Raw genomic sequence first — 72,089 nt, forward strand, 5'->3', positions numbered from 1 at the left:
AAAACGACAACTAATAGGAAACCGGAGGGAGTATTGTTAACATATTTTCCAATGTCCTTTTTTTACTTGTTTCTACAAGCATACATATGTTGCTAGAATTTTCATGTATATACTTACCAGCTATTTTTCTGATACACGGTTGCTACAACTGCATGTAATGTCACGATCCAAATATTTTTTACACAATTTAATTGAACCTTAACTAATTTTAGTTAAAAATAAATAGAAATAAACCTGTTTCGATCTGATCCTTAAATTTTATAGTGCAAAACATAGAGTCCATTACCACCCCAAGCTGCATGCGGTTACTACAACAGGTTGTATTTACAAATCGTTTTGTTTTTATCAGCCAACGGAGGAATTTATATTTAAAAAAATCTATTTTTGTTAGAAAGTGTAATGTATAAGGTATGTCTGGTTCATCTTTCTGAAGCAAATTCACTTTCAAAAATTTAGAACCTCAACCAAATAGATACAACAGTATAATAGATTTCTAAAAATCTCTAGATTCATCTAGTTCAATTTATAATCACCTTCTATCCCAAATTTTCTATATTATTACCATTCATGTTACCAAAATATCATATCACGAGGAATCTATAATTGACATTTGTTTTTTAGTGTATGTTTGGTTCGGCATCCTAAACCAGATTCGCCGCCAAAAATCTATAATCTCTACCAAATATTTACAATTAGTGGCGGACTCAACTCCTGAGCAGAACGATCGAGCGCCCGGGCTTGTGCTAGTGAAAACGGTTGTGACTCGAGTAGTATATATATGTATGCTCACCCATGAAGGTAGACCTGTCTCACCCATGTGGCGGCCAAGGTCCCGACGCAATGGCCAGGGACATTCCTGTTGTCGGGGTAGGGGCTCGATCCACATCCACATATGTTTGAGGGGATGGCGTCGTCCCGAAGAGACCAAAGAGGGAGGGGGTCATCGGAGTTAGGTGCGAGAGAGAGGGAGTCACACCTGTGTGACCAGAAACACCTATGAGACGAGCTAGAAAGGCTCGTTGTCTCATGGACAAGAAGTGGTTGGAGACAAGAAAGAAAAAAGTATTTTCCAATGTCCTTTTTTTGCTTGTTTCTACAAGCATACATATGTTGCGAGAATTTTCATGTATATACTTATGAGCTATTTTCTGATACAAGGTTGCTACAACTGCATGTCATGTAACGTGACGATCCAAATGTTTTTCTCAATTTATTTGAGTCTTAACTATTTTTAGTTAAAAATAAATAGAAATAGAGCCCGTTTGATCTGATTTTTAAATTTTATAGAACAAAATATAGAGTCGGATTTTTAAACCTAATTAAACCTATATTTAATACTGATAATAGATATTCGAGCATTTGATGTGACACGAACTAAACTTTACTCGGTGGAACCAAATACACCCAAGTTACTTTTTTACATATATTCATAATAATATTTTATAATTAAATTTAATATCGCGTGCAAGGCACGCCGCATAAACTAGTTTTCTCTCATCTCCGCCACGTGGAGGAATTTATCTTTATAAGAATCTGTTTCTATTAGAAAGTGTAATGTATAGAGTATGTCTGGTTCAGCTTTCTAAACCAAATTCGCTCCCAAAAAATTAGAACCCCAAACCAAACAAATACAACATTATAATGGATTTCTAAAAATCTCTAGATTCATCTAGTTCAATTTATAATCACCTTCTATCCCAAATTTTCTATATTATTACCATTCATGTTACCAAAATATCATATCATGAGGAATCTATAATTGACATTTGTTTTTTATTGTATGTTTGGTTCGGCATCCTAAACCAGATTCGCCGCCAAAAATCTATAATCTCTACCAAATATTTACAATTAGTGGCGGACTCAACTCCCGAGCAGAACGATCGAGCGCCCGGGCTTGTGCTAGTGAAAACGACTGTGACTCGAGTAGTATATATATGTATGCTCACCCATGAAGGTAGACCTGTCTCACCCATGTGGCGGCCAAGGTCCTGACGCAATGGCCAGGGACATTCCTGTTGTCGGGGTAGGGGCTCGATCCACATCCACATATGTTTGAGGGGATGGCGTCGTCCCGAAGACACCAAAGAGGGAGGTGCGGGAGAGGAAGGAGTCACACATTCACACCTGTGACCAGAAACACCTATGAGACGAGCTAGAAAGGTTCGTTGTCTCATGGACAAGAAAGAAAAAAAATAAACACGGGTATCTTCATAACTGATAGGTGAATAATTTTTTTAAGTTTCATACCATCATAGTAGGTAAAACAAAGAGAAATTGTTTTCAATTTTGAACTAGAGTAAAAACATCTTTTAGCCTTTTGGGAAAGCAACAAAAGTAGATTCATTCCTGTACCGTACCGGCGCGCTGATCCCCTCCCAACGCTTCCTCTACTTAGCTCCATCTAATACCAAACATGATTTATAGTAAAAACAATCTTAACTAATTAATAAAATGAAACTGATTTTAGCAAATTTTATCTAAATCATCCTATAAACTCTTCATCCAAAATAACTACTTATAAGTCAAATCAACTATGTAAATTCGTGTTAGATTTAACATGTGCTCAATTTTTATTTTTATTTTATTAAATTATAAAGTTTAGATCCAAATTTAATACTACTCAGTCGCTCTACTCTAAGGGCTTCTTTGGCATGACTTTGCTCTACTCTAGAGCAGCTTTAGTCGAAAACTCTAGGTGGAGCAGCTCTGCTCTAAAGTTTAGATTGCTTTCTCATAACAGGTGCCGGTTATAGGTAAATAATAACTCCAAACTCCATGTCTAGGTTGTTTTTTAGAGATTTCAAAGCAACCGAAGAGGTATTCCAAAAAATTGTACTGGTCTGCAACTCTGGAGTTAGAGTGTTTGGCAAGCTCTGGTCATCTCCTTGGAGTTTTGATCTAGAGACATGCTAGACACACCCTAAAACTCTAGGTAGAGTATCTCTACTTCAAAAGTTTAGATTGCTTCTCATAACAAGTGGCAGTGGCGGGTAAATAACTTTAAACTCTAAGTCTAGGTTGTTTTTTAAAGATTTCGGAGCAGCGAAAGAGATACTCCAAAAAATATAATGAAACTCTCAAGACTCCATAAAATTTACAACTCCGGAGTTATGGTGTTTAACTAGATCTCACAACAACACTGCTGCTCATTTTCGGCGGCCTCAATTATTTTCGGTGGCCAGGTCGAAGCCGCCGAAAATGAGTAGTTATTTTCGGTGGCTTCTGACACGACCGCCGAAAATTAAACTTTTTAAACGTCGGTTTCTTCCTCCCTGTTTCTTACCACGCCGCCTCATCTCCACACCGCCCACGCCTCTGTCTCTCACAGCGCGCCCACGCCCCGGCAGCGCCGCACGCCGCCGCCGCTCGGCCGTCACCCAGCCCGACCGCGCCGCCCCAGCCGCACACCGTCCGCCGCCCGGGTTCTCTCGGACCGTCCCGGTCCCGCCGCCCCCGCAGCCACAGCTGCCGTTGCGCGCCGCCCCCTCCCCGGTAGCGCTCGTCGAGCTCTGCTCCCGCCACCGTTTCGCGCCCCGAGCCCTTCTCCATAAGCAGGTTAAATTTTTTTAGTAATTTATTTCATATTTTTGGCGGCAAAGGGCCTATTTTCGGTGGCTTCTGACACGGCCGCCAAAAATTAAACTTTTTAAACGTCGGTTTTTTCCTCTCTGTTTCTTCCCACACCGCCGCATCTCCACACATCTCGCGCCCTTGCCTCTCACAGCGCGCCCACGCCCCGGCAGCGTCGCACGCCGTCAGCCGGCCCGGCCACGCCGCCCCCACCGCACATTGCCCGGGTTCTCTCGGACTGTCCCGGCCGCGCCGCACCCGCAGCCACGGTTGCCGTCGTGCGCCACCCCCACCCCGACAGCGCCCGTCGAGCTCTCCTCCTGCCATCGTTTTGCACCCCGAGCCCTTCTCCATAAGCAGGTTAATTTTTTTAGTAATTCATTTCATATTTTTGGCGGCAAAGGGCCTATTTTCGGCGGCTAACTCTGGCCACCGAAAATACGGTTATTTTCGGCGGTTTCTGACACGATCGTCGAAAATTAAACTTTTTAAACGTTGGTTTCTTCCTCCCTGTTTCTTCCCACGCCGCCGCATCTCCACACAGCCTGCGCCCTTGCCTCTCACAGCACGCCCACGCCCCGGCAGCGTCGCACGCCGCCGCCGCCCGGCCGCGCCACGCCTGTCGCTCGCCGTCAGCCAGCCTGGCCGTGCCGCCCTCGCCGCACACCGCCTGGGTTCTCCCGGACCATCCCGGCCGCGCCGCCCTCGCAGCCACGGCTGCCGTCGCGTGCCACCCCCGCCCCGGCAGCGCCCATCGTGCTCTCCTCCTGCCACCATTTTGCACCCCGAGCCCTTCTCCATAAGCAGGTTAATTTTTTTAGTAATTTATTTCATATCTTCGGCAAAAAAAGGGCCTATTTATGGCGGCTGACTCTGGCCACCGAAAATAAGGTCATTTTTGGTGGCTTCTGACACGGCCGCCGAAAATTAAACTTTTTAAACGTCGGTTCCTTCCTCCCTGTTTCTTCCCATGCCGCCGCATCTCCACACAACCCGCGCCCTTGCCTCTCACAGCGCGCCCACGCCCCGGCAGCGTCACACGCCGCGGTCGCCCATCGCTCGGTCGTCAGCCGGCCCGGCCGCGTCACCTTCCCCGCACACCGCCCGAGTTCTCCCAGACCCTCCTGGCCGCGTCGCCCCCGCAGCCACGACTGTCGTCGCGCGCCGCCCCGGCAACGCCCGTCGAGCTCTCCTCCTGCCACTGTTTTGCGCCCCGAGCCCTTCTCCACAAGAAGGTTAATTTTTTAGTAATTTATTTCATATTTTCGGCGGCAAAGGGCCTATTTTTTGCGGCTTCTAGCCGCAAAAAATGACTGTAGCTGTCGTAGTGTTTGGCTAACTCCTACTTGAAGTTTTGCTAAGGAGCCAAGCCAAACAACCCCTTAATACCATTTTAGCTTCTTATAATTTTTAACTATATATATATATTAACTCATCTTAAATAGATAGATTATATATGTTCTTATAAGAAAAAAGTTAAGATAGATTGAAAGTCGCCTAGAGGGGGGTGAATAGGGCGAATCTGAAATTTATAAACTTAAGCACAACTACAAGCCGGGTTAGCGTTAGAAATATAAACGAGTCCGAGAGAGAGGGCGAAAAACAAATCGTAAGAAAATAAAACGTGAGACACAAGGATTTGTTTTACCGAGGTTCGGTTCTTGCAAACCTACTCCCCGTTGAGGTGGTCACAAAGACCGGGTCTCTTTCAACCCTTTCCCTCTCTCAAACGGTCACTTAGACTGAGTGAGCTTCTCTTCTCAATCAAACAGAACACAAAGTTCCCGCAAGGACCACCACACAATTGGTGTCTCCTGCCTCGGTTACAATTGAGTTTGATCATAAGAAAGAATGAGAAAGAAAAGAAGCAATCCAAGCGCAAGAGCTCAAATGAATACAAATGTCGCTCTCTCTAGTCACTATTTGATTTGGAGTGATTCCGGACTTGGGAGAGGATTTGATCTCTTTGGTTGTGTCTAGAATTGAATGCTATAGCTCTTGTAATGTGTTGAAGGTGGAAAACTTGGATGCCATTGAATGTGGGGTGGTTGGGGTATTTATAGCCTCAACCACCAAAAAGTGGTCGTTGAAAGGCTGTTGTCGCATGGCGCACCGGACAGTCCGGTGCGCCAGCCACGTCAGCAGGCCGTTGGGTTCTGACCGTTGGAGCTCTGACTGGTGGGGCCTCTGGGTTGTCCGGTGGTGCACCGGACAGGTCCTGTAGACTGTCCGGTGTGCCGTCTGGCGCTGCTCTGACTCTGGCGCGCACTGTAGCGCATTGAATGCGTTTGCAGTCGACCGTTGGCGCGAAGTAGCCATTGTTCCGCTGGAACACCGGACATTCCGGTGTGATACCGGACACTGTCCGGTGCTTCACCGGACAGTCCGGTGAATTATAGCGGAGCGGCCTCCCATTTTCTCGAAGGTAGCAAGTTCAGCGTCGAGTGCCCTGGTGCACCGGACACTGTTCGGTGGCACACCGGACAGTCCGGTGCGCAAGACCAGGGTGCCTTTGGGATGTCTTTGGCTCTCTTTATTTGAACCCATCTTTGTTCTTTGTATTGGCTTGTTGTGAACCTTTGGCACCTGTAGAACTTATATACTAGAGCAAACTAGTTAGTCCAATTATTTGTGTTGGGCAATTCAACCACCAAAATCAATTAGGAAAAAGGTGTAAGCCTAATTCCCTTTCAATCTCCCCCTTTTTGGTGATTGATGCCAACACAAACCAAAGCAAATATAGAAATGCATAATTGAACTAGTTTGCATAATTGTAAGTGCAAAGGTTACTTAGAATTGAACCAATATAAATTCTCATAAGATATGCATGGATTGTTTCTTTATATTTTTAACATTTTGGACCACGCTTGCACCACATGTTGTGTTTTTGCAAATTCTTTTGTAAATTCTTTTTCAATGTTCTTTTGCAAATAGTCAAGGAACAAATGAGTAAGATTTTGAGAAGCATTTTCAAGATTTGAAATTTTCTTCCCCTGTTTCAAATGCTTTTTCCTTTGACTAAACAAAACTCCCCCTTAATAAAATCCTCCTCTTAGTGTTCAAGAGGGTTTTTGCAATTTTCGAAGATACTACTTTCTCCCCCTTTTGAACACAATAAGATATCAATTTTAGAATCTTTATTTTAAAATTAGGTGGTGGTGCAGTCCTTTTGCTTTGGGCTAATACTTTCTCCCCCTTTGGCATGAATCGCCAAAAACGGATACTTGAGTGAAATATAAGTCCTTTTAACTACTTTCCCCCCCTTTGGTAAACAAGAGATAAGTGAAGATTATACCAAAGTTGGAGAGATGCTCGGAGCGACGGCGAAGGATGAGTAATTTGATGGAGCGGAGTGGAAGCCTTGTCTTCGCCGAAGACTCCAGTTCCCTTTCAATCTATGACTTGGTTTGAAATATACTTGAAAACATATTAGTCATAGCATATAAAAGAGACATGATCAAAGGTATATTAATGAGCTATGTGTGCAAAACATCAAAAGAAATTCCGAGAATCAAGAATATTTAGCTCATGCCTAAGTTTGTTAAAGGTTTGTTCATCTAGTGGCTTGGTAAAGATATCGGCTAATTGTTCTTTAGTGTTGATATAAGCAATCTCGATATCCCCCTTTTGTTGGTGATCCCTTAAGAAATGATACCGAATGGCTATGTGTTTAGTGTGGCTATGCTCAACGGGATTATCCGCCATGCGGATTGCACTCTCATTGTCACATAGAAGAGGAACTTTGGTTAATTTGTAACCATAGTCCCTAAGGGTTTGCCTCATCCAAAGTAATTGTGCGCAACAATGGCCTGCAGCAATATACTCGGCTTTGGCGATAGAAAGAGCTACGGAATTTTGCTTCTTTGAAGCCCAAGACACCAGAGACCTTCCAAAGAACTGGCAAGTCCCCGATGTGCTCTTTCTATTAATTTTACACCCCGCCCAATTGGCATCCGAATAACCAATTAAATCAAATGTGGATCCCCGAGGGTACCAAAGCCCAAACTTAGGAGTATAAACTAAATATCTCAAGATTCGTTTTACGGCCGTAACGTGAGATTCCTTAGATTCGGCTTGGAATCTTGCACACATGCATATGGAAAGCATAATGTCCGGTCGAGAAGCACATAAATAGAGTAAAGAACCTATATCGACTGGTATACCTTTTGATCTACGGATTTACCTCCCGTGTCGAGGTCGAGATGCCCATTGGTTCCCATGGGTGTCTTGATGGGTTTGGCATCCTTCATCCCAAACTTGTTTAGAATGTCTTGAATATACTTCGTTTGGCTAATGAAGGTGCCCTCTTGGAGTTGCTTCACTTGAAATCCCAAAAAGTACTTCAACTCCCCCATCATAGACATCTCGAATTTCTATGTCATGATCCTACTAAATTCCTCACATGTAGATTCGTTAGTAGACCCAAATATAATATCATCAACATAAATTTGGCATACAAACAAATCATTGTCAAGAGTTTTAGTAAATAAAGTAGGATCTGCCTTTTCGACTTTGAAGCCATTAGTGATAAGGAAATCTCTTAGGCATTCATACCATGCTCTTGGGGCTTGCTTGAGCCCATAAAGCGCCTTAGAGAGTTTGTAAACCTGGTTAGGGTACTTACTATCTTCAAAGCCGGGAGGTTGCTCAACATAGACCTCTTCCTTGATTGGTCCATTGAGGAAGGCACTTTTCACGTCCATTTGGTAAAGCTTAAAGCCATGGTAAGTAGCATAGGCAAGTAAAATGCGAATTGACTCAAGCCTAGCTACGGGTGCATAGGTTTCACCGAAATCCAAACCTTCGACTTGTGAATACCCTTTGGCCACAAGTCGGGCTTTGTTCCTTGTCACCACACCATGCTCGTCTTGCTTGTTGCGGAAGACCCACTTGGTTCCTACAACATTTTGATTAGGACGTGGAACTAAATGCCATACCTCGTTCCTAGTGAAGTTGTTGAGCTGCTCTTGCATCGCCACCACCCAATCCGAATCTTGAAGTGCTTCCTCTATCCTGTGTGGCTCAATAGAGGAAACAAAAGAGTAATGTTCGCAAAAATGAGCAACACGAGATCGAGTGGTTACCCCCTTTTGAATATCGCCGAGGATGGTGTTCACGGGGTGATCTCGTTGGATTGCTTGGTGGACTCTTGGGTGTGGCGGTCTTGGAACTTGTTCATCTTCCTCATCTTGATCATGGGCATCTCCCCCTTGATCATTGCTCTCCTCTTGAGGTGGCTCATCCTCTTGATCTTCTCCTACATCATTTTGAGCCTCATCCTCATCTTGAGTTGGTGGAGATGCTTGCATGGAGGAAGATGGTTGATCTTGTGCATTTGGAGACTCTTCGGATTCCTTAGGACACACATCCCCAATGGACATGTTCCTTAGCGCGATGCATGGAGCCTCTTCATCACCTATCTCATCAAGATCAACTTGCTCTACTTGAGAGCCGTTAGTCTCATCAAACACAATATTACAAGAAACTTCAACTTGTCCAGAGGACTTGTTAAAGACTCTATATGCCCTTGTGTTTGAATCATATCCTAGTAAAAAGCCTTCTACAACCTTAGGAGCAAATTTGGATTTTCTACCTCTTTTAACAAGAATAAAGCATTTGCTACCAAAGACTCTAAAATATGAAACATTGGGCTTTTTACCGGTTAGGAGTTCATAAGATGTCTTCTTGGGGATTCGGTGTAGATACAACCGGTTGATGGCGTAGCAAGCGGTGTTGACCGCCTCGGCCCAAAACCGATCCGAAGTCTTGTACTCATCAAGCATGGTTCTTGCTATGTCCAATAGAGTTCGATTCTTCCTCTCCACTACACCATTTTGTTGTGGCGTGTAGGGAGAAGAGAACTCATGCTTGATGCCTTCCTTCTCAAGAAAGCCTTCGATTTGAGAGTTCTTGAACTCCGTTCCGTTGTCGCTTCTAATTTTCTTGATCCTTAAGCCGAACTCGTTTTGAGCCCGTCTCAAGAATCCCTTTAAGGTATCTTGGGTATGAGATTTTTCCTGCAAAAAGAACACCCAAGTGAAGCGAGAATAATCATCCATAGTAACTAGACAGTACTTACTCCCGCCGATGCTTATATAAGCTATCGGGCCGAATAGGTCCATGTGTAGGAGCTCGAGTGGCCTGTCAGTCGTCATGATGTTCTTGTGTGGATGATGAACACCAACTTGCTTCCCTGCCTGACATGCGCTACAAATCCTGTCTTTCTCAAAATGAATATTTGTTAGTTAAAACATAAGATGCATCAAAAGTTTTAAATGAAATGTTAGAATCATTTGATGCAACAGGAGTTTTCTTCTTAGGCAATTTTGCACGGGTTGATTGCCTAGAACTAGATGTCTCACCCTTATACAGAAAAGCATGGTTAGGGCCAGAGTGAGACTTCCTAGAGTGAATTTTCCTAATTTTGTGATTGGGATAACCAGCAGGGTACAAAATGTAACCCTCGTTATCCTGAGGCATCGGAGCCTTGCCCTTAACAAAGTTGGATAATCTTTTAGGAGGGGCATTAAGTTTGACATTGTCTCCCTTTTGGAATCCAATGCCATCCTTGATGCCAGGGCGTCTCCCATTATAGAGCATGCTTCTAGCAAATTTAAATTTTTCATTTTCTAAGTGATGCTCATTAATTTTGGCATTAAGTTGAGCTATGTGATCATTTTTGTTTCTTAATTAAATCTAGGTGATTATGGATAGCATCAACATTAATGTCTCTACATCTAGTGCAAATGGAAACTTGCTCAACGGTAGATGTAGAGGGTTTGCAAGATTTTAGTTCAACAATCTTAGCATGTAAAATGTCATTTTCACTTCTGAGATTGGAAATTGTAACATTGCAAACATCTAGGTCTTTAGCCTTAGCAATCAAATTTTCATTTTCATTTCTAAGGCTAGCAAGAGAGATATTCAATTCTTCAATCTTAGCAAGCAAACTATCATTATCATCTCTAAGATTGGGAATTGAAACATCACTAACATTAGAATCAACCTTAGCAATTAATTTAGCATTTTTATTTCTAAGGTTGGCAATAGTATCATGACAAGTGCTTAGCTCGCTAGATAATTTTTCACATTTTCCTATTTCTAGAGCATAAGCATTCTTAACCTTAACATGCTTCTTATTTTCCTTAATTAGGAAGTCCTCTTGGGAGTCCAAGAGTTCATCCTTCTCATGAATAGCACTAAATAATTCATTTAATTTTTATTTTTGTTGCATGTTAAGGTTGGCAAAAAGAATACACAAATTATCTTCCTCATCACTAAAATGATCTTCATCACTAGAGGATGCATATTTAGTGGAGGATCTTGATTTTACCTTCTTTCTTTTGTCGTCTTTTGCCATGAGGCACTTGTGGCCGACGTTGGGGAAGAGGAGTCCCTTGGTGACGGCGATGTTGGCGGCGTCCGCGTTGGAGGAGTCGGCGAAGCTCTCGTCGGAATCCCACTCGCGACACACATGGGCATCGCCGCCCTTCTTCTTGTAGTACCTCTTCTTTCCTCCCCTCTTGCCTTTCTTGTCGTCGCCCCTGTCACTGTCACTAGATAGTGGACATTTTGCAATAAAATGACCGGGCTTACCACACTTGTAGCGAACTTTCTTGGAGCGGGGCTTGTAATCCTTCCCCCTCCTTTGCTTGAGGATTTGGCGGAAGCTCTTGATGATGAGCGTCATTTCCTCGTTGTCGAGCTTGGAGGCGTCGATGGGTAGTCTACTTGAGGTAGACTCCTCCTTCTTCTCCTCCGTTGCCTTGAATGCGACCGGTTGTGCTTCGGGCGTGGAGGGGCCGTCGTGCTCGATGATTTTCTTTGAGCCTTTGATCATCAACTCAAAGCTCACAAATTTGCCTATTACTTCCTCGGGAGACATTAGCGTGTATCTAGGATCACCTCGAATTAATTGAACTTACGTAGGGTTAAGGAAAACGAGGGATCTTAGAATAACCTTGACCATCTCATGGTCATCCCATTTAGTGCTCCCGAGGTTGCGCACTTGGTTCACCAAGGTCTTGAGCCGGTTGTACATATCTTGTGGCTCCTCCCCTTGGCGAAGTCGAAAGCGACCGAGCTCCCCCTCGATCGTTTCCCGCTTGGTGATTTTGGTCACCTCGTCTCCTTCGTGCGTGGTCTTGAGTACGTCCCAAATCTCTTTGGCACTCTTCAATCCTTGCACCTTGTTATACTCCTCTTGACTTAGAGAGGCGAGAAGTATAGTGGTGGCTTGAGAGTTGAAGTGCCGGATTTGGGCGACCTCGTCCGAATCATAGTCTTCATCCCCCGGTGATGGTACCTGTACTCCAATCTCAACAACATCCCAAATGCTAGTGTGGAGTGAGGTTAGATGATGCCTCATTTTATCACTCCACATATTATAATCTTCACCATCAAACATAGGTGGTTTGCCTAATGGGACGGAAAGTAAGGGAGTACGTTTGGAAATGCGAGGGTAGCGTAGGGGGATCTTCTATACTTCTTGCGCTCTTGGCACTTAGAAGTGACGGACGCGGCGTCGGATCCGGATGTAGAGGGCGAGGAAGAGTCGGCCTCGTAGTAGACCACTTTCTTCATTTTCTTCTTCTTCTCGCCACTCTTGTGCGATCGAATGCGTGAAGGGGATCCATCCTTCTTCTTGTTGGCGGACTCCCTCGATGGAGCCTTCCCGTGGCTTGTAGCGGACTTCTCTCCACCGATCACCATCTTCTTGGCGTGATCTCCCGATATCACTTCGAGCGGTTAAGCTCTAATGAAGCACCGGGCTCTGATACCAATTGAAAGTCGCCTAGAGGGGGGGGGTGAATAGGGCGAATCTAAAATTTATAAACTTAATCACAACTACAAGCCGGGTTAGCGTTAGAAATATAAACGAGCCCGAGAGAGAGAGGGCGAAAAACAAATCGTAAGCAAATAAAGCGTGAGACACAAGGATTTGTTTTACCGAGGTTCGGTTCTTGCAAACCTACTCCCCGTTGAGGTGGTCACAAAGACCGGGTCTCTTTCAACCCTTTCCCTCTCTCAAACGGTCACTTAGACCGAGTGAGCTTCTCTTCTCAATCAAACGGAACACAAAGTTCCCGCAAGGACCACCACACAATTGGTGTCTCCTGCCTCGGTTACAATTGAGTTTGATCACAAGAAAGAATGAGAAAGAAAAGAAGCAATCCAAGCGCAAGAGCTCAAATGAACACAAATGTCGCTCTCTCTAGTCACTATTTGATTTGGAGTGATTCCGGACTTGGGAGAGGATTTGATCTCTTTGGTTGTGTCTAGAATTGAATGCTATAGCTCTTGTAATGTGTTGAAGGTGGAAAACTTGGATGCCATTGAATGTGGAGTGGTTGGGGTATTTATAGCCCCAACCACCAAAAAGTGGCCGTTGAAAGGCTGCTGTCGCATGGCGCACCGGACAGTCCGGTGCGCCAGCCACGTCAGCAGGCCGTTGGGTTCTGACCGTTGGAGCTCTGACTGGTGGGGCCTCTAGGCTGTCCGGTGGTGCACCGGACAGGTCCTGTAGACTGTCCGGTGCGCCGTCTGGCGCTGCTCTGACTCTGGCGCGCACTGTAGCGCATTGAATGCGTTTGCAGTCGACCGTTGGCGCGAAGTAGCCGTTGCTCCACTAGCACACCGGACAGTCCGGTGTGATACCGGACACTCTCCGGTGCTTCACCGGACAGTCCGGTGAATTATAGCGGAGCGGTCTCCCATTTTACCGAAGGTAGCAAGTTCAGCGTCGAGTGCCCTGGTGCACCGGACACTGTCCGGTGGTGCATCGGACAGTCCGGTACGCCAGACCAGGGTGCCTTTGGGATGTCTTTAGCTCTCTTTATTTGAACCCATCTTTGGTCTTTTTATTGGCTTGTTGTGAACCTTTGGCACCTGTAGAACTTATATACTAGAGCAAACTAGTTAGTCCAATTATTTGTGTTGGGCAATTCAACCACCAAAATCAATTAGGAAAAAGGTGTATGCCTAATTCCCTTTCATAGATTAACGGTGAACCGTACTTGAGCACCTCCACCACGAGTAGAGATGGGAATGGGTAAATACCCATCAGATATTACTATCTCATACCCATACCCACGAAAAAAATAACCTCATCGGGTCACCTATATACATTGGTGGGTATGGATTTACCCAATACACATACTCATGTGGGTATGGGTCACCCTTACCCACAAAGATTAGACATATATCAAAACTGTATATTATACAAATGTCAAGTATATCCATCTAAATACCATTACAAAATTTCTAGCACCATTTAACCATCCATTCAACAACACCAAAGACAATTGGATAAATTAGCAACACTAGGATAGTACCACATAACACATTATATGTTCCATTACATGGTCATCAAATAGTCGTTAAGCCTTCTATGACACTACGACCAAAAGGTTGTTAAATAGTAAAAAAGATGGACGACTGAAGCCCAATTTCATGCTTTTGGGCTAAATTTATAGTGGGTATTTTATACCCATGGGTTAACGGGTATGGGTCAGGGAGGAACGTTCTAATACTCGTTTACCCATTGGGTGAAGATTTGGCCAAATAAGAGACCCACATGTAGAATATTTACCATATATATAGTTTGTATATTTGGAGCCCTAAGCTTCCAATAACTAGAGGAAGCCCTGGCTCAATGGTGTCATCCGGTCTAGCCGCACCAGGTTTGGGCGTCTATAAAAACACCCCAAGTCGTTAGGGATTAGGTTTTAGCGATGGCGGCATTTCCCTCGGGCGAGCGAGCGGCGGCGATCCCGGGAGACAGCGGCAGTGGTGCCCCGAGGCGAGCGATCGGCGGCGGCGCTCCCCTAGGATCGAGCAATGGCAACGCTCCTAAGGCGAGCGGGCAAGCGTCGACGGTTCTCCCGAAGCGGACGAGCGGCGATGGCGCATCCTAGACCCGGTGGCGACGGCGGTTGCGTGAGGCGCGGTAGGCTTTGGCAGTGGCGGTGGTGGCCCTGAGCGAGCGTTGCGGCGACGGATTTGGGAGGCGCGCATGCGACATTGGCTCCTCAGAGGCACATGCCCTAGAGTGGCGCACGCTCACCTCCCGCGACGACGCCGACCTTCCCGAGGCGCGAGCGACGACGTGGACTTCCCTAGGCGCGAGTAGTGGTGGATCGACGTCCCTATTTTTATGCTATTTTGTATACATATTTATGCCAACATCAATAGTTTTTATGATACATTGTCAGTTCATGGCTCTCCTTCCATCTTTTGTTTGTTCATGATATTTCTATTCAGATTTTATGTAAATGTTTGTTGATTTTTATGTAGTGTACCGTAATGCATAAATACCTTCGACTTGTAGCATAATTAATATCAGTATATATCATAAACTGTTCTAACGAGCCTAACTGCATGACTGTTGAAGAGATCCTTTATTTATGGATGAAATAAAGCATTGAAAATCAGTTTTTTATTTCCATGCATGTCAATCCATTTCCTTTTAACTCACATTCTTTTCATCCTAAATTTGTGCATGCAACAAAAAACAGATTTTGTACACAGTGTACCGCGGTGGATAAATACTTCGCCGTGTAATATAATTAGTATCAGTATATAACATAAACTGGTTCTAACGAGCCTAAATGCACGGCTGTTGGAGAGATTCTATATTTATGGAGGAAATTAAGCATTTAAATTAGATTTTTTTTGTTTCCATGCATGCTAATCCATTTTCCTTCAAGGCACATTCTTGTCATCCTAGATTTGTACCCATGCAGTAGGAAACATATTTTTTATGCAGTGTACCATACTACATAAATATCTATACCATGTATCATAATTAGTATCAGTATATATTATAAACTGGTTCTAACAAGCCTAAATGCATGTTTGTTGAAGGGATCCTATATTTATGGAGGAAATTAAGCATTTAAATTAGATTTTTTGTTTTTATGCATGTCAATTTATTTTCTTTCAACACACATTCTTGTCATCCTAAATTTGTGCGCATATAGTAGGAAACAGATTTTTTATGCAGTGTACCACACTGCATAAATATCTATGCTGTGTAGCATAATTCATATCAGTATATGTCATAAACTAGTTCCAACGAGCTTAACTGCATTAATGTTGGAGAGATCCTATATTTATGGGGAAATAAAGCATATAAATTAGATTTTTGTTTCCATGAATGACAATTCATTTCCTCTTAACACACCTTCTTGGCATCCTAAATTTGTGCACATGCAATAGAAAACTAATTTTCTACGCAGCGTACCATATTTCATAAATACTTACACCATGTAGCATAATTAGTATTATTATATATCATAAAATCTTTCTAAAGAGCCCAGTTACATGGCTGTTATGGAGATCCGATATTTATGGACGGAATAAATCATTCAAATCATATTTTTTGTTTCCATACATATCAATCCATTTGTTAAATATGTGCGTATGTCTTCCAAAATTTTCGTGCATGCAAATGTAAACAAATGCGTATGCAGGGGGCACGTGGGGGTGGATCCGGTCAGAGGGGATGTTTGACCTGGTGCAAGAGACGCACCAGACTGCTTCAGGGGGTGGCTGGTGCTTTCTGTAATTATTGGAAGCCCTAGCCTCCCAATATCCCCTCTATATCTCTACTACTATTAAGAACGGAATGTAGACACCTGGTGCTACCACAGCTTCACCCCGTGTAACACCCATTTTGTAAAATTGCTAGAAATAATACCAATAGAGAAACAATTTCTCCTTATGTGGGTTTACCCTTTTTGCATCATCCCATGTGAACATCATGCCCAAAAACAATTAATAAAAATATATACTACCAAATTATGCATCATGCTGGTATTTTTTATTTGTGTGCATTTTGTGACAACATAGAATAGTGTGAAAAGAAATATACTTAGGACCCAAATGGAAATTTAAAATCTAAAAGAAATTCTAGAAATTGGAAAGAAAGAAGAAAACAGAAAATAAAAGGAGAAAAGAATAAAACCTTACTTGGGCCAAGAACACCCTAATCGGCCCAACACCGGATTACCTCCACTGCGGCCCAACTTCACCCCCCCTGCGTGCGCGCCTAGTTGTTCCTCGGGTACCACTGCCGCGTGGGGTCCACCAGTCATTGTATCACGTGCGCGTTTAGTCTCTGCCTCGCGGGCCCTATCGGCCAGCTCCTGCTATCGCGCGCGGACCTTCTCCTATCTCTGACAATCCGGCCCGCCTTGTCAGCACCTCCTTCCTCCTCGACCGCGAACTGGAAACCAAATAGTGCGCGCTCGCGCGGGACCGTTGAAACCGCTCGTCGAAATCCATGGCCTGCGCATGTCGATACGACCCGGTCGTCTTCCCTGCGTCGTGCGCCGTTGCTGGCTGTGGACCCGCTCTTGTAGGGCTGTCTCACCCTCAACTACCGTGCGATGTGAGCTCCGCGGAGCTCGGAACCGAAATCGACCTGTGCGCCGTGATTTACCAGCCGCGGACTCCGTGCGCGCAAGCTCAACCACCTCCGCGATCTCCCCGGTTCCGTGGCGCGTGGGATGCGGACCCCCTCCTTCTTTCCGGATATAAATCTTGGCATGCCCCTGCCTCGCTCGTCTCAGCCGAGCAACAGAGAAGGCGCAGACCACGAACTGCGGACGGCGCGCCACCGTGGGATCGGGCCTCTGCGTCAGCCGGAACATCAAGGTTTGCACCGACCCCTTCTCTGGAGTTGTTAGAAGGCAGTAGAAGTAGCGCCACGCGGAAACCTCGGCGTGTGCCCCCGGAATTTCACACCGGAGCACCGCCGGCCGCCCTAAATCGCGAAGCACCGTGGACCGAGGGTCTGCGTTGTGTGGCGATTGAAATTGAGGGGTGAAATAGGATTGGGGCATCGTCAATTTCGTGTGGGTCGTGCGAATTTGGGGTATGGCGCTTGGGAGGACCGGATTTCGCGGGCTCCGATGAACCGGTCGCCGTGCGGTGGCCTGCTCGCCGTGAGCCAGCGCTAAGGGTAGGAGAGATCCTCTGTGCCGTCCGATCCTAACGTGGCGGCCGGGATTAGATTTAGCGTACCGGTTGGTGTAGATTAGATCTATGCCGTTGAACAGAAATCGAGCGGGCAGAAATCGATCTGAAGATTTTAAATCTGGGGCGTCCATCTGTATCGTGCGGCCAGGGTTTCATGATGGTTTCGATCTAATCCGTGGCCTCGGTGGTGAATCCAACGGCTGATCGCGGCCAATACCCCCCTTCGCGGGCGCTTTTGTTAAAGAACCCCCTGGTAATTAGAGAATCAACCCGCAGTCCAACTAGCAGTGCTTTGTGTCTTGGGACCTTTTGCCCCGAGCCCCTGGACTTTCCAGGAATTGAGGTCCAGTCCAGTACCGAGTTAAATTGATTAAATGAATTGGAAATTGGATTTTTAATATGAAAATAAACCCTAGAACTTCAATAATTCATAGAAAATGCATATGAACTCCAAATTACTTCATTCCAGTCACTAAAATTTTGTAATTTTATTATCTATCACTTAGTGTCTCTGTTTTATCATGACAACAGTAAGAAATTTAATTTCCCACTTAATCCTATTTCAAACCACATAAAACCTTTAGAAATTCATATCTTAAAATCTATAACTCCAAAATTAATGATTCCTGTTCCTAGATTATTATTTTAATATGTAGATTATTAACATGTATTTTTTTCTTATGTTTGGTGTGATGTTAATTTTGCCTGTACACTATTTGTTTGTATTGCTACGTTTAGCAGTGAGGACACGAGTCATCTGAAAAGCAAGTTGGTACCTGGAATCTCAAGTCCCACGCAAGTTGTGCCCTTGATCACTTCTTTTACCCACTCATGTTCTAATTAATCATAATGATCTGCATAGGTTAATTTTGATGGGACCTAATAGGTTACCCTAGTCTGTCTATCTTTTTGCCTTGTTTGCCACTGAACTTTTTGGGTAGTACTTGCTAGTGCTATATGTGGTTTTGGGCATTGAGATACACATTATTCATGATTATACTTTTGTTATCCGTTGTTATTTACTGTTCATGTCAAGATCATTAATGTTAATTGGAACATAGAGCTTAACTTGAGAAACACGTGCCACCACAAGGGTTTATGGACGCCCTTGGCTGATTAATTAGGAAAGCTAGTGGAGGACTACCTTACCCGAAAGGGGCAAGGGCAGTAGGGGAGTGGTCAGTGTAGGGAGGTCCTTGCTTGATTTTGCTGCGATGGCGGTCAGGCAAGAACCCTGCATTGGAGCTTCCTATAAACTGTAGCGGGTTTTCTGAAGCTAGTGGAACTTTGTAAAGGCCTCGTAGTGTTACCCTGCCTCGCCTCCTCGGTAGAGGTGTATGGGAAGTCGCGATCCCTTGGCAGATGGGTAACATGACTTGTGGGTAAAGGGTACCACCTCTGCAGAGTGTAAAACTGGTATACTAGCCGAGCTCACGGTCATGAGCAGCTCAGGACTCTCTGATGATTAACTTATGGAACTAAATTCAATTTGTCATATGCATTGCATCGCAGGTGATGTTGTTACTTTTGTTCTACTACTTAATTGGGTTGGTATTTACTTATACTTAGTAATTGCTAATAAAATTTTGACCAACTTTAAAAGCAATGCTCAGCTCTAACCATCCTCTTTGGTAAGCCTTACACTTCACGTGAGCTCCCACCTTTGGCGAGTTCATGCACATTATTCCCCACAACTTGTTGAGCGATGAACGTATGTGAGCTCACTCTTACTGTCTCACACCCCCCACAGGTCAAGAACAGGTACCGCAAGATGAGGCGCATGGAGGAAGCTGCGATGAGTTCGTGAGAGATCTAGGCCGTCGTCTCCCAGTCAACTTTGGGTTGCTGGACCGTTGTCTCCTTATAATGTAATTATCTATTTATTTTGTATAGAACTCCTGTTATGTAGTAAAGATGTGACATTCGATCCTGTGCCATGAATCATCATATGTGTGAGACTTGGTCCCAGCACACCTGGTGATTATGTTCGCGCCCGGGTCTTGGTGCCCCGAAACCCGGGTGTGACACCCCGAGCTGACACAGTGGGCCCGCCCCACGCGCCCCCTACCTTGGCGTCGTCGCCCGCGCAGCCACCACCAGACCACACGTACCTTAGTGTTTAGAAGTAAACAATAATTATATAAAAAATAATGCAAAGCGAGCATTTGAACACACGCTCACCTACTCTAGAAATTTGAGGCTAACTAACAGACTACATGTAACTTAGTGTTTAGAAATAAACAATAATTATATTTGAATAAATATCTCAACACTTATTTATATGATATATTTAGGGTTCGTAGCAAAAGCACGGGCAACTGGCTAGTGTATATATCCATCGGATATCGGGTCGCGGGTATCTCAACACTTATCCTAATAGAGTAAATACCCATCGGGTATCGGGTCGCGGGTACCCATTGTCATCGGGTATCGGGTCGCGGATACCCATTGTCATCTCTACCACGAGCCGAGTCGACAAAGTGTTTGCGTGATGTGCACTTTTGCACAACTCCACGAGATAAGACAAAAGAGATATTTGGTTTGTAGGGACTAATTTTTAGTCCCTCTATTTTATTTCATTTTAGTCTATAAATTGTCAAATATGAAAAATAAACTTTATTTTAATTTCCGTATTTGACAATTTAATGACTAGCCCTAGATGTTCTTTTCATTCGATAAATGTTTATTTTCCCTGCATCTAGGGAATTACTATGTTTATTTTCCTTGTCAATGCCCTTTGGTTTTCTATCCGGAAGAATCCCATCGCCGGTGGAGAGGCAACATTATCGAGAGGAAGCTGCTGCAGCCAATCAGACGGCTAAGAATGAAGGTGATGACGTGGACGTGCTTTCACAAGGCATTCGTATGACCAAGAAAAACTGGAAACTATCACAAGATTTTAAGCACTTTAAGAGCAACTTTTAGCTAGCTACCAACCTCATAATCACGTATCACAAGATTTTAAGACACTGCTGATATTTTCAGTTCATTTTTTTTCATCGTCCACAATAGCTGCAAACTATGTTCCCATTGACCAAGCTTTTCGTAGGACATCAAATCAATATGTTGTAGAGATGACAATGAAAGAGTGTCGGATTCTTGGCTTTTGATTCCTTAGGAAAGGTCTAGGCAATCCCAGCAGGCAGCAATGCGCATAGACATCAGGGCCAGGCCAAGGCATGTGCGAGCCGTGCGCTCGCACAGGGCCTCCAAAAATTGAGGGCCTCAAAACTTAGTAGATGTATATATATTCTAGTTTTATGATTTTCTACGCATGTTAATATATAGCACATTTTTTTCTCCCTACCATACCGCTGCGCTGAAGCGAAACTACCGAGCGCTCCACTAAAGAAAAAAATCTTCATAGAATCTTAACATATTTGTCCGCGTGAATGAAGTTCTCTAAATTAAAGCTACTAAATTCATATCTGTGTTCTACTATGATAAAAAAAGACGTATTATTTAGCTACAATAGTATTCGAGAGTGAAGCTTTGGAGAAGATCGAATATAAGCATATTGTACAAATTTTCTTTAAAACCCACCAAAAGAGCGATGTTATTCAAATAAAATAGAAATGTTTCTTTAGATATTCTATTGCAATATATATTACTGTAATTTGCAGATTGTTATTACTGGTTTTTAATAAAAACATATATTACACTGCTTTAGATTTGGCACATGGCCTCAAATTTCTCTGGCCCGGCCCTCATAGACATGTATAGTCCCGACAGCAGTGCGCTCCATATGTATATTGGACCAGGCTTAGGCCCTAATTTTTTCACGAGATGTTACATCCTAAATTAAAGCATTACATCTTGGATTCTTGGCTAGCCTTTTCTCACGCCAGCATTCAACATTTTACTAAAAGTGGACATGAAATCAGCATGGTCAGCTTCTATTGTCTATCGTCTGCATGAATATGCCATATATTCAGCAGAAAGTCTAATGGACAGAAAATCAACCGTTACAAAATACAGACTTTCCCACATTTGCACGGGAATGTATGAAATCATGGCATCCATCTAAATCACACCAGCTGCAGGCAATAATATTTGTAACGGTTGCAATTCTCTGGTGGGATAAGTATAATGGACTGAAAGTATAGATAGCCATATACTTCTCATATGTGCAAAGCTTGGGATAAGTATAAATGATTTTACAATCCAAAAGATGGACAAATGCACCAACATATAAACAGAACATATACAATTCGAATATGGGATTGCTCTTTAAGTACTAGAAGACTCCCATACTAATATAGAAGCCACTACATCTAGGTCTTGCTAGACAATCGACATCTGGCCTTATCTGCGGCAATCTGAACCTAAATGACGCCAACAGATCCATACCCTCTGCCGGACAGAGGCGGTCGCCCGGCGCCACGACCGCTCCCTGCCTCCTCCGCAGCCACGGCCGCGGCCGCCTCTGCCTCCGAGGCCTTGCGCGCCTCCGCGACGCGATCCTCGATCTCGTCTTCGGTGTAGCCGTGCTCCTCGAGCGCGTCCCTGAGCACGAGCAGCTTGAGCTCGACTTGGCGCTTGCGGTCGTGCTCGAGGATCTCCTTGTTGGGCTTGCGCATCCCGCCGCCAACCGCGCCGGCGGCGTCGGGGCGCAGCGGCTTGTGGAGCCCGCCCGGACCCCCGCCGGATGTGGTGGAGCGGGGCTTGACGAAGAACTTGTTGCTCTGCGCGTACCCGTTGGTGCCCGACCCCCGCGCGGTCTGCAGCCCGATGCCGTTGTACATCGCGGCCGGCGGGCGGGGAGAGGCCGGATGGATCGGCGGCGGCGGCGGCGCAAACTAGGGCAAGGGAAGCCTGGCTAGGACGAAATTGCAGGTGAGATGAGAAGCAAGGGAGGAGCCGGTTGGATTATATTCTCCGAGAGTCCGAGTCCGTCCCCCCGGCCACGTGAGAGTATTTTCTACGGTAAAAGCGCCACGTCACCCTTTTTAATAGGAGCGGTTAGATTCCTGTTGGTCGGCCGGCGTTTATTATCCCGCAGCTATAAACGCTCAAGTGGAGGTCCACATAGGTCACTCTTCTATTGGTCGGCTGGCCTTTTTTTATTACCTTCTCAATATCTGTACGTCTTTTCACCTACTAAATATATATTGATAACATATTTTTCAATGTCCTTTTTTTTGCTTGTTTCTACAAGCATACATATGTTGCTAGAATTTTCATGTATATACTTACCAGCTATTTTTCTGATACACGGTTGCTACAACTGCATGTAATGTCACGATCCAAATGTTTTTTTACACAATTTAATTGAACCTTAACTAATTTTAGTTAAAAATAAATAGAAATAAACCTGTTTCGATCTGATCCTTAAATTTTATAGTACAAAACATAGAGTCCATTACCACCCCAAGCTGCATGTGGTTATTACAACAGGTTGTACTTACAAATCGTTTTGTTTTTATCAGCCAACAGAGGAATTTATATTTATAAAAATCTATTTCTGTTAGAAAGTGTAATGTATAAGGTATGTCTGGTTCATCTTTCTGAAGCAAATTCACTTCCAAAAATTTAGAACCTCAACCAAATAGATACAATAGTATAATATATTTCTAAAAATCTCTAGATTCCTCTAATTCAATTTATAATCACCTTCTATCCCAGATTTTCTATATTATTGTCATTCATGTTACCAAAATATCATGCTACGAAGATTCTATAATTGACATTTGTTTTAGGGTTATGTTTGGTTTAGCATCATAAATCAGATTCGCTGCCAAAAATCTATAATCTAAACCAAATATTTAGAATTAGTGGCGGACTCAATTCCCGAACAGAACGATCGAGCGCCCGGGCTTGTGCCAGTGAAAACAACTGTGACTCGAGTAGTATATATGTATGCTCACCCATGAAGGTAGACCTGGTCTCGCCCATGTTGCGGCCAAGGTCCCAACGAAATGGCCAGAGACATTCTCGTTGTTGGGGTAGGGGCTCGATCCACATCCACATATGTTTGAGGGGATGGCGTCGTCCCGAAGAGACCAAAGAGGGAGGGGGTCATCGGAGTTAGGTGCGGGAGAGAGGGAGTCACACCTGTGTGACCAGAAACACCTACGAGAAGAGCTAGAAAGGCTCGTTGTCTCATGGACAAGAAGTGGTTGGAGACAAGAAAGAAAAAGATATTTTCCAATGTCCTTTTTTTGCTTGTTTCTACAAGCATACATCTGTTGCGAGAATTTTCATGTATATACTTATGAGCTATTTTCTGATACAAGGTTGCTACAACTGCATGTCATGTAACGTGACGATACAAATGTTTTTCTCAATTTATTTGAGTCTTAACTATTTTTAGTTAAAAATAAATAGAAATAGAGCCCGTTTGATCTGATTTTTAAATTTTATAGAACAAAATATAGAGTCGGATTTTTAAACCTAATTAAACCTATATTTAATACTGATAATAGATATTCGAGCATTTAATGTGACACGAACTAAACTTTACTCGGTGGAACCAAATACACCCAAGTTACTTTTTTATATATATTCATAATAATATTTTATAATTAAATTTAATATCGCGTGCAAGGCACGCCGCATAAACTAGTTTTCTCTCATCTCCGCCCCGTGGAGGAATTTATCTTTATAAGAATCTGTTTCTATTAGAAAGTGTAATGTATAGAGTATGTCTGGTTCAGCTTTCTAAACCAAATTCGGTCCCAAAAAATTAGAACCCCAAACCAAACAAATACAACATTATAATGGATTTCTAAAAATCTCTAGATTCATCTAGTTCAATTTATAATCACCTTCTATCCCAAATTTTCTATATTATTACCATTCATGTTACCAAAATATCATATCATGAGGAATCTATAATTGACATTTGTTTTTTAGTGTATGTTTGGTTCGACATCCTAAACCAGATTCGCCGCCAAAAATCTATAATCTCTACCAAATATTTACAATTAGTGGCGGACTCAACTCCCGAGCAGAACGATCGAGCGCCCGGGCTTGTGCTAGTGAAAACGGCTGTGACTCGAGTAATATATATATAGATGTATGCTCACCCATGAAGGTAGACCTGTCTCACCCATGTGGCGGCCAAGGTCCCGACGCAATGGCCAGGGACATTCCTGTTGTCGGGGTAGGGGCTCGATCCACATCCACATATGTTTGAGGGGATGGCGTCGTCCCAAAGACACCAAAGAGGATCCAAAAGATGGACAAATGCACGAACATATAAACAGAACATATACAATTCGAGTATGGGATTGCTCTTTAAGTACTAGAAGACTCCCATACTAATATAGAAGCCACTACATCTAGGTCTTGCTAGACAATCGACATCTGGCCTTATCTGCGGCAATCTGAAACCTAAATGACGCCAACAGATCCATATCCCCTGCCGGGCAGAGGCGATCGCCCGGCGCCAGGACCGATCCCTACCTCCTCCGCTGCCACGGCCGCGGCTGCCTCTGCCTCCGCGGCCTTGCGCGCCTCCGCGACGCGCTCCTCGATCTCGTCTTCGGTGTAGCCGTGCTCCTCGAGCGCGACCGTGAGCACGAGCAGCTTGACCTCGACTTGGCGCTTGCGGTCGTGCTCGAGGATCTCCTTGTTGGGCTTGCGCACCCCGCCGCCATCCGCGCCGGCGGCGTCGAGGGGCAGCGGCCTGTGGCGTCCGCCCGGACCCCCGCCGGCTGTGGAACGGGGCTTGACGAAGAACGTGTTGCTCTGCGCGTACCCATTGGTGCCCGACCCCCGCGCGGTCTGCAGCCCGATGCCGTTGTACATCGCGGCCGGCGGGCGGGGAGAGGCCGGATGGATCGGCGGCGGCGGCGCAAACTAGGGCAAGGGAAGCCTGGCTAGGTCGAGGCTTCGTGCTCGCGCGTTAGATCCGCAGTCCGGACGGGGTGAGGTGAGAAGCGAGGGACGAGCCGGTTGGGTTATATTCTGATTATGGGCTGGCTCGTGACTCCGAGTCCGAGTCCGTAGCCCCGGCCCCGGCCCCGGGTAGAGATGACAACGGAAATTCCCGTTCGGATCTCTGTTCGCGCGAGGCCGCGAGGGTCACCGGTCACGTGAGAGTATTTTCTCTCATCTCCGGCACTTTGAGGAATTTATCTCCATGAGAATCTATTTCTGTTAGAAATTGTAATATTTGAGGTATGTTCGGTTTATCTTTCTGAACCAAATTTGCAGTTAAAAATTTAGAACTCCAACCAAACAGATGCAACGGTACAATAGATTTCTAAAAATATATGAATTCCCTAGATTTTCTATATTATTGTTATTCATGTTACCAAAATATCATACTCTGGAAAATCTATAATTGATATTTGTTTTAAGGCTTGTTTGGTTCAGCATCATGAACCAGATTCGTTACCTAAAATTTGTAATCTCAACCAAATAGTTACAATCAGTAGCAGACTCAACTTCCGAGCAAGGCGGGCGAGCGTCCGGGGGCTTGTACCGGTGAAAAAGACTGCAACTTGAGTAGTATTTATGCATGCCTATGGTCCTTGCGAAGGACTGTCCGCAATGGTTCTCACTAAATTTTGCCCCCTATATTCCAATATTTTGTCACCTCAGCAACTCCTCTGCCCCTATATGCTCACTCTCCGCAGTAGTTTCCCAAATTTCACCCCCTATAACCCATCATCCGATTAAAATATGCATTTTCTTTCAACTATCACAACCACATGCATTTTCTATTTTTTACTAAACATGGACGAAATAAAATAGAAAAACAAAAAATGTGTGTGCGAAAAAATACTTTTAATTAAATAAATGTTATTTGAATTTCGTATTACTATTCCTTTTTTGAAAAAAATAAAATTCAAAAAAAAAATCGAAAAAGTGTATCCTATCAATATAGTAAATAAATTTCAAATTGCAAAAGGTGCCCTAAGCCCAAGCTAGCACACACACTCAACTTTAATTTCATCAGCATCTTCTTTGCTCCATTCCCTTGCTTAACTCGTCTCTATAACAATGTTTGGCTACTTCTATTTCGTTCGGCCACAACGTAAGGAGGTATGCTTGGTTTTCTTTGTGTTTGCGCCCGAGTATATATGTGACCACTAACCACATGGTCATTACATTTGTTAGGTTTCGTATGCAAAGGCATGTGTTCTTGAGGATCCTTAATGGGATTCAACAAGTTGACGACTACTTCACGCAACGTGTTGACGCCACTAGGTTGCCCAGGTTGGGTCCCTTACAAAAAATATGTGTTGTTGTCTGTATCCTAGCGTATGGTTTACCTTCGGATGTTGTTGATGATTACATCATAATAGGAGAATCCACGGCTAGGGGATGCGTCATTAGGTTCTATTGCGCTGTCATAAGTGCATTCAGTGCATGCTACATTAGGACACCGAACGAACACGATATACGTCGCATCCTGCATACAAATGATGTAAGGGGGTTTCTAGGCATGATGCATTGCATGCACTAGGAGTGGCAGAACTATCCTACTGCATGGCGGGGTAAGTTTAACGGTACGAATTTAAGGCCTACCTAGATACTAGAAGAGGTGGCTATCCACGACCTATGGATTTAGCACGCTTTCTTTGGCATGTACAGTACAAACAAAGACATCAACGTTCTGCAACGATCTCCTATATTTGACCCCATTCACAACGGAACAATGCCTCTGGTTGAATATAATGTTAATAGCCACGAGTACCGTATAGGTTACTACTTATCAGGTGGTATTTATCCCGACTAGCCTATGTTTGTTAAAGCCATCTTCCACCCCTTCGAGGAGAAGAAAGTTCATTTCACTCATATGCATGAATAATGTCATAAGGATGTCGAACACGCCTTCAGAGTGTTGCAAGCCTAATGGGTAGTACTTCGCAGGCCAGCTTGTGAGTGGGACAGCCAAAGGCTAGGTGAAATCATGAAGGCATGTATAATTCTTCACAGCATGATAATAGAAGACGAAGGATGAACCGCAACAAATGTGGATTTCGCCAATGTTGGAACCATTCATTCCGTCTCTTAGTTCAGTTTGTCCACGAATTCTGTATTTATTAATAGACCACATTTATAGACACTACATTATATAATAGAGTCTCTTAGTTGTCTCTTATCAAATCAATGTTGTAGATCAGATGACCACGGATGCTTGGCTTTGATTCCTTAGAAAAGCTCTAAATTAATCATGGCATGGAGACTTTCTCACATTTGCACAAGAATGCATGAAATCATGGCATGCAGTAAACTATCCACATCCAAAGCTAGAAACTGGTTAATCACACCAGCTGCAAACGATAATTTTTTGTTTATAAGAGATGAGTAGATGACAAAGTCAGGAAAAACTAGTTGTAGGTTCATGGAATAACTGTCTTCCACAACCATCCACTCGATCAACATGCAGTAAAATAGACCGAAAGTAAAGCACTATAGATAGCCATACTTCCAATATGTGCAAAGCTTGGGACTGATAAATGATTTTACGATCCAAAAGATAGACAAATGGACGAACATATAAACAGAACCTACAATTCTAATATGGGATTCCTCTTTAAGACGTCTATGTCTTATCATCCGTGTGATTTCACTGGAGAAGTCTCCCATACTAATGTACGTACTAGAAGCCACTATATCCAGGTCTGGATAGAGATAATCGACATCTTGGCTTATCTGCGGCAATCTGAAAACTAAATGACGCCAACAGATCCATACCCTCTCCCGGGCTGCAGAGGCGGTCACCCGGCGCCACGACCGCTCCCTGCCTCCTCCGCTGCCGCGGCCGCCTCTGCCTCCGCGGCCTTGCGCGCCACCGCGACGCGCTCCTCGATCTCGTCTTCGGTGTAGCCGTGCTCCTCGAGCGCGTCCCTGAGCACGAGCAGCTTGAGCTCGACTTGGCGCTTGCGGTCGTGCTCGAGGATCTCCTTGTTGGGCTTGCGCGTCCCGCCGCCATCCGCGCCGGCGGCGTCGGAGCGCAGCGGCCTGTGGGGCCCGCCCGGACCACCGCCGGATGTGGAGCGGGGCTTGACGAAGAACTTGTTGCTCTGCGCGTACCCGTTGGTGCCCGACCCCCGCGCGGTCTGCAGCCCGATGCCGTTGTACATCGCGGCCGTCGGGCGGGGAGAAGCCGGTTGGATCGGCGGCGGCGCAATCTAGGGCAAGGGAAGCCTGGCTAGGACGAGGTGACTGGTGAGATGAGAGGCAAGGGAGGAGCCGGTTGGGTTATATTCTGGTCTGGGCCCGTGACTCCGAGTCCGTACCCCAGGCCACGGTAAAAGCGCCACGTCACCCTTTTTAATATCAGCGGTTAGAATTCTATTAGGCTGAGTCCAGTGCACAGCCTCTCTCTCGCCCCTGCCACGTCAGCTCTCGCCTCCACTCTCGCCCCTGCTGCTCCAGTGCACAGGCTGCAGCAGGCTACAGCCTCAGGCTATAGCACACGTGGACCAATCAGAAGCCGCCACTCACTGTCGCCCCTCGCTCTCGCCCGCGAAGACGCCATCGCCAACGCGTCGCCCCGCTCTCGCCTGCCTATCGCCGGGCGGTAGCAGTAGCGCCCGCCGGGTCGCTCTCGCCCGCCTCCAGCCCCGCTCTCGCCTCCAGCTGGGCGCTATCGTCCTCACTATAGCCTGCATTGGCACCAGCCATAAACGCTCAAGTGAAGGCCCACGTATGTCGCTCTTCTATTGGTCGGCTGGCCTTTTTTATTACTTTCTCAATATATGTACGTCTTTTCACCTACTAAATATATTGTTAACATATTTTCCAATGTCCCTTTTTTTTGCTTATTTCTACAAGCATACATATGTTGCGATAATTTTCGTGAATATACTTATCAGCTATTTTTCTGATACACACGGTTGTTGCTACAACTGCATGTAAGTCACGATCCAAATGTTTTTTACACGATTTAATTGAACCTTAACTAATTTTAGTTAAAAATAAATAGAAATAAAACTGGTTCGATCTGATTCTTAAATTTTATAGTGCAAAACATAGAGCCCAATACCACCCCAAGCTGCATGCGGTTATTACAACAAGTTGTACTTATAAATCGTTCTGTTTTTATCAGCCAGATTTGAGTGGTACAGTAGTTTCATGTTCATGGTTGAATGGACTTAAACTTTCAATGGGTAGCATCATGTGAAACTCAAAAGATTGTATTGCTAGCAATGATATAGACTCCTTTTAAACCATGGTTCTTAAACTAAGGAGTTGTTTGGTTCCATCCAACTAAAGTTTAGTCCCTATCACATCTAATGTTTGACCGATAATTATGGATATAAAATATAATCTAATTATATAACTAATTACACAGATAAAGGCTAAAAGACAACCTAATTAAACCTATATTTAATACTGATAATGGATATTCAAACATTTAAAACATAGAGTCCATTACCACCCCAAGCTGCATGCGGTTATTACAACAGGTTGTACTTACAAATCGTTTTGTTTTTATCAGCCAACGAAGGAATTTATATTTATAAAAATCTATTTCTGTTAGAAAGTGTAATGTATAAGGTATGTCTGGTTCATCTTTCTGAAGCAAATTCACTTCCAAAAATTTAGAACCTCAACCAAATAGATACAAGAGTATAATATATTTCTAAAAATCTCTAGATTCCTCTAATTCAATTTATAATCACCTTCTATCCCAGATTTTCTATATTATTGTCATTCATGTTACCAAAATATCATGCTACGAAGAATCTATAATTGACATTTGTTTTAGGGTTATGTTTGCTTTAGCATCATAAACCAGATCCGCTGCCAAAAATCTATAATCTAAACCAAATATTTAGAATTAGTGGCGGACTCAACTCCCGAGCAGAACGATCGAGCGCCCCGGGCTTGTGCCGGTGAAAACAACTGTGACTCGAGTAGTATATATGTATGCTCACCCATGAAGGTAGACCTGCTCTCGCCCATGTGGCGGCCAAGGTCCCGACGCAATGGCCAGAGACATTCCCGTTGTTGGGGTAGGGGCTCGATCCACATCCACATATGTTTGAGGGGATGGCGTCGTCCTGAAGAGACCAAAGAGGGAGGGGGTCATCGGAGTTAGGTGCGGGAGAGAGGGAGTCACACCTGTGTGACCAGAAACACCTATGAGACGAGCTAGAAAGGCTCGTTGTCTCATGGACAAGAAGTGGTTGGAGACAAGAAAGAAAAAAATATTTTCCAATGTCCTTTTTTGCTTGTTTCTACAAGCATACATATGTTGCGAGAATTTTCATGTATATACTTATGAGCTATTTTCTGATACAAGGTTGCTACAGCTGCATGTCACGTAACGTGACGATCCAAATGTTTTTCTCAATTTATTTAAGTCTTAACTATTTTTAGTTAAAAATAAATAGAAATAGAGCCCGTTTGATATGATTTTTAAATTTTATAGAACAAAATATAGAGTCGGATTTTTAAACCTAATTAAACCTATATTTAATACTGATAATAGATATTCGAGCATTTGATGTGACACGAACTAAACTTTACTCGGTGGAACCAAATACACCCAAGTTACTTTTTTATATATATTAATAATAATATTTTATAATTAAATTTAATATCGCGTGCAAGGCACGCCGCATAAACTAGTTTTCTCTCATCTCCGCCCCGTGGAGGAATTTATCTTTATAAGAATCTGTTTCTATTAGAAAGTGTAATGTATAGAGTATGTCTGGTTCAGCTTTCTAAACCAAATTCGCTCCCAAAAAATTAGAACCCCAAACCAAACAAATACAACATTATAATGGATTTCTAAAAATCTCTAGATTCATCTAGTTCAATTTATAATCACCTTCTATCCCAAATTTTCTATATTATTACCATTCATGTTACCAAAATATCATATCATGAGGAATCTATAATTGACATTTGTTTTTTAGTGTATGTTTGGTTCGGCATCTTAAACCAGATCCGCCGCCAAAAATCTATAATCTCTACCAAATATTTACAATTAGTGGCGGACTCAACTCCCGAGCAGAACGATCGAGCGCCTGGGCTTGTGCTAGTGAAAACGGTTGTGACTCGAGTAGTATATATATGTATGCTCACCTATGAAGGTAGACCTGTCTCACCCATGTGGCGGCCAAGGTCCCGACGCAATGGCCAGGGACATTCCTGTTGTCGGGGTAGGGGCTCGATCCACATCCACATATGTTTGAGGGGATGGCGTCATCCCGAAGACACCAAAGAGGGAGGTGTGGGAGAGGAAGGAGTCACACATTCACACATGTGACCAGAAACACCTATGAGACGAGCTAGAAAGGTTCGTTGTCTCATGGACAAGAAAGAAAAAAATAAACACTGGTATCTTCATAACTGATAGGTGAATATTTTTTTTTAAGTTTGAACTAGAGTAAAAACATCTTTTATCCTTTTGGGAAAGCAACAAAAGTAGATTCATTCCTGTACCGTACCGGCGCGCTGATCCCCTCCCAACGCTTCCTCTACCTAGCTCCATCTAATACCAAACATGATTTATAGTAAAAACAATCTTAACTAATTAATAAAATGAAACTGATTTTAGCAAATTTTATTTAAATCATCTTATAAACTCTTCATCCAAAATAACTACTTATAAGTCAAATCAACTATGTAAATTCGTATTAGATTTAACATGGGCTCAATTTTTATTTTTATTTTATTAAATTATAAAGTTTAGATCCAAATTTAATACTACTCAGTCGCTCTACTCTAAGGGCTTCTTTGGCATGACTTTGCTCTACTCTAGAGCAGCTTTAGTCGAAAACTCTAGGTGGAGCAGCTCTGCTCTAAAGTTTAGATTGCTTTCTCATAACAGGTGCCGGTTATAGGTAAATAACTCCAAACTCCATGTCTAGGTTGTTTTTTAGAGATTTCAAAGCAACCGAAGAGGTATTCCAAAAAATTGTATTGGTCTGCAACTCTGGAGTTAGGGTGTTTGGCAAGCTCTGGTCATCTCCTTGGAGTTTTGATCTAGAGACATGCTAGACACACCCTAAAACTCTAGGTAGAGTATCTCTACTTCAAAAGTTTAGATTGCTTCTCATAATAAGTGGCAGTGGCGGGTAAATAACTTTAAACTCTAAGTCTAGGTTGTTTTTTAAAGATTTCGGAGCAGCGAAAGAGATACTCCAAAAAATATAATGAAGCTCTCAAGACTCCATAAAATTTACAACTCCGGAGTTATGGTGTTTAACTAGATCTCACAACAAAACTGCTGCTCATTTTCGGCGGTCTCAATTATTTTCGGCGGCCAGGTCGAAGCCGCCGAAAATGAGTAGTTATTTTCGGTGGCTTCTGACACGGCCGCCGAAAATTAAACTTTTTAAACGTCGGTTTCTTCCTCCTTGTTTCTTACCACGCCGCCTCATCTCCACACCGCCCACGCTCCTGTCTCTCACAGCGCGCCCATGCCCCGGCAGCGCCGCACACCGTCCGCCGCCCGGGTTCTCCCGGACCATCCCGGTCGCGCCGCCCCCGCAGCCACAGCTGCCGTTGCGCGCCGCCCCCTCCCCGGTAGCGCACGTCGAGCTCTGCTCCCGCCACCGTTTCGCGCCCCGAGCCCTTCTCCATAAGCAGGTTAAATTTTTTTAGTAATTTATTTTCATGTTTTCGGCGGCAAAGGGCCTATTTTCGGTGGCTTCTGACACGACCGCCAAAAATTAAACTTTTTAAACGTCAGTTTCTTCCTCCATGTTTCTTCCCACGCCGCCGCATCTCCACACATCCCGCGCCCTTGCCTCTCACAGCGCGCCCACGCCCCGGCAGCGTCGCACACCGTCAGCCGGCCCGGCCGTGCCGCCCCCGCCGCACATTGCCCGGGTTCTCTCGGACTGTCCCGGCCGCGCCGCCCCCGCAGCCATGGTTGCCGTCATGCGCCACCCCCGCCCCGTCAGCGCCCGTCGAGCTCTCCTCCTGCCATCGTTTTGCACCCCAAGCCCTTCTCCATAAGCAGGTTAATTTTTTTAGTAATTTATTTCATATTTTTTGCGGCAAAGGGCCTATTTTCGGCGGCTAACTCTGGCCACCGAAAATACGGTTATTTTCGGCGGTTTCTGACACGATCGTCGAAAATTAAACTTTTTAAACGTTGGTTTCTTCCTCCCTGTTTCTTCCCACGCCACTGCATCTCCACACAGCCCGCGCCCTTGCCTCTCACAGCACGCCCACGCCCCGGCAGCGTCGCACGCCGCCGCCGCCCGGCCGCGCCACGCCTGTCGCTCGCCGTCAGCCAGCCCGGCCGTGCCGCCCTCGCCGCACACCGCCTGGGTTCTCTCGGACCGTCCCGGCCGCGCCGCCCCCGCAGCCACGGCTGCCGTCGCGTGCCACCCCCGCCCCGGCAGCGCCCGTCGTGCTCTCCTCCTGCCACCATTTTGAACCCCGAGCCCTTCTCCATAAGCAGGTTAATTTTTTTAGTAATTTATTTCGTATCTTCGGCAAGAAAGGGCCTATTTACGGCGGCTGACTCTGGCCACCGAAAATAAGGTTATTTTCGGTGGCTTCTGACACGGCCGCCGAAAATTAAACTTTTTAAACGTCGGTTCCTTCCTCCCCTATTTCTTCCCATGCCATCGCATCTCCACACAACTCGCGCCCTTGCCTCTCACAGCGCGCTCACGCCCCGGCAGCGTCACACGCCGCGGTCGCCCGTCGCTCGGCCGTCAGCCGGCCCGGCCGCGCCACCTTCCCCGCACACCGCTCGAGTTCTCCCAGACCCTCCCGGCCGCGCCGCCCCCGCAGCCACGGCTGCCGTCGCGCGCCGCCCTGGCAGCGCCCGTCGAGCTCTCCTCCTGCCACCGTTTCGCGCCCCAAGCCCTTCTCCACAAGAAGGTTAATTTTTTAGTAATTTATTTCATATTTTCGGCGGCGAAGGGCCTATTTTTGGCGGCTTCTAGCCGCCAAAAATGATTGTAGCTGCTTGTCGGGTACCGTAATTAGGGGTACCCCCAACACTCCTAAACATGGCTGGTAACCACCATCAGCACAAGCTGCAGAGACTGATGGGCACAATTCAGGTCAAGGCTTTGTCTACTCAAGGGACGCGATCTCGCCCTGCCCGAGCCCAGCCTCGGGCGGGAACAATAATCCCAAACGAATTCTCGCCTCGCCCGAGGGCCTCCTCAAGCAACGGGTGCACCCTCGACTCGCCCCGAAGCCCAGCTCGGGCAGGCTTCGTTGTGAAGCAACCTTGGCCAAATCGCCTCACCAACCGACCGTATCGCGGGCGCATTCAATGCGAGGATCGCCTGACACCTTATCCTGACACACGTGCCTCAGTCGGCAAGGTCGAAGTGACCGCAGTCACTTCGACCTTCCACTTACCGACCTGACAGGGAGACAGCGCCGCTCGCCCCTCTCCGACTGATGTGCCACCCGCCAGGGTAAGGCTGACAACAGCTACGATCAGCCTCAGGCGCAACAGGAAGCTCCGCCTCGCCCGACCTTGGGCCTCGACCTCAGGAGGAGGTCTCCGCCTCGCCCGACCCCAGGGCTCGGCCTCAACCTCAGCCTCGGAAGGAGGACTCCGCCTCGCCCGACCCCAGGGCTCGGCCTCAACCTCGGCCTCGGAAGGTGGTCTCCGCCTCGCCCTACCCCAGGGCTCGGCCTCAACCTCGACCTCGAAAGGAATCGCGTCCTCGCCCGACCCCGGCCTCGGCCTTAGGAGGAGTCTCCGCCTCGCCCAACCTTGGGCTCGGACCGACCGCACCACAGGGGATACATCATTACCCTACCCCTTGCTAGCTCAGGCTACGGGGGAACAAGGTCGGCGTCCCATCCAGGCTCGCCCCGGTAACAAGTAATGATGGCTCCCCGCGTGCGTCCATGACGACGGCGGTTCTCAGCCCCCTACGGAAGCAAGGAGACGTCAGCAAAGTCCCAGCAGCCCCGACAGCTGTGCTTCTATAGGGCTCAAGCGCTCCTCCGACAGCCACGACACCGCGTGCACAGGGCTTTAGCACCTCTCCGACAGCCACGTTGGCATATACACAGGGTTCTGGCACCTCTCTGCCGGACACGTTAGCACATAGCTACACCACCATTGTACACCTGGACCTTCTCCTTGCATATATAAAAGAAGGTCCAGGGCCCTCATACGAGAGGGTGGTCGCGCGGGAGGATGGGCTGACGAACAGGCTCTCTCTCTCTCTCCCTCGCGAACGCTTGTAACCTCTACTGCAAGGGCATCCCCCTGGCGCAGGATAACACGAGCCGCGGTTTTTCCCCCTTGTGTTCCGTCTCGCGCCAACCCATCTGGGCTGGGGCACGCAGCGACAATTTTACTCGTCGGTCCAGGGACCCCCTGGGGTCGAAACACCGATAGTTGGTGTGCCAGGTAGGGGTCTGCTGCGTGTTGACGAACAACTTTCCGTTGAGCTCCAGATGGGTAGTCTCCAGCAACCTCTTCAGCCCGGGACGCTGCTCCGCTTCGGGAGCCTCGAGTTCATGTCCCTCGACGATAGCTACGACATGGTACTCCTCCCCCCGCAGCGAGACAGCGACAACGACGGCCGTCAGCTCGCCCGGCGACGGCGGACTCGACGACGTCTTCCCCCCGTGGCGGAAGAGCAGCATTCGGGTTTGTCCCGTCACCTTCCTCGCCACAGGAGGAGGAGGCGGGGCAACCGTGGCCAGGCGGGAGGCGACATCTCATCGGCTGTCGAGCGAGTCCACGACGCTGGCACCCCAGCGGGGGACATGTTAGGCGTTGCCCTCGCACCTGAGACGACAACGAGTGTAGTTTCCCTGCAACATGCCAACCCCAAGCGAACAGATGACGCCAGCACACTCGCGGAGGGCTTGCTGGGCGTTAGCCTCGTACCTGAGATAACGGTGCAGTCCGTCCCCGACGCGACTTCATCACCATCCATCAATCGAGAGGTACCATCTGCTTTCCACCCTGTGCCTTTTAGATTCAGCTTCGATCCACCAAGCGACCCCGCTTCGGTGAGCGCTTTCATAAAGGCATATCCTAACCTTCCGGGGTACCATATGTGGTCAACCTGGGACCGACTGACAGTAGTCTCGACCTACGGACCCCCGGGTTCCGAGGAAGAAGACGAGCCCAACTCTGGTTGGGATTTCTCTGGGCTCGGTAATCCCAGTGCCATGCGAGACTTCATGACCGCATGTGACTACTGCCTCTCCAATTGCTCCGATGATGGCCACAGCCTTGACGACAAGGGTTGTGGCCCAAGTCGCAAATGTTTCCACGTCGATCTAGGGGGTCACGACGAAGGCAACCACCTTGGTATGCCGAAGGATGACGATCCCCCTGGGCCTGCGCCTCATGTTGACATCCTGCGGGAGCTAGCTGTGGTCCTTGTCCCTGCGAGGGGTCAGGACACACAGCTCGAGCAAATCCGCGAGATGCAGGCCAAGCTCGACGAGGAAGCAGGACAACTTGTGCAGCTCCGACAAAACATCGAGCAGGAGTGGGTAGGCCGAGCACTGGCCGAAGAAGCGCGTCATCAGGTCCAGGACGTCCAGCGTCGTATCACTGACGATGCCAGGGCAAGGCTGCCCCCGGCTTCCAGTGGGGTCGGCCAGAACCTGGCTGCAGCGGCAATTCTACTCCAAGCGATGCCAGAGCCATCCACCACCGAGGGGTGGCGTATCCAGGGAGAACTCAAGAATCTCCTGGAGGATGCCGCGATCCGATGGGCCGAGAGCTCTGCCTCCCAAATGCAAGGGTACCCCCCAGGGCATCGCGCAGTGACTCCCGATTCATGCGGGAAGCCTCGGTCCACACCGGGCGGACGCGGGACGCGACGCCTGCGGCCCCAGGTCGCCTCGGCAACGAGCACCACCGCCGCGACCGTCGAGCCCGCCTCAACGAGAAGGTGCGTCGAGGCTACCACCCCAGGCATGGGGGACGCTACGACAGTGGGGAGGATCGGAGCCCCTCGCCCGAACCACCAGGCCCGCAAGCCTTCAGCCGGGCCATACGACGAGCGCCGTTCCCGACCCGGTTCCGAGCCCCGACTACCATCACCAAGTACTCGGGGGAAACAAGGCCGAAACTGTGGCTTGCGGACTACCGACTGGCCTGCCAACTAGGTGGAACGAACGATGACAACCTCATCATCCGAAACCTCCCCCTGTTCCTCTTTGACGCCACCCGAGCTTGGCTGGAGCATCTGCCTCCTGCGCAGATCTCCAACTGGGACGATCTGGTCAAAGCCTTCGCTGGAAACTTCTAGGGCACGTACGTGTGCCCTAGGAACTCCTGGGATCTTCGAAGCTGCCGCCAGCAGCCAGGAGAATTCCTACGGGAGTACATCCGGCAATTTTCGAAGCAGCGCACCGAGCTGCCCAACATCACCGACTCGGATGTCATCGGGGTGTTCCTCGCCGGCACCACTTGCCGCGACCTGGTGAGCAAGCTGGGTCGCAAGACACCCACCAGGGCGAGCGAGTTGATGGACATCGCCACCAAGTTCGCCTCTGGTCAGGAGGCGGTTGAGGCCATCTTCCGGAAGGACAAGCAGCCTCAGGGACGCCAGCAGGAAGACGTCCTCGAGCACTCACTGGATATCCGAGTCGGTGCCCGACCCGTGAAGCAGCCTCTGCGTCGTTTCGACGAAGAAAAGCGCAGAGCCATAGGCGAGGAGATCCACAAGCTGATGGCTGCAGGGTTCATCAAAGAGGTATTCCATCCTGAATGGTTAGCCAACCATGTGCTTGTGAAAAAGAAAGGTGGGAAGTGGAGGATGTGTGTAGACTACACTGGTCTAAACAAAGCATGTCCGAAGGTTCCCTACCCTCTGCCTCGCATCGATCAAATCGTGGATTCCACTGCTGGGTGCGAAACCCTGTCATTGCTCAACGCCTATTCAGGGTATCACCAAATCAAGATGAAAGAGTCCGACCAGCTCGCGACTTCTTTCATCACCCCTTTTGGCATGTACTGCTATACTACTATGTCGTTTGGTTTGAGGAATGCAGGTGCGACATACCAAAGGTGCATGAACCACGTGTTCGGAGAGCACATCGGCCGAACGGTCGAGGCTTAGGTTGATGACATCGTAGTCAAGACAAGGAAAGCCTCCGACCTCCTCTCTGACCTTGAAACGACATTCAAGTGTCTGAGAGCGAAGGGCGTGAAACTCAATCCCGAGAAGTGTGTCTTCGGAGTCCCCTGAGGCATGCTCCTGGGGTTCATCGTCTCCGAGCGGGGCATCGAGGCCAACCTGAAGAAAATCGCGGCCGTCACCAACATGGGGCCTATCAAAGACTTGAAAGGAGTACAAAGGGTCATGGGATGCCTTGTGGCTCTGAGCCGCTTCATCTCGCGCCTCGGCGAAAGAGGCCTACCCTTGTATCATCTCTTAAGGAAGACCGAGCGCTTCTCTTGGACCCTCGAGGCCGAGGAAGCCCTCGGAAACTTAAAGGCACTCCTTACAAGTGCGCCCATCTTGGTGCCTCCCGCTGCAGGAGAAGCCCTCTTGATCTACGTAGCCGCAACCACTCAGGTGGTCAGCGCCGCGATCGTAGTTGAGAGACGAGAAGAAGGGCATGCACTGCTCGTCCAGAGGCCGGTCTACTTCATCAGTGAAGTGCTGTCCGAGACTAAGATCCGCTACCCGCAAATTCAGAAGCTGCTATACGCAGTAATCCTGATGCGGCGAAAGTTGCGACACTACTTCGAGTCTCATCCGGTGACTATGGTGTCATCCTTCCCCCTGGGGGAGATCATCCAGTGCCGAGAGGCCTCGGGTAGGATAGCAAAGTGGGCGGTGGAGATCATGGGCGAGACAATCTCGTTCGCTCCTCGGAAGGCCATCAAGTCCCAAGTCTTGGCAGACTTCGTGGCTGAATGGGTCGACACCCAGCTACCAACAGCTCCGATCCAACCGGAACTCTGGACCATGTACTTCGATGGGTCGCTGATGAAAACAGGAGCCGGCGCGGGCCTGCTCTTCATCTCACCCCTCGGGAAGCACCTCCGCTACGTGCTGCGCCTCCATTTCCTGGTGTCAAACAACATGGCCGAGTATGAGGCTCTGGTTAATGGGTTGCACATCGCCATCGAGCTAGGGGTTCGGCGCCTCGACGCTCGTGGCGACTTGCAGCTTGTCATTGATCAAGTCATGAAGAACTCCCATTGCCACGACCGGAAGATGGAGGCCTATTGCGACGAAGTTCGGCGCCTGGAAGACAAGTTCCACGGGCTCGAGCTCAACCACATCGCTCGACGGTACAACGAGACTATGGATGAGCTGGCTAAAATAGCATTGGGGCAGACAATGGTTCCCCCGGACGTCTTCTCCAGAGACATACATCAACCCTCCGTCAAGACCGACGACACGCCCGAGCCTGAGGAGGCCTCGGTCCAGCCCGAGGAGGCCTCGGCCTAGCCCGAGGCACCCTCGACCGCCGAGGGTGAGGCACTGCGCGTCGAGGGAGAGCGGAATGGGGTCACGCCTAATCGAAACTGGCAGACCCCGTACCTGCAATATCTCCACCGAGGAGAGCTCCCCCTCAACAAGGCCGAAGCTCGGCGATTGGCGCGGCGCGCCAAGTCGTTCGTCTTGCTGGGAGATGAAAAGGAGCTCTACCACCGCAGCCCCTCGGGCATTCTCCAACGATGCATATCCCTCGCTGAAGGACAGGAGCTATTGCAAGAGATACACTCGGGGGCTTGCGGTCACCACGCAGCACCTCGAGCCCTCGTTGGGAACGCCTTCCGATAAGGCTTCTACTGGCCGACCGCGGTGGCCGACACCACTAGGATTGTACGCTCCTGCCAAGGGTGTCAATTCTACGCGAGACAGACGCACCTGCCCGCTCAAGCCCTGCAGACAATACCCATCACCTGGTCGTTTGCTGTGTGGGGTCTGGACCTAGTCGGTCCCTTGCAGAAGGCACCCGGGGGCTTCTCGCACCTGCTGGTCGCCATCGACAAATTCTCTAAGTGGATCGAGGTCCGACCCCTAACCAGCATCAGGTCCGAGCAGGCGGTGGCGTTCTTCACCAACATCATCCATCGCTTTGGGGTCCTGAACTCCATCATCACCGACAATGGCACCCAGTTCACTGGGAAGAAGTTCCTGGACTTCTGCGAGGACCACCACATCCGTGTGGACTGGGCTGCCGTGGCTCACCCCATGACGAATGGGCAGGTGGAGCGTGCCAACGGTATGCTTCTGCAGGGACTTAAACCGAGGATCTACAACAACCTCAACAAGTTCGGGAAGCGATGGATGAAGGAACTACCCTCGGTGGTCTGGAGTCTGAGGACGACACCAAGCCAGATCACGGGTTTCTCGCCGTTCTTTCTAGTCTATGGGGCCGAGGCTATCTTGCCCACAGACTTAGAATACGGTTCCCCGAGGACAAGGGCGTACGACGACCAAAGCAACCAAACTAGCCGAGAAGACTCACTGGACCAGCTGGAAGAGGCTCGGGACATGGCCTTACTAGGCGCGGTATCAGCAGTCTTTGCGACGCTACCACGCCCGAGGGGTTCGGCCCCAAGACTTCCAGGTGGGAGACTTGGTACTTCGGCTGCGGCAGGATGCCCGAGGGCACCACAAGCTTACTCCTCCCTGGGAAGGGCCGTTCATCATCACCAAGATTTTGAAGCCCGGGACATACAAGCTGGCCAACGATCAAGGCGAGGTCTACGGCAATGCTTGGAACATCCGACAACTATGTCGCTTTTACCCTTAAGATGTTTTCAAGTCGTTCATATACCTCGTTTTCTATACATACACAAATAAAGTCTAACCGTCAAGGAAAGGTCAGCCTTGCCTCGGCAAAGCCCGACCCTCCCTCTGGGGCTAGAAGGGGGAACCCCCTCTACGTCAAAATTTTCCTTGGTAAAAGTCTTTCTGCCAGAATGTCTTTCGCGCTATTCGACTGCTTCGATAGCGGGGTCCTGAAAACGACGGAGTACACGTAAGCGGCAAGGCCGATCGAGCCGAGGGACTCCTACGCCTCCGGGATACGGATACCTCACTCATCACCTTCCGCGATAAGTAACTCATGCTCGGATAAGCGATTCTGCTAACCGAACAAGTCTTAACGCTCGAAAACTTTTCTGCCAGAACGATTTTCGTGCCTTCTCGACTATATCGATAACAGAATCCTGCGGACGAGTAAGAGTACACGTAAGCGGCAAGGCTGACCGAGCCGAGGGACTCCTACGCCTCCGGGATACGGATACCTCACTCATCACCTTCCGCAATAAGTAACTCTCGCTCGGATAAGTGATTCCGCTACCGATGAACAAGTCCTGATACTCGAAACAAGAGGAAATGAAACACAACTTTATAACACGACAATAATATGTTTGGGCCTCGGCGGCCGCAAAAAACATACGCATACTACAAACAAACTGTTCCTGCAGGTTCAGACATCAACAGAGGGAGCAGCAGCACCCTCGGCGTTGTTTCCACCTTCGGCGGAATCTGGCCCAGCCTCGGACGGCGACACGGGCGGAAGGATCTCCACCTCGAAGGGAGACGTTAGCACCGCGCTTGGGCCATCGCAGCCAGGGTCTCCTCCAGGGCCCCGGCCCGAGCAGACACCTCGACCGGCCGCTCCGTAGCCTCAGCCAGCTGTCCCTCGAGGACATCAGCCCGGCTCACGGCCTCGGCAGCATGACTCTGAAGTTGGTCCCGCTCACGGATGACCTGGCCAGGCTCTAGCCGCCGCTGCTGCGCCTCCTCGGCCAGGGAAGCCACGTGCCCCCGGGCCGATGAAGCCTCTTCTCGAGCCAACTCCGCCTCTGTCCACGCTGACACTGCTGCCTCCGGCTCCGGCTCATCGCAGAGCAGCCGAGGGTTCCATAACTGAGCAAGAGAAGCCTTGAGTGGCAAGGCCGACCGAGCCGAGGGACTCCTATGCCTCCGGGATACGGATACCTCACTCATCACCTTCCGCACAAGGCAACTCACACTCGGTTAAGCGGTTCAGCCAGCCGACAGGCGAGTCCTAGTGCTCGAAATGAGGGAGAAACACGGCTTCATGCCCAAATACCCAGATGTTCAGGCCCCGACAGCCACAACGAACATACACCGGCACCCAAGGTGCCATTACAGACGGAACTCCGGTTCCACTCCCGCGGGTATGAACAACCTCCACATCGGAGGCCCTGCGGAACGGCAAACTCCGGGTGGCTCGCCGGCGACCACTGCAGCAGCAGCGACAATGACCCCGGGCGGCTAAACAGCAGTAGCGATGACCTCAGGGCAAACACTGCTGTAGGAAGGCCCTCGCCCACGTCCCCACACGAGGGGCAAGGACAAGCCATCAAAAGCCAAAGAGCCGGAGGTCTGTCCGCGGGTGGCACCGACGGTCTCGTCGGCGGAGAAACCTTCTCCAGCTGCCACCACCTCAGCACCGACGACGGCGGTCACCTGCGCGCCGGCGCTACACCAACGAATGGCGGCCGCCCTAGCCTGCACCGGCAGATCCCCACTCAAGTCCTCGCGGACGGGCAGGCACCGACCTCCGCACGGAGGCGTCGTGCCGGAGTGAGGACAAGACAATCCAAGAACACAAACGCCGCCCTAGCGGCGTGCGATGTCTTGGACGGTCCCCCGGTGCGCACGGCGCAACAGCCGCCCGTACGGTGGGCGGACAGCCCCGCCCCGCCCCAAGTGGTGGGAGGTGGCACCGGAAGCAGCGCTAGAGCCAGCTGAGCCAGCGAGCCAGGCATGCTGGAGCTGACGACACTTGCGACCGATCGGCCCCGCGTTGTCGAAGTCGATCTGCCCCCTCCGCTAGGCCGGTGAGCGCCCTCTCCCCTGAATGCTGAAGGAAGAAGTGGCCCGCCGGCCCATGCAGGAGGCAAAACTCCGGCTCAGCTTGCCCCCCGCCACAGCAAGGATGATGAAGATCCTTGAAGCTGAGGGCGGGGCAGAGGCCGCAGCCCGACTTGCTTCTCCCCACCATCAAACTGGTGGTCACCATCCTGGGTGACCATTGGTGAGGGAATGCAGCCGGGCTGCCTGATGAAAATCCTTGAAGCCGAGCGATGGCTGAAGGGTGCCAACCTCCGTGAGGTTGCGCTCCTCCAACAACAAGACGAAGGCAACGCGGGCGCTCCCCATCCGGGGGCTCGGAAGGTGGAAAAGCGCGATGCATGAGGGGAGTGCGAAGGCATGGCTACCGCCTGGGGGATCGATCCCTTTTTAAAGGCGGCTCTCCCCACTCGCGTCCTCAGGCGTCCCGGGCAAAGTCTTCACCAACGTGCTCCAGGGTCCTCTCCCTACGACACGGGGGCTGGGTCCCACACGTCATGCAAGCTGGCCCGGAACGGAAGAAGCCAAAACCGCCGCACGCGGAGCGTGTAACCGCCCCGCGGTTACAAGCACTCCTCCATCCTCGCCGAAATCGGCGGTCGAAAGGGCGGACCACCATGCAGGTGGCATGCAACCGCACCGCGGAGGTGCACCCCTCCGGCTTCGTCGCGTCCAGCATGGAGGCCCAGGCCCACACGTCATGTAACCGGCGCGCCGGTTACTACGTGCGAGAAACTGCACCGCCACTTGCGCCAATACCGCGCCTCCTCGACTACGGAACCGGTGCCGCGACTCGAGGCAACCCTCCGCATGGCCCAACAGTGCCGATCAAGCACATCGATCACAGGTCAGTCTGCCGCGGGAGGAGGCACGACGGTTGATATGGCCAAAATTGGGCCGGCAGTTGTAACGCCCCGAATTTTGCAGTTGAATTTTTTCTTTTCTTTACTCGCCAAATTCGGGCGTTACCTTTTCTTTTTCTTTTTGCCCTCGCTAGACCTTGACTTTTTCCAAAGCTAGCGGGATTCGGTTTGGAATTCCCGTGTAAAGAAAAAACTCTAAAAAATACTTTATGTTGTTTGATGCACCATGCCGAGCTATGCATTCTTTGATTGTTTGAAAGTGCAAATGCATTCATCTAGGAAGATCGGATTTCGAAAACAGGGAAATAATCTTTTCTTTTTCTTTCTCTTTCTTTCTCTCTCCCTCTTCCCCTTTCCCTCTCTCCCGCGCCATGGGCTCCTTGGCTGGCCCAGCCGCCCCTTGGCCGGCCCAAGCCCCCTGCGCGCCCCCCCTCTTGGGCCTTGGCAGGCCCAGCCGCCCCCCCACCTCCCCTTTTTTTCCCCAATTCCCTCTCCCTCTCTCTCTCCCTCTCATTTTCCCTCTCTCTCCCTAAGCCACCGCCCCTACCCCTCTGCCCTAACCGCCGCCGCCCCCTGCTCGGCCGCCGCCCTCGCCGTCGGCCGCCCATCGCCGGTGAGCCCCCCCCTTTCCCTCTCCTCCCTCCCTCTCCCCTCTCCCCTCCTCCCTCCCCTTGGCAGCCCAGCCGCCCGGCCACCCCTGGCCGCGCCCCTGGCCGCCCCCAGCCCAGCCGCCGGCCGCGCCCTGGCCCCAGCCGCGCCTGGCCAGCCTCGGCCGCGCCCTGGCCGGCCCCGGCCGCGTCCAGCCGCGCCCCTGGCCGGCCCAGCCGCTCGCCCAGCCGGCCGGTTCAACCGCCCTAGGGCCGGTTCAACCGCCCCCCCTGTTTTTTTTATTTTTTTTATTTTATTTTATTTACTTTCTGTGATCATAATTACCTTATTTTGGGTAGACTAATCATGGTTCATGCTATGGAAATGAGAAGTTTAATTTAGAATTTCGTTGCGCTAGTTGATTCATTCAGTTAATTGTTTATCCCGTGCAATGTTAATCAACTTAAAATGATTAGGTTCCCACTAGTGCATATAACAGAATTCTTTTGTTAGGAACCTATTGAAACTAGAGTGCATAATTTAACTAATCATTAGTGCATAAACTTTAACCCCCCTGCGAGACCCTTTTCCCGTTTCTTTCTAACCATAACAAATGCAATGTCAAATGTCATACTTGATGCATATTCACTTTATTTGTTCCCTTGTATGGTGTACTGTTCTTTTGTATTAAATATGTGGATGGATGTATGTATGTTTGCGCTCGCATAGAGAACGATCCGGTCGAAGAGCCCGAGGAATTCGCAGGAGAAGCCCCTGAGCAGCAGTCGGTTGGTGGAGGCAAGTGTCCTTTGACCTATCTCTGTCCTAATCATTCTTTAATTCACCTCCCGCATCACACATTTATACCTAAGGATTGACTAGCTTTTTGTTATCCATGTCCTTGTTTACCTATTTGGGTCGGATTATTACTGCTTAGTTTGATGCTATTGCTCAACTTTAATCAATGAACATGATGTGGTTATCTATGATACGCTGTTTTCCCGTTCTTATTTATGATTATACTTGTGGCATTTAAGGGGACTCGAGCAGTTTCTCGAGTGCCTCTCCGTAAGGACCTGTTCAATGGATGACCGCCCGGGAAAACAGTGCAACCATGAGGGTGGAATGGGGTGCCCTTAGCTGAATAATTAGAGGATCCGGGGTGTAGTTCGCTTCGCCGTCGTGCCGTCAATGGGGCTCGGTGTATGCGGCTCGCTCTGCCAAGGTTGATTTGTCCCTTGGGGAGGAGTGCGGTACATTTAGGAAACCTAACGGGTGGCTACAGCCCCGGGGAATCTTTGTAAAGGCTTCGTAGTGAATCCTTGGCCATTCACCTCGGGAGTGAATAAGGGTCTTGCAAGCCCGGGCCAGAGAGGGAATCACGGCTTGTGGGTAAAGTGCACAACCTCTGCAGAGTGTTATGAAACTGATATATCAGCCGTGCTCGCGGTTATGAGCGGCCAAGGGAGCTCCAGAGATTAGTGATACTTGATCAGAGATACTTTGGTACAGGTGACAATTAGATTGATGGTTCTGATTACGATTATGGTATTGGTAAGTGGTATTCTTTCCGTTTGGAAAGGATACATTGGGCTAATAACTTGGGTTAATGTTAAAACCTGGCTTTCTACTAGTAAGTAATAACCTGACCAACTAAAAGCAACTGCTTGACTTATCCCCACATAAAGCTAGTCCACTACAGCCAAACAGGATACTTGCTGAGTATGTTGATGTGTACTCACCCTTGCTCTACACACCAAACCCCCCCAGGTTGTCAGCATTGCAACCACTGCTCAGGCGAAGATGAAGCTGTGGAAGGAGACTTCCAGGAGTTCCAGGACTACGACGAGTTCTAGGTGTGGGTTAGCGGCAACCCCCCAGTCGGCTGCCTGTGAAGGCCGCGTTATCTACGTTTCTTTTCCGCACTTTGATTTATTGTAAGAACTATATGGACGTCTCAGACGTATGATGTAATCGACTATTTCCCTTATTAATACTATTTTGAGCACTGTGTGATGATGTCCATATTATGTAACTGCTGTGTACGTGAATAACTGATCCTGGCACGTACATGGTTCGCATTCGGTTTGCCTTCTAAAACCGGGTGTGACATAAGTGGTATCAAAGCCCGTGCTGACTGTAGGACCGCTAACCTAGAGTAGAATGGTCGTTCTAAGGATTATAGACCCCTGTCCCTACCTTGACTTTGATATCTCTTCAAAAGTTGGTCCTACCGACCAAACCTATGTTCTACTATATATTATACCTTGCTAAAAAAATTGTGTTTCATTCTGATCCTTCATTTACTTATTACTTGCTGGTCATATTAATTCTGTTCTCACCCTTTTGCTTGCGATGTCTTTTGTAGATGGCTCGACTTAGACACACTGCACGAAAGTCCGTCATCCCCTTCTTACCCTCCCGCCTTGCTGAGCGTCCGCTTCGCCGTCCCGTGGCCGGACAGTCCAGCCACTTGGAGAGACTACACCACCGCCTGCGTGAGGAGCAGGAACGTCGACGACAGGAGCAGCAGGGCTCTTCTTTCTCGCTCCACCAGGAGATAGAGTCTGTGGGGAGCTGCTCTCCTGTGCTTCCTCTGGAGGCGCCCCCTGCACCACCACTGGGCGCCCCAGCTTCTGGAGTAGCTGCTGGAGGAGACCCAGACGACGGAGATGGCGACGACAGCTCGAGCCACGACACCGACTTCTCTGCTAACCCTGAGCCGGAAGGATGGGTTGCTCGACCCATCACTCGCGACGCTGCTCGCGGGTGTCACTTCCACGATGCGCTCGACACCCTGCTACGTCGGGCATTTGACCGGCATACTTGGTCCGTCGAGTATCGCTGTGTGGTCTACCAGCATAGTCGCGGGGTCTACCCGGACCGCTGGGAGGCGACTTGCTTGGTGCGCTGCCCGGAGGACAGTCTCCAGGGTGCAGAGGCCTGCTCAGAGCACTATTCTATCTCTGAACGGGACTCAGCTGAGGCAGCCATGCAAGATGCTGCACGGCGTGCGCTTTCGCACTACTGCTCGGTTTTCGGTGGGGCAGCTGACGGTCTTGACCTGAAGTATTACCCCCGCCGTCCATCTGGCAGCACAGGAGGCGTGATTGTCTCACCTGTCGGTGAGGGCAATCCTAGGTTGAGCAGCACAGTCAACCTAGCCGCCGTGCTAAACACGGAGCTGGACCATGCATTAGACGAGCTGAGTAGGGCTCGTGCTGAGATCGCCCTGCTGCGGGCTGAGCGCGCGGAACGTCGTCATCTGGATGGTGGTTCCCCCGCTCCCGTCGGGACTCAGCACCCGTACCGCTCACCTCAGCGTGGACACCAGCCTTATGGCAATCCCGACTGCAAGACCAAGATAAATCTAGAACCATAGATCGCTAGAGTTGGATCTTGTAATTAATACGAAATATATGCATAGAAGCTTCAGTCTTAGCGTTAATCTCGGTCTTAGTTAGTCTTAGTTAGACAGGGTAGTTTGCTATATCCTGTGCATTTATGTTTGTCATGATGAACTATGTTTGGTTTGGATCTTTGTAATGATTGTCACCAGAGTGTGGGTATCCCCTGCATTTTGGTTTACATATTATGTTAATGGAGTTAGTTATATAGTTGGGAAACCTTTTATTCCACTTTCCTCTTGATCTGAGAAGCTGTGTGGTCTGTGTTGGAGATCAGTGAAGATGCTCACCTGCTCAGTGCTGTTGAAGAATTCTATACTCTTTTCTTATGCTGCAAGATTTGCCAGATCAGTTCTGATGTGTGGTTGCATTCTGCAGATGTCAGAGAACAGGCGCAGAGGAGGAAGGCGTGCTCAGCAGGAGCAAGCCGGTCAACAAGATGAGGCGCCCCAGCAGCAGCAGCTGCCACCCCCGCCCTCGATGTCGATCGAGCAGATGTTTCTGATGCAGACTCAGGCAGTTCAGGCCATCGGTCAGACTCTGGCCGCCATTCAGCAGCAGCAGCAGCAGCAACAGCAACAAGCACCACCCCAGCCTCAGATGCCTCAGATGCCCAGAGACAAGCGTGCTGAATTCATGAGAGGTCATCCCCCAACGTTCGCTCACTCTTCTGACCCCATGGATGCTGAAGATTGGCTGCGCACTGTGGAGCGGGAGTTGCATACCGCTCAGTGTGATGACAGGGAGAAAGTCTTGTATGGTCCCCGTCTGTCGAGAGGAGCAGCCCAATCATGGTGGGAGTCTTACCTCGCCACCCATGCCAACCCCGACACCATCACCTGGGAAGAATTCAGAGGTAGCTTTCGTCAGTACCACGTGCCTGCAGGTCTGATGACAGTGAAGAAGGAGGAGTTCCTGGCCCTTAAGCAAGGGTCATCATCTGTCAGTGAGTATCGAGACAGGTTTCTGCAATTGTCTCGCTATGCTCCTGAGGATGTCAACACTGACGCCAAGCGACAATACCGTTTTCTGAGAGGCTTGGTCGACCCCCTGCAGTATCAACTGATGAATCACACCTTCCCGACATTCCAGCACCTGATTGATAGAGCGATCATGACAGAAAGGAAGCGTAAGGAGATGGAAGATCGTAAGCGCAAGATCAGTGGACCCCAGCCTGGAAGCAGCAGCCGCCCTCGTTTTTCAGGCAATCAACCTCAGCAATTCAGGCAGAACCAGCGTCCACCTCAGCAGCGTCAGCAGCATCAGCAGTTCCAAAGGCAGTATCCTCAGCATCAGTACCAGAACCGTCAGAGCAATCAGTCAGGAGGTCAGTTTCAAAGGCAGAATCAGCAAGCACCCCGTCTTCCTGCCCCAGCAAACCAGCAGAACAGTCAGGCAGCACCAGCTCAGGTTGGAAACAGGGCATGTTTCCACTGTGGAGAGCAGGGCCATTGGGTGATGCAATGTCCGAAGAAGGCAGCCCAGCAGCAGTCAGGCCCCAATGCCCCAGCAAAGCAGAATGTGTCTCAGCCTGGAGCAGGCAACCGCCCTCAACAGCGCTATAATCATGGAAGATTGAATCACTTGGAGGCTGAAGCAGTTCAGGAGACCCCCGGCATGATAGTAGGTATGTTCCCAGTCGACTCCCATATTGCAGAAGTGTTATTTGATACTGGAGCAACGCATTCTTTCATTACTGCATCATGGGTAGAAGCACATAATCTTCCAACTACTACCATGTCAACCCCCATTCAAATTGACTCAGCTGGTGGTAGAATTCGAGCTGATAGCATTTGTTTAAATATAAGTGTGGAAATAAGGGGGATAGCGTTTCCCGCCAACCTTATAGTAATGGGTACTCAGGGAATAGATGTCATCCTAGGGATGAATTGGTTAGATAAGTATCAGGCAGTTATCAGTTGTGATAAAAGGACAATCAAGTTGGTGTCCCCACTAGGAAAGGAAGTGGTGACCGAGTTAGTCCCACCTGAGCCGAAGAAAGGAAGTTGTTATCAGATGGCTGTCGATAGCAGTGAAGCAGATCCAATTGAGAGTATCAAGGTTGTGTCTGAATTCCCAGATGTGTTTCCAAAGGATTTACCGGGTATGCCACCAGAGCGGAAAGTTGAGTTTGCCATAGAGCTTCTTCCTGGAACCGCCCCCATCTTTAAGAGAGCTTACAGAATATCCGGACCAGAGTTGGTTGAGCTTAAGAAGCAGATTGATGAGCTGTCAGAGAAAGGTTACACCCGGCCAAGCACCTCGCCTTGGGCCGCCCCTGTCTTATTTGTGGAAAAGAAAGATGGCACCAAGAGGATGTGCATCGATTATCGAGCTTTGAATGAGGTCACGATCAAGAACAAGTATCCCTTGCCCAGAATAGAAGATCTGTTCGACCAGTTGAGAGGAGCCAGTGTGTTCTCCAAGATTGATCTGAGGTCAGGTTATCATCAGCTCAGGATCCGACCTTCGGACATTCCGAAGACGGCATTCATTACCAAGTATGGTTTGTATGAGTTCACAGTGATGTCTTTTGGTTTGACCAATGCACCAGCGTTCTTCATGAATCTGATGAACAGTGTATTCATGGATTACCTTGATAAGTTTGTGGTGGTATTCATTGATGACATTCTGATTTATTCCCAAAGCGAAGAAGAGCACGCAGATCATTTGAGGATGGTATTGCAGAGATTGCGAGAGCACCAGTTGTACGCAAAGTTGAGCAAGTGTGAGTTCTGGATCAGCGAAGTCCTGTTCTTGGGTCACATAATCAACAAGGAAGGATTGGCTGTGGATCCGAAGAAAGTGGCAGACATTCTGAACTGGAAAGCGCCAACGGATGCTCGAGGAATCAAGAGCTTCATTGGAATGGCCGGATACTATCGGCGATTCATTGAAGGGTTTTCGAAGATTGCGAAGCCAATGACAGCGTTGCTAGGCAACAAGGTTGAGTTCAAATGGACCCAGAAATGTCAAGAGGCCTTTGAAGCGCTGAAAGAGAAGTTGACTACATCGCCTGTCCTAATCTTGCCTGATGTGCACAAGCCCTTCTCGGTGTATTGTGATGCTTGTTACACAGGTTTGGGATGCGTGTTGATGCAAGAGGGAAGAGTTGTGGCTTACTCGTCCCGACAGCTGAAGGTTCATGAGAAGAACTACCCAATCCATGATCTAGAGTTGGCAGCAGTGGTTCACGCACTAAAGACATGGAGGCACTATCTGTATGGACAGAAATGCGATGTTTACACAGATCACAAGAGTCTGAAGTACATATTCACTCAGACAGAGCTGAACATGAGGCAACGAAGATGGTTAGAGCTGATCAAAGACTATGAGTTGGAGATTCATTACCATCCAGGCAAAGCAAACGTAGTGGCAGATGCTTTAAGCAGAAAGAGTCAAGTCAATCTGATGGTCGCTCGCCCGATGCCTTATGAGTTGGCCAAGGAGTTCGACAGGTTGAGTCTCGGGTTTCTGAACAATTCGCGAGGAGTCACAGTTGAATTGGAACCTACCTTGGAGCGAGAAATCAAAGAAGCGCAGAAGAATGATGAAAAGATCAGTGAGATTCGGCGATTGATTCTAGATGGCAGAGGCAAAGATTTTCGAGAAGATGCTGAAGGCGTGATATGGTTCAAAGACCGCTTATGTGTTCCCAATGTCCAGTCTATTCGAGAGTTGATCCTCAAGGAAGCTCATGAGACAGCCTATTCGATTCACCCTGGTAGTGAGAAGATGTATCAGGATCTGAAGAAGAAATTCTGGTGGTACGGAATGAAGAGGGAAATCACAGAGCATGTGGCTAAGTGCGATAGTTGTCGAAGAATTAAGGCAGAGCACCAGAGACCAGCTGGATTGTTGCAACCGTTGCAGATCCCTCAGTGGAAATGGGATGAGATTGGTATGGATTTCATAGTCGGATTGCCTCGCACTCGAGCCGGCTACGATTCTATTTGGGTAGTGGTGGACCGTTTGACCAAGTCAGCCCACTTCATACCTGTCAAGACCAGCTACAACAGTGCAGTATTGGCAGAGTTGTATATGTCTCGGATCGTTTGTCTTCATGGTGTGCCAAAGAAGATAGTGTCAGACAGAGGAACGCAGTTCACCTCTCATTTCTGGCAGCAGTTGCATGAAGCCTTGGGCACACATCTGAATTTCAGTTCAGCTTATCACCCGCAGACAGATGGCCAGACTGAAAGGACCAATCAAATTCTCGAAGATATGTTGAGAGCCTGTGCGTTGCAAGATCAGTCCGGATGGGACAAGCGATTGCCTTATGCAGAGTTTTCCTATAACAACAGTTACCAGGCCAGTTTGAAGATGTCACCGTTTCAGGCGCTTTATGGAAGGAGTTGTAGAACTCCGTTGCAATGGGATCAGCCTGGAGAGAAGCAAGTGTTTGGGCCAGACATTCTGCTTGAAGCCGAAGAGAACATCAAGATGGTCCGAGAGAATCTGAAGATAGCGCAATCGAGGCAGCGAAGCTATGCAGACACAAGAAGAAGAGAGCTGAGTTTTGAAGTCGGAGACTTTGTCTATCTGAAAGTGTCACCGATCAGAGGAGTCAGAAGATTCGGAGTGAAAGGCAAGCTAGCACCCCGCTACATTGGTCCGTACCAGATCCTCTCAAAGCGTGGAGAAGTGGCTTATCAGCTCAGCCTGCCAGAGAATTTGTCTGCTGTGCATGATGTCTTTCATGTGTCTCAGTTGAAGAAGTGCTTGCGTGTGCCAGAAGAGCAGTTGCCAGTGGAAGGTCTTGAGGTCCAGGAGGACTTGACCTATGTTGAGAAGCCAGCTCAGATCCTTGAGATTGCAGACAGAGTCACCCGAAGGAAGACCATCAGAATGTGCAAAGTCAGATGGAATCACCACTCTGAGGAAGAAGCAACCTGGGAGCGTGAAGATGATCTAGTGGCCAAGTACCCAGAGCTCTTTGCTAGCCAGCCCTGAATCTCGAGGGCGAGATTCTTTTAAGGGGGATAGGTTTGTAACGCCCCGAATTTTGCAGTTGAATTTTTTCTTTTCTTTACTCGCCAAATTCGGGCGTTACCTTTTCTTTTTCTTTTTGCCCTCGCTAGACCTTGACTTTTTCCAAAGCTAGCGGGATTCGGTTTGGAATTCCCGTGTAAAGAAAAAACTCTAAAAAATACTTTATGTTGTTTGATGCACCATGCCGAGCTATGCATTCTTTGATTGTTTGAAAGTGCAAATGCATTCATCTAGGAAGATCGGATTTCGAAAACAGGGAAATAATCTTTTCTTTTTCTTTCTCTTTCTTTCTCTCTCCCTCTTCCCCTTTCCCTCTCTCCCGCGCCATGGGCTCCTTGGCCGGCCCAGCCGCCCCTTGGCCGGCCCAAGCCCCCTGCGCGCCCCCCCTCTTGGGCCTTGGCAGGCCCAGCCGCCCCCCCCCCACCTCCCCTTTTTTTCCCCAATTCCCTCTCCCTCTCTCTCTCCCTCTCATTTTCCCTCTCTCTCCCTAAGCCGCCGCCCCTACCCCTCTGCCCTAACCGCCGCCGCCCCCTGCTCGGCCGCCGCCCTCGCCGTCGGCCGCCCATCGCCGGTGAGCCCCCCCCTTTCCCACTCCTCCCTCCCTCTCCCCTCTCCCCTCCTCCCTCCCCTTGGCAGCCCAGCCGCCCGGCCACCCCTGGCCGCGCCCCTGGCCGCCCCCAGCCCAGCCGCCGGCCGCGCCCTGGCCCCAGCCGCGCCTGGCCAGCCTCGGCCGCGCCCTGGCCGGCCCCGGCCGCGTCCAGCCGCGCCCCTGGCCGGCCCAGCCGCTCGCCCAGCCGGCCGGTTCAACCGCCCTAGGGCCGGTTCAACCGCCCCCCCTGTTTTTTTTATTTTTTTTATTTTATTTTATTTACTTTCTGTGATCATAATTACCTTATTTTGGGTAGACTAATCATGGTTCATGCTATGGAAATGAGAAGTTTAATTTAGAATTTCGTTGCGCTAGTTGATTCATTCAGTTAATTGTTTATCCCGTGCAATGTTAATCAACTTAAAATGATTAGGTTCCCACTAGTGCATATAACAGAATTCTTTTGTTAGGAACCTATTGAAACTAGAGTGCATAATTTAACTAATCATTAGTGCATAAACTTTAACCCCCCTGCGAGACCCTTTTCCCGTTTCTTTCTAACCATAACAAATGCAATGTCAAATGTCATACTTGATGCATATTCGCTTTATTTGTTCCCTTGTATGGTGTACTGTTCTTTTGTATTAAATATGTGGATGGATGTATGTATGTTTGCGCTCGCATAGAGAACGATCCGGTCGAAGAGCCAGAGGAATTCGCAGGAGAAGCCCCTGAGCAGCAGTCGGTTGGTGGAGGCAAGTGTCCTTTGACCTATCTCTGTCCTAATCATTCTTTAATTCACCTCCCGCATCACACATTTATACCTAAGGATTGACTAGCTTTTTGTTATCCATGTCCTTGTTTACCTATTTGGGTCGGATTATTACTGCTTAGTTTGATGCTATTGCTCAACTTTAATCAATGAACATGATGTGGTTATCTATGATACGCTGTTTTCCCGTTCTTATTTATGATTATACTTGTGGCATTTAAGGGGACTCGAGCGGTTTCTCGAGTGCCTCTCCGTAAGGACCTGTTCAATGGATGACCGCCCGGGAAAACAGTGCAACCATGAGGGTGGAATGGGGTGCCCTTAGCTGAATAATTGGAGGATCCGGGGTGTAGTTCGCTTCGCCGTCGTGCCGTCAATGGGGCTCGGTGTATGCGGCTCGCTCTGCCAAGGTTGATTTGTCCCTTGGGGAGGAGTGCGGTACATTTAGGAAACCTAACGGGTGGCTACAGCCCCGGGGAATCTTTGTAAAGGCTTCGTAGTGAATCCTTGGCCATTCACCTCGGGAGTGAATAAGGGTCTTGCAAGCCCGGGCCAGAGAGGGAATCACGGCTTGTGGGTAAAGTGCACAACCTCTGCAGAGTGTTATGAAACTGATATATCAGCCGTGCTCGCGGTTATGAGCGGCCAAGGGAGCTCCAGAGATTAGTGATACTTGATCAGAGATACTTTGGTACAGGTGACAATGAGATTGATGGTTCTGATTACGATTATGGTATTGGTAAGTGGTATTCTTTCCGTTTGGAAAGGATACATTGGGCTAATAACTTGGGTTAATGTTAAAACCTGGCTTTCTACTAGTAAGTAATAACCTGACCAACTAAAAGCAACTGCTTGACTTATCCCCACATAAAGCTAGTCCACTACAGCCAAACAGGATACTTGCTGAGTATGTTGATGTGTACTCACCCTTGCTCTACACACCAAACCCCCCCCAGGTTGTCAGCATTGCAACCACTGCTCAGGCGAAGATGAAGCTGTGGAAGGAGACTTCCAGGAGTTCCAGGACTACGACGAGTTCTAGGTGTGGGTTAGCGGCAACCCCCCAGTCGGCTGCCTGTGAAGGCCGCGTTATCTACGTTTCTTTTCCGCACTTTGATTTATTGTAAGAACTATATGGACGTCTCAGACGTATGATGTAATCGACTATTTCCCTTATTAATACTATTTTGAGCACTGTGTGATGATGTCCATATTATGTAACTGTTGTGTACGTGAATAACTGATCCTGGCACGTACATGGTTCGCATTCGGTTTGCCTTCTAAAACCGGGTGTGACAGCAGTAATGGCGGCAGCAGGCGAACGGAAGCAACAGTCAAATCGTCTGCAGGCTCATGTCCCCTCCTAGAGCAGCAGGGGAGCCCTCTCCCACGGCGTGAAGATGACGCGCCCGTGTTCCGTTCCTCGAACGACTCGCGCACGCGCAACGGCCGCCCCGTGAACCACCCGTCCCGTCGCATTAACTCCGCGGCAGGGCAAGCGACACCTTTGGCAGGCGAAGCGGGCGTCGTTTCACCTCCGCCATGATAACCGCATCAAAAAAGGTGCGCCACACCGTTTAAATTCATATCCTTTTCCTCTTCCCCTTTCTCTCTCTTGCTATAGGGACCGGGAAAGGGGATATTTCGAAAGGGATCCTTCTCCGCGAAGGAAGCGGGCCCCGAGCCCTCCTACTGATCAGGTGTTCGAAGGCTGGCCCTTCGGAAGGGTTCGACAGCCATCCCAAAGCACTCGGGCTTCAGGCTCATTTCTGATCAGAGGTTCGAAGGCTAGCCCCTCGGAAGGGTTCGACAGCCGCCTCACAGCACTCGGGCTCCGCGCCCACTACTGATCAGGGGTTCGAAGGCTGGCCCCTCGGAAGGGTTCGACAGTCGCCCCAGAGCACGCAGAGCGAGGGATGACTCTGGGTACATCCGTTACATGGTCAAGGCTCGGGCTACGCTCCCGAGGTACCCTAGGACATTTCCGAGACCAGCAGGAGCGATTTTGTAACGGAATCCCATCAGAGGGAGGCATCAAGCCCTCGGACCCTATCGAACGGGACCGGGTCCGGCAAATCACCTACAGGTACTTTTGGAGCGCGCCTCTGGGACACTAGCCGACCCTTATCGAACGGGGCACGGGCGTCCACTCGGATCACCCGTTAGCAACTCACCGGAGACACCATGTTCGGCGCCCTCCGAGGGCAACATGGCGCTTTCCCCCCTTTCTCCTTGCGAAAAGGCGACGAAGGGGCGTATGATAAAAGTCGAGACAGTCCTTGATTGTCCTCTCGCTCCGTGCAGAGGCTCGGGGGCAGCTCTCGCAAACCTGGCTACGGCCAAACCGTTGACAGCGTCAACAAACCAGCCTGAAAACTCGGAACCTGACCACGCACCCGGGCTACAATCATATCGCATGAGGGAACAACCAGACCGGCCGAGGCATCACGAAAGGCATTAAGACCTCAGAGGAGTCAAACCTCTCCTCCGAGGCCTCGGGGGCTACACCCGGCGGGTGCGCTCACGTGCACCACTGGAACAAAGTGTAAACGAGAAAGGTCGGTCCCCTCGCAAAAAAGTGCGACAAAGCCTCCAAGCGAGTACCAACACTCCCTTTGAGGCTCGATGGCTACTGTCGGGTACCGTAATTAGGGGTACCCCCAACACTCCCAAACATGGCTGGTAACCACCATCAGCACAAGCTGTAGAGACTGATGGGCGCAATTCAGATCAAGGCTTCGTCTACTCAAGGGACGCGATCTCGCCCTGCCCGAGCCCAGCCTCGGGCGGGAACAATAATCCCAGACGAATTCTCGCCTCGCCTGAGGGCCTCCTCAAGCAACGGGCGCACCCTCGACTCGCCCGAAGCCCAGCTCGGGTAGGCTTCGTTGTGAAGCAACCTTGGCCAAATCGCCTCACCAACCGACCGTATCGCAGGCGCATTCAATGCGAGGATCGCCTAACACCTTATCCTGACACACGTGCCTCAGTCGGCAAGGTCGAAGTGACCGCATCCACTTCGACCTTCCACTGACCGACCTGACAGGGAGACAGCGCCGCTCGCCCCTCTCCGACTGCTGTGCCACCCACCAGGGTAAGGCTGACAACAGCTACGATCAGCCTCAGGCGCAACAGGAAGCTCCGCCTCGCCCGACCTTGGGCCTCGACCTCAGGAGGAGGTCTCCGCCTCGCCCGACCCCAGGGCTCAGCCTCAACCTCGGCCTCGGAAGGAGGACTCCGCCTCGCCCGACCCTAGGGCTCGGCCTCAACCTCGACCTCAGAAGGTGGTCTCCGCCTCGCCCGACCCCAGGGCTCGGCCTCAACCTCGACCTCGGGAGGAATCGCGTCCTCGCCCGACCCCAGCCTCGGTCTCAGGAGGAGTCTCCGCCTCGCCCAACCTTGGGCTCGGACCGACCGCACCACAGGGGATACATCATTACCCTACCCCTAGCTAGCTCAAGCTACGGGGGAACAAGACCGGCGTCCCATCCAGGCTCGCCCCGGTAACAAGTAATGATGGCTCCCCGCGTGCGTCCATGACGACGGCGGTTCTCAGCCCCCTTCGGAAGCAAGGAGACGTCAGCAAAGTCCTAGCAGCCCCGACAGCTGTGCTTCTACAGGGCTCAAGCGCTCCTCCGACGGCCACGACACCGCGTGCACAGGGCTCTAGCACCTCTCCGACAGCCACGTTAGCATATACACAGGGTTCTGGCACCTCTCTGTCGAACACGTTAGCACATAGCAACACCCCCATTGTACACCTAGACCTTCTCCTTGCATATATAAAAGGAAGGTCCAGGGCCCTCATACGAGAGGGTGGTCGCGCGGGAGGACGGGCTGACGAACAGGCTCTCTCTCTCCCTCGCGAACGCTTGTAACCCCTACTGCAAGCGCATCCCCCTGGCGCAGGATAACACGAGCCGCGGTTTTTCCCCCTTGTGTTCCGTCTCGCGCCAACCCATCTGGGCTAGGGCACGTAGCGACAATTTTACTCGTCGGTCCAGGGACCCCTCGGGGTCGAAACGCCGACACTGCTGTAGTGTTTGGCTAGCTCCTACTTGAAGTTTTGCTAAGGAGCCAAGCCAAACAACCCCTTAATACCATTTTAGCTTCTTATAATTTTTAACTATATATATATATATATTAACTCATCTTAAATAGATAGATTATATATGTTCTTATAAGAAAAAAGTTAAGATAGATTAACGGTGAACCGTACTTAAGCACCTCCACCACGAGTAGAGATGGGAATGGGTAAATACCCATCAGATATTACTATCTCATACCTATACCCACGAAAAAAATAACCTCATCGGGTCACCTATATACATTGGTGGGTATGGATTTACCCAATACACATACTCATGTGGGTATGGGTCACCCTTACCCACAAAGATTAGACATATATCAAAACTGTACATTATACAAATGTCAAGTATATCCATCTAAATACCATTACAAAATTTCTAGCACCATTTAACCATCCATTCAACAACACCAAAGACAATTGGATAAATTGGCAACACTAGGATAGTACCGCATAACACATTATATGTTCCATTACATAGTCATCAAATAGTCGTTAAGCCTTCTATGACACTACGGCCAAAAGGTTGTTAAATAGTAAAAAAAGATGGATGACTGAAGCCCAATTTCATGCTTTTGGGCTAAATTTATAGTGGATATTTTATACCCATGGGTTAACGGGTATGGGTCTGGGAGGAACGTTCTAATACTCGTTTACCCATTAGGTGAAGATTTGGCCAAATAAGAGACCCACATGTAGAATATTTACCGTATATATATAGTTTGTATATTTGGAGCCCTAAGCTTCCAATAACTAGAGGAAGCCCTGGCTCAATGGTGTCATCCGGTCTAGCCGCACCAGGTTCGGGCGTCTATAAAAACACCCCAAGTCGTTAGGGATTAGGTTTTAGCGATGGCGGCGGTTCCCTCGGGCGAGCGGCGGCGATCCCGGGAGACAGCGGCGGTGGTGCCCCGAGGCGAGCGACCGGCGGCGGCGCTCCCCTAGGATCGAGCAATGGCGACGCTCCTAAGGCGAGTGGGCAAGCGTCGACGGTGCTCCCGAAGCGGACGAGCGGCGGTGGCGCACCCTAGACCCGGTGGCGACGGCGGTTTCGTGAGGCGCGGTAGGCTTCGGTAGTGGCGGTGGTGGCCCTGAGCGAGCGTGGCTGCGACGGATTTGGGAGGCGCGCACGCGGCGGCGGATCCTAGAGGCGCGCATGCGACATCGGCTCCTCGGAGGCGCATGCCCCAGAGTGGCGCACGCTGGTATCCCACCTCACGCGACGACGCCGACCTTCCCGAGGCGAGAGCGACGACGTCGACTTCCCTAGGCGCGAGTAGTGGTGGATCGACGTCCCTATTTTTATGCTATTTTGTATACATATTTATGCCAACATCAATAGTTTTTATGATACATTGTCAGTTCATGGCTCTCCTTCCATCTTTTGTTTGTTCATGATATTTCTATTCGAATTTTATGTAAATGTTTGTTGATTTTTATGTAGTGTACCGTAGTGCATAAATACCTTCGATTTGTAGCATAATTAATATCAGTATATATCGTAAACTGTTCAAACGAGCCTAACTGCATGACTGTTGAAGAGATCCTATATTTATGGATGAAATAAAAGCATTGAAAATCAGTTTTTTATTTCCATGCATGTCAATCCATTTTCTTTTAACTCACATTCTTTTCATCCTAAATTTGTGCGTGCAACAAAAACAGATTTTGTACACAGTGTACCGTGGTGGATAAATACTTCGCCGTGTAATATAATTAGTATCAGTATATATCATAAACTGGTTCTAACGAGCCTAAATGCACGGCTGTTGGAGAGATCCTATATTTATGGAGGAAATTAAGCATTTAAATTAGATTTTTTTGTTTCCATGCATGCTAATCCATTTTCTTTCAAGACACATTCTTGTCATCCTAGATTTGTACCCATGCAGCAGGAAACATATTTTTTACGCGGTGTACCATACTACATAAATATCTATACCATGTATCATAATTAGTATCCGTATATATTATAAACTGGTTCTAACAAGCCTAAATGCATGTCTGTTGAAGGAATCCTATATTTATGGAGGAAATTAAGCATTTAAATTAGATTTTTTTGTTTCCATGCATGTCAATTCATTTTCTTTCAATACACATTCTTGTCATCCTAAATTTGTGCGCATATAGTAGGAAACAGATTTTTTATGCAGTGTACCACACTGCATAAATATCTATGTTGTGTAGCATAATTTATATCAGTATATGTCATAAACTAGTTCCAACGAGCCTAACTGCATTGATGTTGGAGAGATCCTATATTTATGGGTGAAATAAAGCATTTAAATTAGATTTTTGTTTCCATGAATGACAATTCATTTCCTCTCAACACACCTTCTTGCCATCCTAAATTTGTGCACATGCAACAGAAAACTAATTTTCTACGCAGCGTACCATATTGCATAAATACCTACACCATGTAGCATAATTAGTATTATTATATATCATAAAATCTTTCTAAAGAGCCTAGTTACATGGCTGTTATAGAGATCCGATATTTATGGACGGAATAAATCATTCAAATCATATTTTTTGTTTCCATACATATGAATCCATTTGTTAAATATGTGTGTATGCCTTCCAAAATTTTCACGCATGCAAATGTAAACAAATGCGTATGCAGGGGGCACGTGGGGGTGGATCCGGTCAGAGGGGATGTTTGACCTGGTGCAAGAGACGCACCAGACTGCTTCAGGGGGTGGCTGGTGCTTTCTGTAATTATTGAAAGCCCTAGCCTCCCAATATCCACTCTATATCTCTACTACTATTAAGAACGGAAGGTGGACACCTGGTGCTACCACGGCTTCACCCCGAGCTGACACAGTGGGCTCGCCCCACGCGCCCCCTACCTTGGCGTCGTCGCCCGCGCAGCCACCACCAGACCACACGTACCTTAGTGTTTAGAAGTAAACAATAATTATATAAAAAATAATGCAAAGCGAGCATTTGAACACACGCTCACCTACTCTAGAAATTTGAGGCTAACTAACAGACTACATGTAACTTAGTGTTTAGAAATAAACAATAATTATATTTGAATAAATGTCTTAACACTTATTTATATGATATATTTAGGGTTCGTAGCAAAAGCACGGGCAACTGGCTAGTATATATATCCATCGGATATCGGGTCGCGTGTATCTCAACACTTATTCTAATAGAGTAAATACCCATCGGGTATCAGGTCGCGGGTACCCATTGTCATCGGGTATCGGGTCGCGGATAACCATTGTCATCTCTACCACGAGCCGAGCCGACAAAGTGTTTGCGTGATGTGCACTTTTGCACAGCTCCACGAGATAAGACAAAAGAGATATTTGGTTTGTAGGGACTAATTTTTACTTCCTTTATTTTATTTTATTTTAGTCCATAAATTGTCAAATATGAAAACTAAAACTTTATTTTAATTTCCGTATTTGACAATTTAATGACTAGCCCTAGATGTTCTTTTCATTCGATAAATGTTTATTTTCCTTGCATCTAGGGAATTACTATGTTTATTTTTCTTGTCACATTGCCCTTTGGTTTTCTATCAGGAAGAATCCCATCGCTGGTGGAGAGGCAACATTATCCAGATGAAGCTGCTGCAGCCAATGAAGGTGATGACGTGGACGTGCTCTCACAAGTCATTCGTATGACCAAGAAAAACTGGAAACTATCACAAAGATCTTAAGCACTTTAAGAGCAACTTTTAGCTAGCTAGCAACCTCATAATCACCGTATCACAAGATTTTAAGACACTGCTGATATTTTCAGTCCACTTTTTTTCATCATCCACAATAGCTGCAAACTATATATGTTCCCATTGACCAAGCTTTTCGACATCAAATCAATGTTGTAGAGATGACAATTAAGGTCCTGTTCGGTTTCCACGGATTGGAGCTCTGGAATGGTTCCTAACCGGATTAATTCTCTAATTTATATAAATTTTGATAAGCTGTAACGAATCTCGGTTCAATCCTGGAGAAACGAACGGGTCCTAAAGAGTGTCGGATGCTTGGCTTTGATTTCTTAGGAAAGGTCTAGGCAATCCCAGCAGTGCGCATAGACATGTATAATCCCGACAGCAGTGCGCTCATGTATATTGGATCATGCTAAATTTTTTCACGAGAAGTTACATCCTAAAAGCATTACATCTTGGATTCTTGGCTAGCCTTTTCTCACGCCAGCATTCAACATTTTACTAAAAGTGGACATGGAAAATTAGCATGGTCAGCTTCTATTGTCTATCGTCTGCATGAAAATGCCATCCAACAGAAAGTCTACAAAATAATGGACAGGAAATCAACCGTTACAAAATACAGACTTTCCCACGTTTGCACGGGAATGTATGAAATCATGCATGTCATCCATCTAAACACTAGTACAACTTGGCTCTATACAAGCGGTAGGCTTTTTATATCACAGGCGGTTCGGTTAGAAAACCGCCTGTGATGTCCCAGACGGTTCAGTACGCCTGTGATGTAATAGTATCACAAGTGGTTTTTGTTTAGGACCGCCTGTGGTGCTCTATCATTTTCACAAACGGACCCTAAGAAAAAACCGCCTGTGATTGTAAAAATATGAAAATACAATTTAAATATGAAAATAATTTTAATTTTTAACAGAAATATGCAAATACAATTTAAATGAATTAATATTTAATTTTTAACAGAAATATGCAAATACAATTTAAATGAATTAATATTTAATTTTTAACAATAATATGCAAATACAATTTAAATGAATTATAATAGCACACATAGATAACTAGAGAGATTTTAAATTAATTGGCAACCACAATTCATAGTCGATCATACATGATAACAAATACAATTTGATTCATACAATTTTTCATGAACTACCATTTTTCCGCATGTATGGCTTTAAGTTCTTATCAATTTTCTTTTCCACACGCTTAATTCTCTCTGGACCGTTAAAGATGAACATCTCTTCATACTTATTGTATTCCTCATCTTGGTCTCCCACATTCTCAACTCTAACAATTTTTTGCTTTCCAGAAATAACTACATGCATCTTCTCATCTGCTGGATCGAGTACATAGAACACTTGTGCAACACATTCGGCGAGAACCCACGGGTCATCTTTATATCCTACTTTCTTTAAGTCTACCAGTGTGAGTCCGTAGTTATCCACTATCACCCCCACGGGATGTTGTACCCATTGGCACTTAAATAAGGGTATTTTCATGCTTGGGCCATAATCAAATTCCCATATTTCCTCTATGAATCCAAAATATGTGGTCTTCTGTCCATGTAGGTCAAAAGCATCGATACGAACACCGCTATTTTGTACAACACTTTTCATGTCTTTTGATTTAGTGTAGAATGTGTACCCATTGATGTCATATGCTTGCCATGATGTCACAAAACACGATGGCCCAGAAGCCAAATTCTTCATTGTTTTCTCTTCCAAAGAGTCTCTGAATGGGATGTTTTTGTCCATTAACCATTCGCTGAAACGATGTTTGTGCTCCCTCATGATCCAGTCCTCTGTGCGGTTCTGATTTTCTTTACGAAGCTCATCCAGGTGTTCCTCTATGTAAGGCTCGGCTATCGTGAGATGTTGTAGTACACTACCATGAGCACAATGTACTAGCTTGTAATCCTCAACGCGAAAAGTTTTCTTGCCCATTCTCCCTCTCCCACATAGTTTACCCTCATGTTTAGGTACAGGCACACCTATCATTGTTCCGTCACTGATGTAATCTATACAGCTCTCAATCACTTCTTCTGTAGTGTATCCCTCCATGATTGAACCCTCTGGGTGAGCGCGATTTCGCACATAACCTTTTAATACTCCTAGGTATCGCTCCAACTGAAACATATGATGTAAATATAGTGGCCCTAATATTTTATCTGATCCACGAGATGTATGATTAGGTGTACTTGCATATCAAAAAATGATGGAGGAAAACATATTTCAAGCTTGCACATAGTCTCGATGATGTATGCCTTTAGATAGTCCAAGTCTTCTAAAGCTATTACTTTTTGTGAAACCGCATTGAAAAAGTAACACAAGCGTGTGATGACAACTTTGACATGCTCTGTTTCGAGGGCTCTTACCGCAATTGGGAGGAACACCGTCATCATCACATGGCAGTCATGAGAGTTGTAGCCAAATAGAGACAAGTCCTTCATCCTGACTAGTCTGCTGATATTGGATGAGAAACCTGTGGGAACTTTGACCCCACGCAAACATTTGCAAATCTTTGTTCTCTCCTCAACTGACAAGTTGTAGCTAGCTGGGGGGAGGTAAGGCTTCCCTTTGCCACTATCCACTGGATGAAGTTCTGGTTTGATTTGAAGATCTATTAGATCATTGCGTGATTTGAGTCCGTCTTTTGTCTTACTCGGCATGCCCAGCAAGGTTCCAATGATGCTGTCAAAAACATTTTTTGTTACATGCATCAAATCAATGCTGTGGCAAATTTCCATATCCTTCCAGTATGGGAGGTACTTGAAAAAAATTGATTGCTTCTTGAAAGTTGTGTAAGTTGAAGGGTCAGTTCTCTTTCTCTTTTCTCCTTTGTTTTTTCCCTTTCTGAATACAACATGAATGTTCTTTACAATTTCAAAAACAAGTTTCCCACTATAAGGCTTTGGTGCACCTTCACTTTCCAGTTGATTGTTAAATTCCACTTTCATCTTTCGGTACTTATGCTGCTTCATCAAGAACCGTCTGTGTCCCATGAACACCAACTTCTTGGATGATTTAAGGTACATGGAAGCAGTTCCATCGACGCACACTACACAACCATTCTTTCCTTTAGTCTTTTGCCCTGATAGTGTGGCGCCACCAGGAGAATCATGGATGGTAACAAATATAATTGCTCTTAAGTTGAAATACTCATGGCAATACTCATCCCATATTCTAACTCCTTCATTCCAGAGCTTTGTCATATCTTCCATAAGAGGTTCTAGGAACACATCAATATCAACACCAGCTGATTTCGGACCTTGAATAAGAATAGTCAACATAATGTACTTTCTTTTGTGACACAGCCATGATGGAAGGTTGTACATCGTTAAAGTCACGGGCCAGGTGCTATGTACACTTCTTTTTTCACCAAATGGATTCATTCCGTCTGTACCCAAAGCAAATCTTACATTTCTGGTTTCTTTGGCAAACTCAGGATACATAAGATCGAAATTTTTCCATTGTGATGCATCAGCAGGGTGTCGAATCTGTTTGTTATTCTGCTTGCGATTTTCAGCATGCCAATGCATAAGCTCAGCCTCCCTAGGATTTGAGAACAAACGTTTTAAGCGATCAATTACTGGAAGATACCACATCACCAAAGCTGGGATCTTTGACTTCTTTTTCCCATCCATGTCATCAAAAGTGTCATCGTCACTTTCAGGTCCAATAGTGGATTTCTTGTTTTTATTTTTCTTCGGGAATTTTTTTACACAGTCTTGATTGTAGCTCTTCTTGTATCGACTGACATTGCAAACTGGGCATCTTGATGCGTTCTCAAAATCGCCACGATACAGAATACAATGGTTCGGACATGCATGAATTTTTTGCACACCCAGAGCTATGGGAGATATAAGCTTATTCGCTCTATAAGTGCTTGTTGGTAGTTTGTTGGGTTTTGGTAGTAATTGGGACAGAAAATTCAAAAGATCTGTGAAGCTAGTATCAGACCATCCGGCGCTAGCCTTCAACTTCAGAAGTTCTAGAACTGTACGCAGTGTAGTAAACTCTTTATCACAACCCTTTGATTCATCATATAAAGGTTCTTTTGAAGCACTTTCGAGTCCCTCCATTTTAGATAGCCCTTTCTGCGATCCCACAGAACTCAACATTTCTGGTTCCATATGGCGCAACATCTCTTCGCAATCAAATTCTTCAAAATCTTGATTAGCATCCACATTATCCACTTTACCATCAACTTTAAGATCTAAAATTCCGACAACTCTCTCGTCATTACCAGGCACTTCACACGGATCCAACTCACCATGTTCTGACCATATCGTGTAATTGTTTGTAAACCCTCTTTTTAGCAGATGTGATTGGATTACTCCTGTATCTCTCCAAGCTATCTTATTATCACAGTCGATGCACGGACATAATATCTCCTTGCTCTTTCGCAAATTCACGTGCTTTTTGGCCGCTTCAATAAAGCTTCTCAAATTTCGAATATATGACGGATGTGGTCTTGGCACATTATACATCCAACCTCGGTCCATTACCTATCCTTATATTGATTAACATCAATAAAATCATTAATTAATTGAATTCATCCATAAAACATGAAACGAATTGATATGTATGAAAATAAAACAAACATTGCAACAATAGATACCTTGAGGTGAGACAATTGTGTTTTTAAAGAATCTTTAAACTAGATCAACTATTATAAGTCCAAATCTTGAATTCCAAAGCTTTTCTTCAAATCCGTTCTATATTACAAAATTGAGGCAAAAAATCGCATCAAAATGAGAAAGAAAACAAATGGAGATCATATATATGCATAAACTATTGAAATCATACAATAAACTCAAAAACAAAACCTTCTCCCTGTAGATCTCAAAAAAAACTCGCCGCCGTCCCCTTCTGCGAGTTAGGGTTCTGGAACCCGTCGGGGGCTAGCCCTTTTATAGTGTACACACATCACAGGCAGATATTTAGCAAAACCGCTTGTGATAGATAACATCACAGGCGGTTTTTTACGTCGACCGCCTGTGAAGTTAATTTATCACAGGCGGTCGGAATTAACAACCGCCTGTGATGTTGTCTATCACAGGCGGTTTTGCTAAATATCCGCCTGGGATTCTTTACAATATAAAAGGCTCGTTGGTCGGTAGAAACCCTAACTCTTCCCGCCCAAGCTGACACAGTGCGCCGCCAGGCTGCCGCCGTGTCCCCGAGCCCGAGCGCCGCCGTCCCCGTCCCCGAGCTCGAGCGCCGCCGTCCCCGAGCGCCCGAGCAACGCCGTCCCCTTCACCGAGCCCGAGCGCCGCCGTCCCCTTCACCGAGCTCGAGCCCCGCCGTCCTCGTCCCCGAGCCCGAGCGTCGCCGTCCCCGAGCGCCCGAGCAACGCCGTCCCCGAGACTGAGCCCGAGCGCCGCCGTCCCCTTCACCGAGCCCGAGCGCCCGCCGTCCCCGAGCCCGAGCTCGAGCCCCGCCGTCCTCGTCCCCGAGCCCGAGCGCCGCCGTCCCCTTCACCGAGCCCGAGCGCCCGCCGTCCCCGAGCCCGAGCGCCGAGTGCGCCGCCGTCCCTGAGCCCAAGGGCCGCCGTCACGGTCCCCGAGCCCGAAGCGCCGCCGTCCCCAAGCTCTTTCTTCTTCCTCTCGTAGTAAGGTCAAAGTTCAGGTTCATTTCTTCTAAGTTCATGGCTCGAATTTCCTATATGTGTTTGAATCATATATGTGTTTGAATCATATATGTTAATTGATGGCAGATTACTTGTGTTTGAATCATATATGTGTTTGAATACACAGCTGGATATATATGTGTTTGAATCATAGCTTAGGTTAATCAAATGGTTAGGTTAATCAAATGCTTAGGTTAATCAATGGTTCAAACACATTAAGGTGTTAATCAATGGCTATCCCTGATTATCAGTACTTAGATTAATTACTGTTGGTGTTTTCACTTACATATTTTGTTTGGTTGTCAATATGCTTATTGCTTATTGCTTGGTTGTCAATTACTTGTTTGGCTATCCCTGAATCATATGCTTATTGCTTGGTTGTCAATTACTTCTCATGTATCAATTTTTTTATTTATTTTATCCCATCTGATTAAATGTTTGTATACCATTAAGGTGTTAGTATCCTTCGAATGAAGAATTTTGTGTCCCTCCATCGATTGGGATCTATTTTTATCCCTTCTGATTAAATGTTTTTTCACTTACATATTAAGTTATAAGAAAATCTCCATAGTGATTGGGGCAACAAGTCTATTTTTAGTGTTTTTTGACTACCTATCTTTGTTTGATAATCATTAGGGCAAATGTGCTTATGGCCACATACATCATGGAAGTACATAGCCATGACAATGTTATTATCTCCCTACGTTATAAGACTTGTTCTTATCTCCCTTCTTAGTTTTTTGACTACCTATCTTTGCTTCCCAACCCTATGTTATAAGACTTGTTCTTATCTCCCATCTTTGACTTGTTCATAGCCATGACAATGTTATTTGGACCCCTCTTTTTGCCCTATAAGCCACATCCTTGTTTTCCCTCTGATCCCTGCCTTTGTTGCGATCTCAATTTTGATTGTGAGACTTGGCCATTTTCAGTTTTAGAGATGGAAAAAGAGCCACTTGACATGGTTGAGAGCCTAGTTCGAGTCATCGAGACACATGTTGACATCATTCGCAGTCTAGTGACTGATGGGGTTGTGGATACTAGTGAACCGGAATTAGTGTACACACTTAAGACCACTTTGTTTCAAATTGGAGATGTATGCGACATGCTTGAGAAGTGTGCTCTGTCCATCAAAAAGTATGCTGACTCCAAGAGGGCTAAAATTATTCAAGATGAAGCCCTGCAATATGCTGAAGATGATGAAGCTGCAGATGATTTGGAGGAACTCCCAAGCCCAGATCTCCTTACTCAAGCCGACATATTGGAAAAATATTTTGGAATTGAGTATGATAGCGACCAGTCAAGGGGTTGTTGATGTTTAGTCCTAAACAACACGATATGAGTATCGTAGGTTTCACTCTTAGAGATAATGTATTTTGTATGAACCTCTTAGAGAGTGTCAAGTCAATGAACTATCTTCGAGTACTATTGGGAAGTGGATCTCTTTGATGTATTTTTTTTCTAGTGATATCGATGGTGCCGAGTAGCACCAAATTTGGACTTGTGTCCATATCTATAGATGCTAGTAGTTGAGCACTAGCGCCTACAATCTTGACTACCTCATCCCTATTCTCTGTTTGGGACTTATATGGAGAATGGCATCGGCGGAATGCCTGAATCGGGTCGGGAAGCAAGCTCGCATATAGAAGTGCACTTTCCAATGCAGTTAGACAGAGAAGGCATGGCTGTGATGTTATAATGCTGAAGGACCCCAAGAAGAGATTAAGCCCTGTAGTCTACCACTTCCCGTTATTTGTGGGCTTCACCGATGGCTGGAAACATTTGGTGATAGCAAACGACCTTCGGGCTGAAGACGTCTGCGAGCTTGTTAAGGGGCTAGACGATGGTGAGCCGGTGTACTATGTCCGGATGTGTGGTCACAAAATTTAAAGCCGCCCCGGCTGCATGTGTGTGCTTCTCTTCTCTTAGGTGGGGTGCTAAGTGATCTTAGTAGCCGACATAAGAGAAGAGAAGCGCACAGATGAAGCCGGGGCGACTTTAAATTTTGTGACCACACATCCGGACAGAGTACACCGGCTCACCATTGTTTGGCCCCTTAACAAGCTCGCAGACGTCCCCATCCCGAAGGTCGTTTGATGTCACCAAATGTTTCCCGCCCTCGGTGAAGCCCACAAATAACGGGAAGTGGTAGACTACAGGGCATAATCTCATCTTGGGGTCCTTCAGCATTATAACATCACAGCCATGCCTTCTCTGTCTACTGCATTGGGAAGTGCACTTCTATCTACTCTGTGCTTCCCGGGCCCGATCCTGCCCCGAAGGCGGGTTTGGGCTCGATTTCTTTTGAATCACCTTTTCTCCAAGTTCCCTTATTGATGGAACCAGTATATCAGACTAACAGTATATCCCTTTATCGATGGAACCAGCTTGAATGGCAGACAACGAGCAGCCTAGTATGGATGTGGTCTGCACCGGTGCGTCTAACAAAGTTGATGAAGACGCGACCAAACTTGAATGGCAGACAATGAGCAGCTCCGGTGAAGGGAGCGGGCAGGATAGTTCTAGTGACGACAATCCTTGTACTCCTATACCTCCAAGGAAGAAAAAAAACATCAGATGAGCTTGATGCCGACTATATTCCCAACGATGAAGAGGTAAATAGAAATATGCCGACTATATTCTAAAATAATGTTCATATATGAAAGGCCATTAATTGTTTCACTATATAGATTTCAAATGAAGAGAAGAAAGAGGATGTATGTTCTACACGAAACACGGAGGATGCTCCGATGCCTGAATCATCCGTTTCACATAAGCGGAAACGAGGGCGACGAGGTCCGAATCAGATGAAAGAAGGTGCAGTTATGTACGTAACAAAACTAAATGCAGAGGGGTTTCCTGAAGAACCACTTGACATGGTTACAAAGTTTCGAAATTCCTGTGGGTCTACTGTTAGAGATATAGTGCCAATCACACTTCAAAAATGGAAGGATTTAGATGAAGACACCCGCAATAAGCTATGGGCTAAGTTGTCTGAGTCATTCAAGTTCCCAAAAGGCACAGAGGATGTAGTAAGGAAGTCGATGCTCTCTGCTATGGCCAAGATGTTTCGTGGGTGGAAGGCCGAGATGAATAGGGAATTTGTTAAGAAGAATAAGGTTCCTCCGCCCAAGAAAATGGGGAAAATCACTCAAGCTCAGTGGGAGGAATTTGTTCGTCAGAAGACCGAACTGAAGGCCAAAGAACTGGGCGAAACTAATTCTCAGAGAGCGAAGATGAACAAACACCCCCATCGCCTGGGGTCAACCGGATATCACCATAAAGTTGTGCAGTGGAACAGGATAATCGAGGAAGCTATAGCTAACGACACTTTGGACCCAATATTAAAAGATATCGATGAGCGAGCTATTCGTTGGATCTTAGGTCGGGCAGGTTTGAGTGAGGACGACAAACTTTTGCATCCAGAATTGGTAGGCGAAGTTTCGACAAAAAATTCAAGAATATGCAGATAAGAGAAAAAAGGAGAATTTAAGCCTCGGAGGGAGAATGACATACTAACTGCAGCACTAGGCAATCCTGAACACACTGGACGGGCTCGGGGAATCTCTTCTAAGATTTCCTAGAGAGAGGCGTTTCTAGAGTATGCGTCGTCATATAGGAAACACGAGAAGTCGAAAAGGACCCTTGAAGAGACTATTGATGAAAGGGTACAAAAGGCTATTAATGACGTGATGAACAAAATGAAGAAAACAGAATGCTTATCATTTGAACTCAAGCCAAGCCACATGAGTCCACCTATAGTCCCTAGCAGCGTAGGATCTGTGCAAGACTTGACCAAGTACCCTGTAGACGATATTGTTGAGGACAAGCCTTGCTTTCTTCATATTCCAATCAATCGATCTGGGACAAAAACAAAGCAAGCTGCTACTGGTTTGGTAAAACCAGGACTTGTTAACTACAAGGATAATCCTGTCCCGCCACACTATGCTGTGGTCCAAGTTCTAGAAATCACAGACAGTGGTTGTGAAGATTGGGAGATAGATTTTCCAGTTGAGGGGATCATAACTTTGCAGGAGGCAATGAACGAGTTGGTCCTTTGGCATCGACGCGACATCAAGTTGGGTGATGAGCCGAATTCAACACCAATGCAACAAAAAGATAGTTCAATCATTCCACACCCCATGGTGCAGGAAAATATGACACCGACCTCCAAAAAAATCGTTGAAACAATCATATCGCCTCTTACGAAGGAACTCGACGAGGGGGACGTAGACAA

At 47.6% G+C, this 72,089-nt stretch overlaps 3 protein-coding genes across 3 annotated transcripts; all 3 read right to left on the bottom strand.

The window, feature by feature from the left end:
- Window positions 1–21,725: 21,725 nt before the first annotated feature.
- On the bottom strand, window positions 21,726–22,396 carry LOC100276189 (uncharacterized). The gene has a single exon (NM_001150034.2). The coding sequence runs from the start codon at window positions 22,296–22,298 to the stop codon at window positions 21,879–21,881; it is 420 nt and encodes a 139-aa protein (NP_001143506.1). The 5' UTR covers window positions 22,299–22,396; the 3' UTR covers window positions 21,726–21,878.
- A 2,389-nt stretch (window positions 22,397–24,785) lies between these two features.
- LOC103654770 (pre-mRNA-splicing factor CWC21) lies at window positions 24,786–25,381 on the bottom strand. The gene has a single exon (XM_008681588.4). It carries the CDS (start codon window positions 25,303–25,305, stop codon window positions 24,889–24,891), a length of 417 nt encoding a protein of 138 aa, XP_008679810.1. The 5' UTR covers window positions 25,306–25,381; the 3' UTR covers window positions 24,786–24,888.
- Window positions 25,382–27,972: 2,591 nt separating this feature from the next.
- LOC103654771 (pre-mRNA-splicing factor CWC21) lies at window positions 27,973–28,668 on the bottom strand. Its single transcript, XM_020551955.2, has one exon. The coding sequence runs from the start codon at window positions 28,593–28,595 to the stop codon at window positions 28,230–28,232; it is 366 nt and encodes a 121-aa protein (XP_020407544.1). The 5' UTR covers window positions 28,596–28,668; the 3' UTR covers window positions 27,973–28,229.
- Between the last annotated feature and the right edge of the window lie 43,421 nt (window positions 28,669–72,089).

Source organism: Zea mays, chromosome 4, assembly GCF_902167145.1.
Source record: "Zea mays cultivar B73 chromosome 4, Zm-B73-REFERENCE-NAM-5.0, whole genome shotgun sequence".
In the NCBI taxonomy this organism is placed as follows: Eukaryota; Viridiplantae; Streptophyta; class Magnoliopsida; order Poales; family Poaceae; genus Zea; species Zea mays.

What these genes read in the sequence shown, in the direction of transcription:
- LOC100276189 (NM_001150034.2), bottom strand. Translation starts at nt 22,298, where the DNA reads ATGTACAACGGCATCGGGCTGCAGACCGCGCGGGGGTCGGGCACCAAC.
- LOC103654770 (XM_008681588.4), bottom strand. Translation starts at nt 25,305, where the DNA reads ATGTACAACGGCATCGGGCTGCAGACCGCGCGGGGGTCGGGCACCAAT.
- LOC103654771 (XM_020551955.2), bottom strand. Translation starts at nt 28,595, where the DNA reads ATGTACAACGGCATCGGGCTGCAGACCGCGCGGGGGTCGGGCACCAAC.